Genomic DNA, 69,819 nt, shown 5'->3' with positions numbered 1-69,819 from the left:
CCCCTCCCCCACGCCCCCAATAGTCACACCATTTCCAAAGTCCAGCCTCTGCACGGTGGCCCTCCTAACACTTTGGAGAATCCCCTGAAGTCAGAGTTAAAAGCCTCTAGACTGAGAGGTGCTGCTCCATCCACAGGGAATCTGCTCCTCAGAAGAACGTGAGGAACAGGGTGGGTTTCTACCTGCTGCCTAGAACATTCCAGGCACCCAGCTTTGAGAAGCAGATATTCATGGCACACCTCCAGGGGACCGGGGTGCTTCCCCACACTGAAAGGTGCTTGGTATACTGAGTCCCTCAGGGTTCAGGCAATGGTGCTTTTTTATTTTTTTTTCCATTTTTATTATTGGATAGAGACAGAAATTGAGAGGGGAGGGGTAGAGAGGAAAGAGACAGTAAGATACCTGCAACCCTGCTTCACCACTTGTAAAGCTTTCCCCCCTGAAAGTGGGCACCAGGGGCTTGAACCCAGGTCCTTTTGCACAGTAATGTGTGTGCTTAACCAGGTGCACCACCACAATGGTCCTTTTCCTCCCACTCTAGGGCTTCTCTGCCCAGCCTCACCATGCACCCTCTGCAAAGACATGGGGTCTCACCTGGGAGTCTGGGGGAAGCCAAGCAAAAGGGGGGATCCTCCCCAGGGGAGGGAAATCAGTTCTGGACCTCCTGGGATCATCCGGGGTCCCCCATCCCTGTCTGGATGGCTCCCAGACTCAGGCAAATGCCCCTGGGCTCTCCAGCTGCTCCCAGCACTGCTGTCCACACCCAGAGAAAGGTTGTGTGGGTTGGCTCAATGTGTCAGCCTGGCTGAGTGCAACACTCCACTGGGGAAGCAGACACTAATCCAGGTGTCGCCCTGAAGGTGTTTTGTAGGCATGGTTCACATCTCCAGAGCCCAGCTTTATGTACAGATTACCCGCCATAATACGGTCGGCCCCATTGCGTCGGGTGAAAGAGAGGGCTTAAGAGACAAAGCGCATTTCCCTGAGAAGACAGTGCACCTCACAACTGTTCCATCAGCTCCCACCAGAGTTGCCAGCCTGTCTCTGGATTGCTGGGCAGGAGCCAGTTCCCTGAAATGAATCTCTCTTTTCTCCTTGAATGCCCCGGGGGAAGGAGCCCAGGGTCTCCCACATGGGGGGATGCTGCTGAGTGCCCTCTCCATCCCATTTTCCATGGTTTTTCCCTCCAAGAAAGAGAGAAGAGAGAGGGAGCAACAGCGCCACTCCACCATCTATGGAGATCCCCACTGGTGCCGAGGTTCAAACCCAGGGCTGAAGGCCAGTGAGACAGCTCAGCTGTTCAGATGCCTGCCTTGCCACGTGTACTCCCTAGGTTCAAGCCCCCAGCACACCACATGAGAATACTACAGCACCTCTCTCTCATATATACATACATATATATAATCACCTCAGAGTGATATCACACATGTGGGAAGACCTGGAACTATCGAAACAAATTAAATTGAATCAAATCAGATGTGATTTTTAAAATCCTAGCTGGGGGAGTGGGGAGCAGTGTGATGCTGCACAGCTAGTGGAGAGCACACTTTACAGTGCTCTAGGATCAGGAGCAAGCTCCCCGCCCCCGCCTGCAGAGCAGAGCTTTATATGTGGTGAAGCAGTGCTGTGGGTCTGTGTCTCTCTCTGTATCTTCCCCTCCCCCTCTCAATTTCTCTCTGTCCTATCTAAATAAATAAGCATGGAAATTACCAAAATCTGGGGAGTCGGGCGGTAGCGCAGCAGGTTAAGCACAGGTGGCACAAAGCACAAGGACTGGCGTAAGGATCCTGGTTCGAGCCCCCGGCTCCCCACCTGCAGGGGAGTCACTTTATAGGCGGTGAAGCAGTTCTGCAGGTGTCTAACTTTCTCTCCCCTTCTCTCGTCTTCCCCTCCTCTCTCTATTTCTCTCTGTCCTATCCAACAATGACATCAATAATAACTACAACAATAAAACAACAAGGACAACAAAAAGGAATAAATAAATAAATATAATTTTTTTTAATTATCAAAATCCAGGACTGCACATGGCAAGATGTGTGCTCTGCCAGGGGGTCACCTCCTTTACAGAAAGGAATCTCCTGTGGTTCCCTTTGGTCTCTGTGGAATCCTGGCTCATCCCTGCCGCACATGGGCCAACAGGCCTTCCCAGGGTGAGTGGGTTTCTGCACCACCTGCGGGGGGGTCTGCTCTGTGTGGGCATAGCTGGAATTGGGGTGAAGGCAGCAGTTGGAGTCTCGGTGGATGAGTCCCAGCACTTTCTCTGAGCAAGTGGCTTAATCGCTGAGTCAGTCTCCTTGACTGCTGAGGCATTTGGAGGTGAGGACTGGGCTGTGACGATGCCTAGGGAGGGTGGGGAGACACTGAGACATTTCACAGCTCCTCTGATCACTCGGTGAGGTTTTTGCTTAAGAGAGGAAAAGTGAACGGGGTGTTCCTGTGCTGGGAGAGGGCTGGGAGAAGGACGTCATGACAGGTCACTGACCAAACTGCCCTTCCTGCCTTCCCCTCAGGCTGTGTGGGCCAAGACTTCAGCCCCTGCTCCTGAACCCCCTTCTCATCTCGAAAGTCTGGAATGATGGGGTTGCACCCTAAAACACAAAGAAGGGCAGTAACAATAACAAAAGACTCCGAAGGCAGAGCCTGAGAGGAGAGGATTAGGGCCCTGGGGTGGATCAGCCTGCTGGTGGAGTGGCTTCAGAAAGACACCCTCTTGGCCTGAGAAGAGTGACCTGGGTGCAGGCCTGGCCAGCTCCTCTCGGCTCTCCTCTCAAGGGGAGGCATGCTGTGAGCAAGTGGGAGACGGGCTGAAGTTCAGCCAGATAACATCTGCTCCCTTGAGTGCTGGTCAGCCAGGGAAGAGTGATTTGTAGCAGGAGACAGAGTGGGTGGGCACTGGGCATCTCCCCTGCTGTTTAAGCTGTAGATGCCACCACCACTCCCCGGAAGTGAGGAGGGGAGTAGCACAGGAGAGAGCTCAGAGAAGACACAGCAGGTGTGCCAAGGCCCTGCCCTGCCCCTGGGCCACAGGAGTGTCCCGGCCAGCGAGTAGGGAAGACAGGCATAGATTCCCAGAGGCCTTGTGCTCTGGGATTGCTCCCTAGGCCTCAGAGCACCTCTGTTACCCAGCCCCTCCACACAGCTTTAACTTGGGCCCACCCAAGAAGGCACAGAGGCTGGCTAGGTGGGCATGCTCTCCCAGGGACCCTGCAGGGAGGGAGATCCTTTGCACCTCAACTACTACCACCCCCACCCCAGGGGGGCTCTTCCCAATCTTCATCATCACCCTCATCATCAGAATAACCATCCAGGGGGTCAGGCGTAGCACATCAGGTTAAGCACACATGACACAAAGCACAAAGACTGACAAGGATCCTGGTTTCGAGCCCCCAGCAGTAGTGCAGCAGGTTAAGCACACATGGCACGAAGCACAAAGAGTGAAACAAGGATCCCGGTTTGAGCCCCCAGCTCCCCACCTACAGAGGGGTCACTTCACAGGCGGTGAAGCAGGTCTGCAGGTGTCTGTCTTTCTCTCCCCCTCTCTGTCTTCCCCTCCTCTCTCCACTTCTCTCTGTCCTATTCAACAAAGACATCAATAACAACAGTAGTAATAACCACAGTGACTATAAAACAACAAGGGCAACAAAAAGGGGGAAAATAGCCTCCAGGAGCAGTGGATTTGTGGTGCAGGCACCGAGCCCCAGCAATAACTCTGGAGGAAAAAAAAAAGAGTAACCATCCAAGCTACTGTCGTATATTTTTTCTGGGTGCATACGATCTACCAGGCACATTACAGAGATTGTCCCAAAAATTCAAGAGTATTCCTGGCACATGGTCCATAGCACAGATGAGGAAACAGAGGCTCAGAGAAATGAAGCAACCTGACGCAGGTCACACAGCTGAGCTGAGACTGGTGCCTAGGCCATCTGCGCAAAGCCGGAAACTGCCCTCTATCTTGAGCATATGTGTGAGCCCAAAGCCAGATGCCACTGGTGCAGCTTTGCAGACTGGCCACACCCCAAAACTCCCGACCCTGTGAGGGAGTGAGGGGCATGGTGACCAGAACTGTGACCTTCCTCAGTCATCCAGAATTTGCACCAACAGCAGGTCAGTGATGCTTATCCCCAGCTCCCAGAAGAGCAAGTCCTCAGGGCAGAGCAAGGTGACCTTGCTGGTGGCCCCAATGCAGAGTGAATGTTAGCTGAGTCATGGGAAGCACTGGCTGTCACCGTGCTGTCCTATGTATGTCCTTAGACAGTAGCTGTTCCTTCTCTGTGCGCACTTAGTGTAAGTACTTGTGGGGAAGACAACATAATGGTTCTGCAAAAAGGCTCTCAGGCCTAAGACTCAGAGGTCCCAGGTTCAATCCCCATCCCAACACCATAAATCAGAGTTGAGCAGTGCCCTAATAAAAATTAAAACAAAAATGTGGGGGGTGGGCAAGGTGGTGGTGCACCTGGTTAAGCACACACATTACAATGCACAAGGATCCAGGTTCAAGCCCCTGATCCCCACCTGCAGAGGGAAAGCTTCACTAGTGGTAAAGTAGGCTGAATAGGTGTTTCTCTGTTTCTTTAACTCTATCTCCCACTCCTCTCTCAATTTCTGTCTGTCTCTATCAAATAAATAAATATTAAAAAAAAAAAAGAGAGAGAGAGAGTCAAAGCCACAGCCTGGCCCAAACCGGAGGCACAACCAGAACCAGGTCTAGAGCCAAAGTCAGAACCAGTCATGACCTATACTTTTAAGCAGAACCAGAGCCAAGGACAGAGGGCAAGGAGCTGTCTGTCCCTCCCTGGAGGCAGAGGCCTGGTCATCTGAAATCTGAAGCAGCTGAGCCCTGAGTCACCTGAGCCACCTGAGTCACTGTCTAGCCTGAGGGCTGGAGGAGAGAGGGCCAGAGAGGAGCCAGGGGAGCAACTGACAAGGGGTCCCCAGTGTGTGCAGCCCCAGGGAGTGAGTGCTTAGGTGGGAGCTCCCAGCTAGAGGGGGCCAGGTCTGTGGGCCAGACATTAACCCCTGGGCTCAACCCCCCCACCCTGCACCCAAAGGCTAACTGGAGTGAACTGGGAGCCTGCCTGCCTCCGTTCTCAGGCTGTCTTTCATCACTCCACCCACCCCATGGGCTTAGCTTACTTTGCACTTCCTCCCAGAATCACTTCCTCACTCCACACCCCACCCCAGCCTGAGGGACCCCCTGGACACCCCCTGGCTCCCCAGTGGCTCCCCTGGTCACGCTGCTACAGAGCTCTGTGCCAGTCACTGCCACCACACAGTCACCAGTCTGGGTCCCCTCCACAGCCCCATAAACATCTGTGCAGGCAACAGATGGTTAAACCAGAACAAAAGAGGGGGTCGGGTGGTGACACAGTGGGTTAAGCAAAGCGCAAGGACCGGCATCAGGATCCCGGTTAGAGCCCCTGGCTCCCCACCTGCAGGGGAGTCGCTTCACAGGCGGTGAAGCAGGTCTGCAGGTGTCTGTCTTTCTCTCCCCCTCTCTGTCTTCCCCTCCTCTCTCCATTTCTCTCTGTCCTATCCAACAACGAACAACATCACCAATGGTAATAATAATAACCACAACGAGGCTACAACAACAAGGGCAACAAAAGGGGGAAAAAATGGCCTCCAGGAGCGGTGGATTCATGGTGCAGGCACCGAGCCCAGCAATAACCCTGGGGGGAGGAAAAAAAAAAAAAAAACTGAACAAAAGAGACAAAGAGCACAGGGTCTTGCCCCAAAGCCTGCCACTCAGCAGGTTCTTGACTGACAGTCGCAGCTTCAAGGGCTGAGGTGCTGGTAGTTGTTAGTCCGATGAAGGAGGGCAGCTCCAGAAAGGAGGAGGACCAGAGTGCAGGGCTGACACCTTGAGCCACCTTGAGCCTGACAGTTCTCAGGGAAAGGAGACATGTCAGGGCACAGGCAGCCTGCCGGGCCAGCTAAGAATGCTGGCACTCAGACAGAGAAGCCGGAGCTGCCTGTCTCCGCCTGGGACACAGGCTGACAGAGCTGGGGGAGCAAGAGACCCAGCGCCTGATGGGGACTGCCTGGGCTGCCAGGTTTCAAGACACTCCACACTCAGACCACTGCCTTCCTCCGAGAAAAAAAAAAAAAAGCAAATCTACAGCCATCAGGGAACACAGGGCGATGGGGTGACACGGGCAAGGGAGGTGGCAGGCAGTGGGGAGCCAAAGCAGAAAGAAAAGAGGGCAGGCAGAGTGGAAGAGAAGAAAGAAGTAGAGAAATCGAGGGAGAGAGAGAGAGAGAGAGGCAGACCTAACGGAGACACCCATCAGAGTGAGCTCCCCACCTCCTCTCCCCAGCCCGCCCTCACAGGAACACAACAGCACCAACAGGGTAATTATCCCTTTCTTCCCTTTGATTTTATTGCGCTTTTTATTATAGAAAAATGTCAAGGATCCGCAAAGTAAACATAATCGTGTAATTGAATTCCCTGCCTACCCATCACTCCCTTCAACAGTTCTCCCGCTGTGTCATTCTTCTTTCACCCACTCACTTTTCACTGTTTTTTTTTCTTTTTCCTTTCTTTTTTTTTCAAATTGCTTTCTTTTTTAAAAAAAATTTTTTTTACATATATTAAAGTGTACAAATATTGTGGCTGTGTGATGTTGAGAAATGTTTATACACCAGTCACCCACATCCCTGTTGTAATGTGGTACTTTGCCATCTGGCCAGAATTCTCTCCCTCCCTCCTTCTTTCCCTTTCAACCCTACCACCACTTCCGCCCCTGAGCTATTGGGTTGTCAAGAAAGTCATGATGTATCTTTCAATGTTTTTCTATGCAAAAAATTTTATATATATATATATGTTATGACTTTCCCAAGCATCTGCTAGTTCAGTGTCTAACTGGAGACATGTTTCACTCAGTCTAGAACTTCATGCCAGGGGAAGGTATACGGTATGTATTTTCCTGTCTTGCTTGCTCCTCTCACCACATTATTATTTTTTAATATTTATTTATTCCCTTTTGTTGCCCTTGTTTTATTGTTGTAATTATTGTTATTGTTATTGATGTCGTCATTGTTGATAGGACAGAGAGAAATAGAGAGAGGAGGGGCAGACAGAGAGGGTGAGAGAAAGATAGACACCTGCAGACCTACTTCACCACCTGTGAAGTGACTCCCCGGCTGGTGGGAAGCCAGGGGCTGGACCGGGATCCTTACGCAGGTCCTTGCGCTTTGTACCACGTGCAGTCAACCCACTGCACTACCACCTGACTCCTCACCATGTTATTTTCGAGCTCTCTCTCCCTCTCCCTCTCCTTTTCCCTCTCTCTCTCTCCCTCTGTCTCTCTCCATGCTTTATCTTGACAGCTTCTTTTAAATTGCTGGCTGGTAGTCTAGCAGACACATATGTCACAGTCTGTCTAGTGACATCTCTGGTTGATGAGCCTGTGGGCTATTTGCAGCCTGCAAGCTCTGAGATCACAGTTTCTACGAATGTCTTGTCTTGTGGACGTAGATACGCATTGCTTCTGGAGAAATACCTGTGAAGAGGAATTACCAACAAGGAGACTGTGACAGCTTTTTACAGAGTGTGATTAGCAGCTCTCCAGTGGCATATGTGCGTTCCCGTGGCTCTGTGCTCCCATTAACACTTGGTGGTTGTTGGATCCTTATAGCTGAGCCATGTCCATGCACATGGCCGCGACCTACATTAATCTGACACCCACTGCTGGCACTCACTGGCATTTGTACATCTTCTCTGATGAAGTATCTGCTCAAGTCTTCTGGCTCATTTTAACAGACTTCCTTTTTATTACTGTCTGGCTACGGAAGAAGGGCAAACGCTAGAAGAAGAAGAACTGATTCACAGGATGTATACATATTCTGACAGCAAGTCTGATTCAGATATATGCTTTCTGGGGAACAGAAGAGGGCTCACCCAGAAGAATGTTTACACTTTATCAGGTACAAGGACTGGAGTTCAAGCCCCCGGCCACCAAAGGAGAGTCTCTGCATTGGGGGAGCTTCACAAACAGTCAGACAGTGCTGTGCAGTCTCTCAGCTCTTTCTCTCCCTCATAATTTCTTGGTCTCTCTCTCTCTCACCATCTTTTTTTTTTCACCTTTATGGTATAATTTATTTTATTTTCTATTAGCAATTTAATAATGATTGACAAGATTGTGGGATAGAGGAGTACAGTTCCATATAATTCCCATGACCAAAGCTCCATATCCCAGCCCATGCCCTCCTTGGAGGGTTCCCTATTCTTTACCTCTCTGGGAGTATTAACCAAAGATCTCTATGGGGTACAGAAGCTGAAAGGTCTGGCTCTTGTAATTGCTTCTCCACTAGACTTGGGCATTGACAAGTCAATCCATACCCCCATCCTGTTCCTACATTTCATAGTGGGCTAGGGCTCTGGGAAGGTGAGGTTCCAGGACACACTGGTGAGGTCACTGGTGGCCCAGGGAAGTCAGGTTGGCATCATGATAGCATCTGAAGTCTGGTGGCTGAAAAGCAGTAAAATATAAAGCAAAACAAATTGCATAATAATCAGGAACCTAAAGGTAAGAATATAGCAATGAGATTTGGGATCTTCATGTTGGAAGAAGCTAGGAAATCTATTTTAGGCATTTTAAATCTGACAGTAGTGGAGAAATTGTGTCAGTGAAGATTCCTAGCAATAACTCTGATGATAAAAAAAAAAAAAGCAATGTCCCCATGAGCAGGGGGGAAGCATCATGAGTGGTGAAGCAGTGCTGCAGGTATCTTTCTTTCACTCTCCCTCTCTATCTCTCCCTTCCCCCTCAATTTCTTAATGTCTCTATGAAAAGCAAAAAAATTAAGAATGAAAAAGGGGGAAGTGGCTACCAGGAGCAGTGAATTCATCATGTAGGTACTAAGCCCCCATTGATAACTATGGTGGTGATAAAAAAAAATGTTAAGATAAGTTTTCTGAATATATCTCCAAATCACTGACCTACTTATTCATTCTCTTTAATGCTGTGCTTTTATCAGATTTATCAGTCACAATTTCTATATGACAGTGTTTAGATATTTATTGTGTGTGTGTGTGTGTGTGTGTGTGTGTGTGTGTGAGAGAGAGAGAGAGAGAGAAAGAGATGGGGGGAGAGGGAGAGAGAGAAGAGAATCAGAGCATCCCTCTAGCACATGTGATGTGCCACTCTGCCATTTCCCTGGCCACCATAGATGCCAATTTTAAGTACAGCATTCAGTGAGTCCATGACCAACATGTACAGTCATATAACTACCATGAGAAAAATGGCCTAGAGCATCCCCACCACCCACCAACATTTCCTGGCTGTTGTCTATAGTGAGTCCCATAGTCCTGGGCCCTGGAAATGGCAGGTGTGCCTCCTAGCACTATAGTTTTGCTCTTGCTAGAATGTCATATTTGTAGAATCTTGCAGGGTATGATGGTTTATGTCTGGCTTCTTTTACTTAGCATTGTGGTTTTGACATTGACCCATATTTTTTCTGAACAGGCAGCTTTTTACTGGTAAATAGATTCCACTGCAGGGGTACTTCTCAATGTGTCCATTCACCTGTTGATAGACTCACCTTAGTGCGCAGCCCTTATAAGTAGCTATATCTAGCTAAGAATAGCTATGAACAGGGAGCCGGGTGGTGGTGTAGCGGGTTAAGCACACGTGGCGCAAAGCACAAGGACTGGCCTAAAGATCCCGGTTCGAGTCCCCGGCTCCCCACCTGCAAGAGAGTCGCTTCACAGGCGGTGAAGCAGGTCTGCAGGTGTCTGTCTTTCTCTCCCCCTCTCTGTCTTCCCCTCCTCTCTTCATTTCTCTCTGTCCTATCTAGCAGCGATGACATCATTAACAACAATAATAACTACAATTAAAAAAAGGGCAACAAGAGGGAAAATAAGTACTAAAAATTTTTTTAAAAAAAGAATAGCTATGAACAGATAAAGCTGTTATGAATATTTGCATATGTATCGTTGCTTTTATGTCCCGTGGCTTAATACCGAGGAGTGGACTTGTTGGGCCACATAATAAGAATATGTCTAATTTTATAAGCCACTATGAAACCATTTTTCCAAGGTGGCTAGAACATGGCACAGCCTGCCAGCAAGCCATCTGAATGTCAAGTGCTCCTCATCCTGCCAGCGCACGGCCTCAGGCCTCACCAGCCTCTGTAATCCTCAGCCACAGGAGTGCATGTGGCCACTAGCTCAGAGCATTCGATTTTAATTTTTTGTATCATTTATTTTGTTTTTTTAGTAGTGACCATGTGTAATAACTGGTTCACAAAATTTTTGAAAAATTCTACATTAGGCTCTCATGAACCAATACAAATTGGTTCTGCGAATCCAATGGTCCTACTAGAGAGTTAAGGGGATATAAAGTTCAGGGAGTCGGGAGGGGGCCAGACCAAGGCCAAAGCCCACACACATCTGTCACTCAAGGGGCACTGCGTGAGGAATGGGGTGGGCACGGACCCCTGCACCACAGTGGCCTTCTGGGGGCCTCTCCCTCTGCCTCGTGTCTCTGCCCCACTCCCACTCCTTGCTCAGACACCAGCCCAGGGTCAAGCTGAAACATAAGTCTGGGTTTGTTTGTTTGAAATTATTTGCAAGGCTGCTGTGGTAACAGGTGTCATTGCCTTATCTCCCCATGATAGGGGTCAGCAGGCCACATCCTCCACCAGCTTATCATCTGCCTCCATCAGAGCCCCCCCTCTGGGTCCCCCTCTCTGCAGCCCCACCACCCCCCCTATTAGAGACCTTGACTCTGCTGCAATAGGCCACACAGCTCCTTAAGGTTTCACCAGCATTTCCCCAATCTCTGCTGAAACAGAAATTCGATCTTGCTGTGGCCCGCCTCCCCCCACGTGGCAGACCCCTTGGATTTCTCCCCAGGACTCCGGGGATGGAGACCCAAGCCCTGCTGAGACTCTCAGGGAGGGGCAGACTGGCAGACTCCTCAAAAGTCTGCGGGCCTCTCTGAGCTCAGCACGCAGCAGGAATGCGCTTGGGCATGGCGTGGCGTCGTAACACCCCCTCAATCTGCGATGCAGATGAAGTGAGTCAACTCAAAAGAAGCGCCCCCAGAGCCCCCGAGCGCTCCGAGCGCAGGTGGGCGGATGAAGGACGGAGACAGGGCGGGCGGCGGTGGGGCGGGCGCCCCCGTGCGGCCAGGAAGGGCAATGCAGCGGCCGGGGCCGTGGGCGCGGTGGGAAGGCCTGGGCGCACAGGCTCTCAGGCTGCAGGGCCTGCCCTGGCTCGCTCGCCTTTGAAAGCTGCTCCCGCCCCGCACAAAGGCCTGTGTCATGCCCCACGCCGCCAGAACGGGCTTTATGGGGGGGGGGCGGGAGTCGGCTTCCCTGTAGCAGGTGAGTGGGGGACCCGAGTTTGGTGTTTAGTGAGCGTACGGGGGCGGCTGAGGTCTGAGCCCTGGAAACTTTTGTCTGGCGGAGGGGAGGGGAAGGGAGGGGAGAAGGAGGACCCGGCTGACATGACAGGCAGGCTGTTCTGAGGTTTACTGCAGGTCGCCCGAAGAATGGAGAGCACTCCTCACCAAAGGCAGGGCCAGTGGGTGGCCTGCCCCAGGTGCTGTGGTCTGACTCTGTCACCTGCCCCATTCATTCGCTGAGTGTCACTTTCTGATTCCTGGACTGACCCCACCCCGCCCCTCCTCCACACCTGAAAAAGTGGGTAGAGAAAAGCTTCTTCATATTCCTCCCCATCTCCTCCTCCTCCTTCTCCTTCTCATCTATGAATGAAAGAGAGAGAACCAGAACACCACTCTCACACATGCAGTGCCAGGGATCAAACTCAGAACTTCAGGCTTTGGGGTTCTCACACTTTGTATTATTATTATTATTATTATTATTTTAAGACTATTTATTTATTAATGAGAGAGATAGGAGAGAAAGGCAGGGTCAGACATCACTCCCATACCTGTGTCCAGCACTTTTATCCACTGCTCCACCTCCTGAATCACCCCAGTGGACATTTATCCCCTTTATTTTCTTTAATAGAGAGAGAAATTGAAAGAGGAGGGAGGTAGAAAAGGATAAAGAGAGATTTGTGAAGCATCTCCCTGCAGGTGGGGCTTGGGGGCTTGAACCCAGGACCTTGAGCATTGTAATATGTGAGCTCAGTTGGGTGTACCACCCCCGAACCCTGGAAAGCTTCTTCTTAGTGCAGCCGTCACCCACTCCTGGCTCACCAACCACACCACAGGCACGAAGCCTTCTCTGGGTCCATGACAGTCCAGCTTTCGTTCCTCTCTGACCCACACAGCTCAGCCACACCTGGGGACACAGCCTGCGTCCCCTCCTCACCACCTGCCCCCTTCCTTCTAAGGCCCCCTGAGCCACAAGGACCCAGGTCCCCTCTCTCCCTCCACAACCTCACCCCCTCACAGCCCCAACTCCTGCCCTTCCCCATATGCAGGTGACAGGTGTGGGCTGTGGAGTCAGGTGCCCTGGGGGCAGGAGGAGCTCAGCCTGACTACCAGAGGTGTGGCCCCCAGGGTGGCAGCCTGGATTCCTCGTCCATAACAGGCCTTGCACAGGGCATGCCCTGTGGTCCCACCAGTGTCGCTGGAGAGAATCCCAGACAGGAGGGTGGGGGAGTTGAGGGGGGAACACCTGGGCCTCAGCCTGCGGGTCAGGTTGCCTGGGGCTCCCTCTGGTGGGTGGGAACGGGACCCCAACCCAGTCAGGTCACTCCTTCACCCACAGCAGGGCCTGCTTATTCTACTCAGCTGACTCCAGACCTGCTGGGGACACAGCTGCTATCCTTTGTGGGGACATTTGGTGGTGGTAGGCAGCCCCCAGACCACAGTGGCTCACAGCAACTGCCCATTCCTGTCTCCCTCTCAGCTAGCTCCCTGTGACACCCCCAGAAAAAGTGCCAAGGACAGTGAGAAAGGAACAGCTCCGCAGAGTCAGCACCATAGCAATCGCAGAAAGTGGAGGGCCTGGGGGCAGCGGGGGGAGATGTGAGATACCTTCACAAAGCAAAAGCACAGGACACAGGGACGCTGCAGTTAGTCAGCCTGGTCACTCAGTCCTCTACCTTTAAAATGCCAGGAGACACCCCACATCTTCCCCAGGCACCCAGTCCTGCGGATAGAGAAGAGAAATTGTGGGGGGCAGGGGATGCAGCTCTAAGGGACAGTGACGGGACCCTGGACTCACTCCTCCCTGCTCTGTGGGTCCTCACTAGCTGTGACATTGAGCAGGAAGTGGCCCCTCAACAAGTGGCTGACTTTTATTTGGCTTATTTGAGGTGTATTTATTTTCTCAAGAGAATATGGTGCGGTTCTGGCAAAAGGCGGTGCCTGCTGGGTGTTGAACGTCTAGGGCCACAGGCATGCGAGTCTGGTGCACTGCTGTTCCACTGCCTTCCTGGTTCTTTCTTAGAATCTTATTCAGCAGAGCTGGGGAGAAGCACCCTTGCAGCACGTCCCCTGACGTGCCCCTTTCCCTGAGTGAAGAAACTTGAGTCCTGAAAGACTGTGTGAGTTGTCTGGGTCACACAACTAGAAACAAACAGTTGACACAGAGCCAGGCATGGGGTCCCTGCCTCCCAGGGGTGTTGGGAGGAGTGAATGGGGCAGAGGCCTGTTCTCACCAGAGGAGCCTGGCTGTGGTTCCTGTCCTCACCACAGGGTGTCTCCATCCCCTCACTTTACCCACCCTCCCCAGCCTGACCTGAAGCTTGTTCAGTGGAGACAGGCTCTGTCATTCCCTGCACCCTGCCTCCTGGGTTGTGCGGTCCAGAGCAGAAGACCCTCCTCTCTGTTGCCCCTGAACATCCAGTCTAACACCTCAGGGAACCTTCACTTCCTACCCTGTAAGAGCTTCTTTTTTTTTTTTAATTCCCTTTTGTTGCCCTTGTTTTATTGTTATAGTTATTATTGTTGTTGTTATTGATGTCATCGTTGTTGGATCGAACAGAGAGAAATGGAGAGAGGAGGGGAAGACAGAGAGGGGGAGAGAAAGACAGACACCTACAGACCTGCTTCACCTCCTGAGAAGCGACTCCCCTGCAGGGGGCGGGGGGAGCCGGGGGCTCAAACCAGGATCCTTACGCTGGTCCTTGCGCTTTGTGCCACATGCACTTAACCCGCTGTGCTACCACCCAACTCCCATGGGAGCCTCTGTGCAGCCTCCCACAGAGGACCTTGACCAGCTGCCCTGGAAGGAGACCCCCACTGCCCTCTGGCCCAGGTGACACCTGGGTGTCCCTTCCCGCCACTACTGCCACTGCCACCCCCTTTTCCTGCCTGGCCCCCTCTGAGTGTGAAGGGGTGAGGCCAGGCTCTCTCCTGGGGAGAGTGACCCAGACCGCGCAGCTGAAAAGCACTGTGTGAACACATCACAGGGATACTGCCAGCGAGGGAAACAAGCTCATGAATCCACATGGTGCAGGAGGAGGGGACCCCTGACTCCAGCCTGGAGACCATCCCCAGAGATAACACTCAGCTTTGGAACTGCGCTGTGAAAGAGCAGAGAGCGTGGGGGTAGGGGGCTCAGAGCAGAGGGGAAGGGGGAAGGGGCTAGGAGCCTGGAGTCACAGAGGCTGAGGGCAGGCTAGGAGCAGCCTGGCTTTGATTAGGCCCCGGGGGCCATCTGAGAAGCAGGCTCTGGAGGCTGCTTGGTTTTATGGTGGGCAGGTGGCATGAATTAGAGGGGATTTGGTGGCTTCCCCACACAGCCCTTTTGAAATAGGTGGGGGTAGGGCCTAGCCCCTAGCAGCCGGCACCCAACCCACCTCCTAGGCCCCGCTGTGTCCGCCCCACCACCACCAAGATACAGAACACCCTCTCCACAAGACCCACAAAGCCAGCTCACAAAGTGGGGAGCCCCTCTGCTCTGGCTGCAGAAGGTGCTTCAGGGTTTGCTCTAGCTGGAAGCCCCCTTCTAACCCGCCGAGGGGCCCTGAGATACATGAGCAGAGAGAGCATGGCCCATCCCACCAGCCACCAAGCCGGCTATGGGAACTCTAGCAGCCATCAAACCACATCCTGAGGGTGGGAAGCTTGGAAACATGCCTGCACCCCCCCCCCCCAGCAACAGAAGCCCAGGGCCACAGGGGCAACAGCTCAGGACAGAGCTTAGACCCGAGACCCCCTCCTCTCCAACCTGAACTTCCCACTGCAGTTTCCCTGCCCAACCCCCAACACCCCACCCATCCTAAGCAGCAAGTCCTGCCCACCAGCCTCCCTCCAGATGAATGGGCTCAGGCCAGGCTCCACACAGTCCACCGGTTAGGAGTCTGTGAGTGCAGGAGTCTGCTAGGAAGGTCTGGAAGGTGGGGGCCACTGCCATGGACTCTGCTCTACACAGGGACACTCCATCCCTCAAGCCCTGCTGCAGTGGCTCAGCACAGGGAGGCCAGCCGTGGCAGCCCAGCCAGGTCACCAGGTGGGGCCCCGAGAGCCAGCCAGTGGGGTGGGAGGCAGCTCCGTTCCAGGCACATGGCTTGCATGTTTGAGGCCCTGGGTTCAATCCCCAGCACCAGAATGAATATAAGTCTCAGATTTTCAAATATTACTTTCAAGGAATGTATAGCATATGTTGAAGCATCCGATGTGAATCTGGGTTGTGAAACTTCCCCAGCCTGAAAACGCTCGCTCAAGTGCTTGCGCTCTCTCTCTCTCTCTCTCTCTCTCTCTCTCTCTCTCCTTCCACCAACCAGCAAGAATTTCAGAGGGATTTCTTTTTTTTTTTTTTAAGATTTTATTTATTTATGAGAAAGAAAGAGAGAGAAAGAACCAGACAGATGTCACTCTGGCACATGTGATGCCCGGATCAAACTCAGGACCTCATGCTTGAGAGTCCAAAGCTTTATCACTGCGCCACCTCCCGGACCACCAGTGGGATTTCTATTCCACTTCTCAGTCCACCTCCCACCATACTTTGCTACTAGAAAGTGGGGGAGCAGAGAAGATCGAGGAGGGGAGTTGAGGGAACCCCAGGGAAGGGGAAGGAAAAGTTTCAGACGAGTGGCAGAGGTTAAGCTCAGGTGGCACAAGGTGCAGGGACTGGCGTAAAGATCCCGGTGCAAGCCCCGGGCTCCCCACCTGCAGGGGAGTTGTTTCCTCCAGGCAAAGCTGCACCAAGTGCATTTTGGTAAACTCACCCAGGGCCCCAGGAAGGCTACCTACCCCACCCTGGCTCCCACTACCTGGCTCTCTTGCCCTGGAAGGAAAAACACCAGTCAAAAAAAACAGCCAGTTACATCATTTAGAGGGGAAGAGAGAAGAGGAAGGAAAAGGGGAGCAGGGGAGGAGGTGGGGGAGGCAGGAGGGAGGTAGAGGAGGGAGAGGCCAGTGGGTCTGCTCTGAAGGAGGCTGGGAAGCCAACACCTGTCTGTGAAGGCTCAGAGCCCGGAGCTCCCAGCCAGGGCTGCACTGTGAGCCATCACCAGCTCTCCCCAAGCTTCTAAGTTGATTTTTTTCTTCTCCTTTCATCTGTATACTCTAGAATTTGTGCCTGTCCAAAGGCTGCAGAAACGTCAAGGAGAAGGGGATAGGGAGCCCCTGGTGGGAAAGTGTTGGAGAGGCTCAGGTAAGGAGCAAGAGATCTGCTGGAGAGTCTGCCCACCCCACTGCCCAGAAGCCACCGTCAGATTCCATTTCTCCTAGATGGATGTTGATCCCCAGCCAGACCGGAGCTCCCTCCATCCACACCTTTGTGTGTGCTCCAGATGTGACCTCTCCCTGCTGCCTCCTCTCCCAGCCTGCACTAGTGTGACAGCCCTCCCCCCAAGATGGTAGGGGAGAGGTGGAGAGAGCCAAAGGGGGATGTAGGGAGTGGGGAGGGGGGGCTTGCAGCCTGGCACTAAGGGCCCAGCTCTGAGGCTGCTGAACAGAGAAGCCCAGAGGCTCAGAGCTGGAGGAGGCAGCCCAGGCCAGAGGTCTCCGCCCAGGGGCAAGGGGTCCTTCTATGTCTCACGCCAGACTCGGCAGCCAAGCCAGAATGTGGCATGGTGAGGCTATGCTGGGGCTGGGCTTCAGAGCCCAGTGGGGGTTAGAGAACCCTACTCTGCTGGGGGGTGGGGGGGTGGAGGTTTTGATTTCTGACAGCCCGGCAGCCAGCCAGGTCCCTCCTCTGCAGTTCATAAACACGGACCCTCCTTCTTCTTTGGGCAACATCCTCTACCCCCGACTTCCCCACGACACCCCACCCTCACACTCCCTCTGTCCCCACGCTGAGCTCACCAGCCCGGCCCCCCTGCGCCCTGAGTCAGCAGCAGGAAGGCTGCACCTCAGCTCAGCCCCAGGCTCTTCCTCCTCCCCACAGCTCAGCTCACCCTGCTGCGTCCTCTCTAGGCCAGGAAGGCCTCTGCACACCCCCCATGCCCCGGGACTCTCCTCTCCCTCAGTATCTGCAAGATGGGCTCCCCTCCTGCTAGGCACTGGCCCAGGCCATCTGTGAGGTCACAGTGTGCCAGAGTGGCTAAGGTGAGTGCCCCAGTGACACCACTCTGCTCCATATGACTCAGGCTGAGTGCGGGAGAGCCCCACCGGCCTCTGACGGGTTTTGCTGCCAGGAAAATGATTTTTTTTTTCTCTTGCCTGTTTGTTTCCTTTGGGGAACTAGGACCTCCCCCACATGCCATTTCTCTATTCCAGTGTCACTTCTCCACTCAAATGGAAACAGAGACTGAGAGCAGGAGAGATCACAGAGCCCAAACTTCCTCCGTGGCCAAACTGGGGCGGGACACACACGATCAGTACAGGCGCCCTACCTACTGAGCTGTCTTCCCCACCTAGCTGCAAGGGAGGTTCTCACAGAAAAGAGAAGCTCGGGGCTGTAGTTTGGCTGGCATAGCTCAGGGTCCCTCAGATCTGGGGTCTTATGAAGGTCTCCCCAAAATGCTTTGAGTCTCTTCTCAGAGTCTGGACAGGGCTTCCTACTCCTGCCCCCTTTCCTCCCTGTTGGAGAAGCCCACACTGTGCCTCCATGCTGGCTCCCCTGACCGAGCCTCAGGGAAGCTCCCGTCCTGCCAGCAGCCAGCAGCCTGCAGGTCAGCTCAGCTGTGGGACCCTGCTTTCCCGCTGTGGCAGTAGCTGGGCCGGGAGGTCAGGCTCCCTGGGCACCAACAGCAGCACTGGCTATGCGGGGAAAGTTACCTCCAGCAGGCCTGCCAGGCTTTCTTCCGTTAATTGAGATAATGACCCAAATACTCCCATGGCTTGAAAGGGTCTTTGAGAGGTGGGATGAAAGGCCAGCAGTACAAAGCTGGGCAGGTGGGCAGGGAGCGCTGGGCACGGGAGGCTGGCGTGTGCTGAGTCACCTCCTTGCAGTGTGCTGGCAGCACCCAGATCAAGCGTGAGCCCCGCTCCCCACAGGCGCCCCGGGACCTTCAGGCATTGGCCAGATGGTGGTGGGGCAGACAGCATGCAGGTGTTTACGGCCCAAGACTCCTCGGCCCCATAGGTTGGGCAGGATGGGTCAGTGATGACACCCTGGATGACACCTTTTAGTCACAGCTTGGAGAAACCCAGGAACAAAGGCTGCAGCGTCCCCCACCCACTCACCCCCCCAGGGCAGCAGGACCCCTGGCCATGCCTCCCATGGAGTTCTCCCAGGAGCTATGAGCATGGTGATTTGAGTGCTGGCAGGAAGTGGCCCTCAGGGGTGAGGGGGACGCGGCAAGGCAGGGAAGCATGGGCTGTGAGCTGAGCACCCGCGCCGTGTCCATGGTGGGAGACTGAAGCTGGGAGTTGCACCTGGACTCTATGTCATTCCCCTCCCCTCCTGCCACCCCCCTGCCTCTGGGCTGCCCCTGCTCTCCCCTCCTGCCACCCCCCTGCCTCTGGGCTGCCCCTGCTCTCCCCTCCTGCCACCCCCCTGCCTCTGGGCTGCCCCTGCTCTCCCCTCCTGCCACCCCCCTGCCTCTGGGCTGCCCCTGCTCTCCCCTCCTGCCACCCCCCTGCCTCTGGGCTGCCCCTGCTCTCCCCTCCTGCCACCCCCCTGCCTCTGGGCTGCCCCTGCTCTCCCCTCCTGCCACCCCCCTGCCTCTGGGCTGCCCCTGCTCTCCCCTCCTGCCACCCCCCTGCCTCTGGGCTGCCCCTGCTCTCCCCTCCTGCCACCCCCCTGCCTCTGGGCTGCCCCTGCTCTCCCCTCCTGCCACCCCCCTGCCTCTGGGCTGCCCCTGCTCTCCCCTCCTGCCACCCCCCTGCCTCTGGGCTGCCCCTGCTCTCCCCTCCTGCCACCCCCCTGCCTCTGGGCTGCCCCTGCTCTCCCCTCCTGCCACCCCCCTGCCTCTGGGCTGCCCCTGCTCTCCCCTCCTGCCACCCCCCTGCCTCTGGGCTGCCCCTGCTCTCCCCTCCTGCCACCCCCCTGCCTCTGGGCTGCCCCTGCTCTCCCCTCCTGCCACCCCCCTGCCTCTGGGCTGCCCCTGCTCTCCCCTCCTGCCACCCCCCTGCCTCTGGGCTACCCCTGCTGTCATCCACTTCCTGGGCTCCACTCCATACTCCTTTTGAGCAGGAAGAATCAATGAGACTCCCTCTCCCCTGGTCACATCCTGATCAGTGGGCCAGGGAGACACAGTCCCTGTCCTCTGAGCAAAGGACACACACGTGCAGTCGAGCAGACGGTCAGGGGTTCTCCCAGGACTGTCCCCATGCAGTGTCCCTGGAGGCATCCCCTGGGCCATGTGAGAGCAGCACCACACACACACACACACACACACACACACACCACCCCAGCAGATCCTACAGGTGCTACCCCGACTCCCCTCTCAGAGCCCCTCTTGTTAGAAAGCTCTAGAAGGTCGTGTGTGAACTAAGAGAGCTCTTCAAAAGCAAAGGTGGTTAAACCCCAGAACCGCAGGCCTGAGGGCGGGGGCGGGGTTGTGTAAGGCTTTACAGGAGGCTTTTCAAGTCCCCTCAGTTGAGTTTGGCCTGAGGCAGTAGCTCCCTGGTGTGACCTCTGGAGTTCCTCCCCCGGGGGAGGGAGAGGAGCAGAGAGGGCAGTACTGAGCCGCTGCTGGCTAGTTCTTCCCATCTTTCTGGCCAGCTGGCTACTCCTGGCACTGGTGCTCCTGGGGCCCCAATTCCAGCTTGTTAGTTTTAACCGGAACAATTTCCTTTGAACTCAGCTTGAATTAGCATCACCATGGCGATGGATCCGAGTTTTCACAAGTCGACCTGGTCTTCACCCCTCCAGCAATTAGTTGGAAGGAAAAAAGCAGAAGGAGGAGGAAGAAGAGGAGGGGAGATAAAAGGGCAAGGAAGGGAATGAGAGAGGAGGAGGAGGGAGAGGTTGTGGGATGGGGGAAGGGGAGAAGAGGGAACGCTCAGTGGGAGACGGGGAGCAGGACCCCAGGTGGGAAGACCAAGATCACCAAAGAGAACCACAGACACACCACACAGAGCAGACTTAGTGTCTCTTAAATGGTTTCATGGCTAAATTATTGCCCCCCCTCAAAAAAAAAAAAAAGAGGAGGTCTATAAAGGTGTAGGGGAAGGAAGATGGCAAACCAAAGTTTTTGGAGTTGAGTCTTTAGAGACTCTTGTCTCACCTCCTCTAGGAAGCCCTTGGGGATTTGCCACTCCTCCCTGCACCCCCCCCAGATGTCTCCATCATTGGACAATATGTTCCTAGAGCCCCCCCCCACCTCCCCCCCTGCCAGAACAGAAGCTGTGTCTGACTCCCCTCCTCCTCCTTCCATGATCCGAGCACATTGCCAGAGCCCATGGTGGAAGGGTTTGTGCCTTCAGGGACCTGAGTACCTGCAGAGTGCCTGCACTGTGTAAGGCTGGGTCCACTTCAGGAGGTGAGGAGAGAGGGTGGCACGGGGCTTAACAGAGCAGGGGAGGAAGAGGGAGCAGAGAGAGCTGAAGGGCAGGGCTCGAGGCTTCCACAGCCCCAGGGTCCATGGACTTGGTTTCTGCTTTCCCAGAGCTGAGCAAGGTCTTCTAGGCCCAAGAAGGGCTTGGGGTTGGGGGAGCTGGTGGGTTTTGGCTGGGTGGAGGGCACTTTCTACCCTGAGCTAGTGCCCAGAGCTTAGGACCCAGAGTCCCAAGTGTGCTCACTGCCCAGGCCCCACACATGGACCCCAGAAGTGGGCTGGGGGAATGGGCTTCTCCCGGGCAGTTGTGACAACACAATGAGAGCTGATGGCAGCCCCACTCCCAGCCCAGCTGCCCACAGCTAGGTCACCTGGCTCTGTCTCTTTTTTCTTTCTTTTTTTTTTTTTTTGTTATTATTAGAGACAGTGAGAAATGGCACCAGGAGAGGGAGACAGAGAGACAGAAAGACACCTGCAACTCTGCTTCACCACCCATGAAGCTTTCCCATGCAAGTAAGGACCAGGAGCTTGAGCCGAGGTCCTCACTCACTGTAAAATGTGTGCTTAACCAGGTTCACCACCGCCTGGCTTCTTGGCTCCGCCCCTTCTGAAGTCATGTTTTCCCACAGAAAAAGCAAGCTCCTTTGTCAGCAACCCCCCCTCACATGTTTCTATACACACGTGCGCGCGTGCGCATACACACACACACACACACGTAAGCAGCCATTCTTGTCAGTTCTCCAGCCCCAAAGCACCCCATCCCCATGTGTCCTGAGGACTCCCCCCTCTCTGGCCCCTGCCCCTCTCCCATCCTCCCTTCCCAGTGGCTCTCTCCTCTTTTCCCAGGTTCTGCCTTCAGCTTGTCTCTCTCTCCCTCCCTTCTTTGCTGCTCATTAGAAAAAAGAAATCCTTCCAAGTAAGCCAGAATGCCTCAGCCCCAGGACCCCAGGCCAGCACAAAGGGCTGGTTCTCTGGCCAGTCCCTGCCCTCCCCCTGCCCAGGGCCTGGGATGGGGCCTGGTTCACAGGACTGGAAGGGTCAGTGGTGGGAGGGAGAGGGGGACAGAGGGTCCTTGGGGACCTGTGGGGGTGGGGGAGCCAGCAGTGTGGATCTTCCCAAAGCTCAGCTTGTCCTTGGTCAGGACCCCAACTGCCTGTTGGACATCATGCATGACTCCAGGGAAGGAAAAGAATTCTTGGGGGGGGTGACAGGGAGAGGGGGCTCAGAGAGCTTTAACCCCCGCATCACAGGAAAGGCCACAGTCTGGTCTTGCAATCAAAAAGACTTTTTTAAATTATGGTTATTTTCCCCCCAAAATGAAAATTTGTTTTATAAAAGAAGGCTCTCAGATTATCAGGAAAGGAGTCAGGAAGACAGGCTGGGGGACAGACAGAGCTGGCTTCCCACCCTGGGGTGGAGCAGAGACAAAGGAGGGGGTCCCAGGGAGCACCCTGCCTACCCTGGATGTGAACACTGCTGGGACTGTTCAGGGAGTACTGACCCCCCCCCCCAGGTGCTCTGATGCCTCCTCCCACCCCCCACCGCACATACTCTGAGCACAACTCAGGCAGGGAGCACTGACCTCCAAGGTGAGGCTCCTCCCCCCAAGGCCAGGCTGACCTTGTGCAGCCGGCGCTGTCCCCACAACACGCCTGACAAACACGCCTGGGGGCCCAGGGGTGGAGGCAGCCAAGGCCTTTTGATCCTACACAGAACCCAGCCTACCCACAAGCTCGCTGGGGAAAAGCCAGGCCCCACCTGCCCACAGCCCCCCTGGCTTTTCCCCAGCGAGCCTATGCTGGAAGCCAGGGGTGTTCCTGAGTTAATGAGAAACTCCTGGACTTCACCCTTGGATCCTCGGACCGGACTGTGCTGCCCTGTTGGGGGAGGGGGAGGGTGTCAGCCTGTTCCTCTCTGGAGTAAATGGTGTTGGGGGGAGGGGGAGCACAGAAACCTCACATGTACTGGGCACTCACTCTCAGTGGTCCTCCTGGGAGGAGGGAAGGGAGCAAGAGGAGTCCTCATTCTGCACTTATAAGCAGGGGCAAAGCCCTAGACAAATGGTCCCTAGATCTCACGGGCATGACAGGAAGGACGGGAGATGCCTGGAGTGGGGCTGGGGGTGGGTAGAACCCACCCATGGTTTCCCACTAGCTGCAGGCCGGAAATTGAGCCGAGCCTGAAGTCCTCTGGAGAGGAGGGGGTGGGGTCTGTGCAGGCCTGGCTTCTCCGCAGTGGAACCACCCCTGCTGAGGACTGTGAGGGCTGGGTTTGGGGGCTGGGGCCAAGGCCAAGCTCCCCTCCCCCTGTGAGTGAGGCAGGGCCTCTCAGTAGGTGCCAAGTGAAGGGGGGTGGAGGTGATGTCCTTCTCTTCCCTCTACCTGCCACCCCTCCACTGGGCATCCTAAGGCTGCCCTCCTCCCTCCTGGGCCCTGTGCAGGGTCTTTGTCTCTATTTACTCTCTACTTCCCACTAGCCTGCTCCCCATCCACTCTGCCCCAGAGAGCAAGCTCCTCTCCTGCTCTCCTGACTGACTGGAGCTGGCCAGAAGCTGGGAGGCCAGTTACACTGGGAGAGAAGGGAAAGCCACGGGGTCCTTGCACTGGCCTGGAGGGTGGAGGGGGGTGGCCCTAGGACCCAGCAGGCTTCTGGAGAGATGTGGGGGGCAGGGAAGGAGCAGGCAGTTCAGGCTAAGGGCTATACACCACCACCCCCACATACACACACCCTGCCTTTCAGAGGGAGCCTGTGGAGTCTGGAGGGTCTGATCAGGCTGTACTCAGTGGGATCAGAGAAGGGAGCTGTGCCCCAGAAGACAGAACAGCTCCGAGCCCAGTTCTTCTTCTAGCGTTTGCCCTTCTTCCGTAGCCAGTCGACAGCATCAGGTTGAGCCTGATGTAAAGTTTCGAGACCTCCTTTGAATCTGGAGAGGTGGCAGTCGTTGACTATGTGGGTCATAGTCTGTCTGGAGCCGCAGGGGCAGTTCGGGTCGTCTCTGGCTCCCCAGCGATGGAACATAGCGGCGCACCGGCCATGGCCTGTTCGATAGCGATTGAGGAGGGCCCGATCATAACGTGCTAGGTCAAAGCCGGGATGACGCTTGCAGGGGTCTGTGATGAGGTGTTTGTTCTTTACCTCAGCTGACTGCCAACTCTGTTTCCAAGAGTCTGCAACAGAGAAGTTCAGTGTAGGCGTAGGGGACCAGATTGGGTGACGAGATGTCAAGCATTGGACAGGGTGGGCGAAGATATCCGCGTATATTGGCAGGTCCGGTCGAGCGTAGATGTGGGAAATGAACTTAGATGATGCCGCATCCCGACGAATATCTGGCGGGGCGATGTTGCTAAGAACTGGCAGCCATGGAACCGAGCCCAGTGAGAAGGGTACTCTCTCCTATAACCCCAGAAGCAGCTCCCCCACCTCCTGCCCAGGTTAACACTGGCTGGGGGTGGGCAGGGGCCCTCTTCTGGCAGCCCCTGGCTCACATATCCAGCCATAGCTCCTGGTACTCCAGTGGCCAGGACAATCCCCTCAGGGGATACAGAGCCCCCCCATCTACAGTCCCCTCCACATTCAGAGCCTGGTGGAGGTCTGCTTGGCCCAGGGGGATGGGACCTGGGGCTCTAGGAGAGCACATGTCTGGGAAGGACTGGGGAGGGACAGGGAGCTCAGGCCACCCTGAGCTGACAACACCCAGCTCTCCCAGGGGAGGGCAGGCCTGTGCCATTGCCTGAATGAGCAGGTGTGGCCTGAGGCTGGGTGTGGGCTCAGGTGGGTTTCTGTAGATGCTGGGATGATTCACCCCTTTGTGGGGCTGTGCTGAGTCAGCCTGTGCTCTAGTGTCTGCAGCGGTGGTCTGCGCATGGGTCACAGGGTGGGGGTGGGGGGTCTCTCTGGAGAAACTGGAGACAGCTCTCCGAGGGGTGCGCCTCTATGGCTTTGTCCTTCCCCAGTGGCTTTCTGAGGAGGGTGGGGGTGACGGCAAGTGGGGACCCAGTCTCTGTGTGTGGCTTATACAGGGTGTGCTTTTTGGGGACACAGCCTGTGATTTACTGGTGGGAGGGGTTGGCTCTTAGGCACTCAGCCTGTGTGTGTGGCTTACTGAAGGCTTTGTGCTTCTTGGGGACCTAGCCTGCGCAGTGCCGTCTCTGCCCCCGGGAGTCAGACACACCGGCTCCCTGGGACTCCAGCTCTGAGTTTCCAGTCGCCCTCCTGCCCAGCACAGATGTGCTAGACAGACCTCCCAGGAGTTTTCCAGAGGAAGTGGAAATACTTCCACATCTGCTCGAGACAGGGGACGGAGCAGGGGGACCCAAGCCACAGGGAACTGAGGGACAAGATGGTGCCTGGAGGCTGTGATGGCTTCCAGCTGGGGGCCTCTGCAGCTGCTGACTCTGGGGGTGGGTTGGGCTAGGGTGGAGGGGGGAAGCTGCCCACTGTCTCAGAGCCCAGGCCTGCTGCTGTGGGTCTCCCCACCCCAACCTCCTTCCCCAGTCCAGGCCCTACTGCCCTGCCCCCTCCCACCACCATACACACACCATCCCAGGCCCTGCCTTTCAGTCTCCTCATGAGTCTAAGGGGCCCTGCCTTCTGTCTTCTAAGAGAACACACCTTCTCTGCACCCCGTCCACACATACACATGCACCCAGAGCCCCTGCACTGTCATCTGTGCCCCCCCCACACACACACACATGGGCCCTCACAGCACCTCACCTCATACACACACAGCCATATGTCCTGAAACAGAGCCCCCACCCCCACCCCAGTGCCTCAGGCTCAGGAAGGAGGAAAGCAGAAAGGAGAGGGGATTCCTCCCCCAAGGAGCAGGGGAAGCTGGGTACCAAAAGGAGAGAGACAGAGCCACCCCTGCCTGCACAGGAGTCAGCAGGCCTGCTCCCCCACAGTCCTGGGCTCTGCACTGGCCCCACCACACACCCTCAGCAAGGTGACCCCAAGACACAAGCTCTGCTCTCTGCTCTTTGGGCTGTGTGTGCTGAGCTCCCAGCTGGGAAAGAAGAGTGACTGGCATCACCAGTCGGTCAGCTCTGCCACTCCTCCCTCTCCTCCTTAGGCCACTCGCCTGGGGTCTGCATGCTCCCTCACTCCATCCTGCCGCAGCCAAGGAGGCACTGGGGAATCCCCCCTCACACAGAGGGCAGAACAGGGGGTTTGGGGGTACCAAAGGGAGACTCTTTTGTATCCCCTGCTTTTTTTTTTTTTTTTTTTTTTTTTTTTTGCTGAAGTTCCACCAATCCAGGCCAGCTTTCTAAGATAGAAAAAAGAGAGGCAACAGATGAGTGGCTGAGAAAGTTGTGGTTTTTAGACACAGTGGAATACTATTCAGCTATTAAGAATGATGAAGTCACCTTCTTCATCTCATCTTGGATGGAGCTTGAAGGGATCATGTGAAGTGAGATGAGCCAGAAAGAGAAGGATGAGGATGGGATGATCTCACTCATGGACAGAAGGTGAGAAGTTTGGGTTGGTGTATTGCACCAAAGTAAATGACTCTGGGTGGGGGAGCAGGGGACTTTCAGGTCCTGGTGCAGGATGGTGGAGGAGGACCTAGGCGGGGGTGAGAGTGTTCTGCAGAAAACTGAGAAATTTTACACAGGTACCAACAACTGCATATACTGCATAATCCCCCAATAAGAAATAAAGAAAGGGAGTCGGGTGGTAGCGCAGCGGGTTAAGCGCACGTGGCGCAAAGCACAAGGACCAGAGTAAGGATCCCGGTTCCAGCCCCCGACTCCCCACCTGCAGGGAAATCACTTCACGGGCAGTGAAGCAGGTCTGCAGGTGTCTGTCTTTCTCTCCCCCTCTCTGTCTTCCCCTCCTCTCTCCATTTCTCTCTGTCCTATCTAACAACGACGACATCAATAACAGCAACAATGAAAAACAACAAGGGCAACAAAAGGGAAAATAAATATAAAAATAAATAACTAATAAATAAATCTTTTTAAAAAAAAGAACAGAGAAAACGAGAGGCAGAGACAGACAGACAGACAGACAGAGGCAAAGGGCAAGACACAGTATCACCACAGTTTCCCCTGTGTTGGTGGCGCCCCTGCCAGAACCCAGGCTGCTTGGCTGGCAAAGACCCCCTCCCCTACCCAGGTATCCCAGCAGCCCTGGGCTCTGTATCCGGCACTTCCTCTGCTGGTGCAGCTTTTACTACCTGGCCAACGACTGCCACCTCTCCAGATTCAAAGGAGGTCTCGAAACTTTACATCAGGCTCAACCTGATGCTCTTGACTGGCTACGGAAGAAGGGCAAACGCTAGAAGAAGAAGTACCTGGCCCCGGCAGGGTGCTGGGGCTAGAGACTGTGATGGTCACAGCCTCATGGAGACAGAGGAGTGAACAGGAGTCTCTGCACAGGTCAGGGGGTAGGGGGGGGCGTCTCTGCATCCAGCACAAGGGGCAATGCTCTCCATCCACAACACAGCCCGGGACTCACCTGCCGGGATGGAGGGAAACACAGGCTGATCTGCCTGTGAGAGCGAGCCTGTCTGGTAGGATAATTAATGTTTTGCTAAGGAGGAAAATCAGAGTGTGTACATGTGGCTCAGCATGCAAACACCTCAGCCAGCACAGTGGCTGTGAGGAAACAAGTGCAGGCGAGGCTCCTTTCACTGATATTCAGAGAAAAAGAAACAGAAAGGGAAAAGCACAGTCACAGACATCCCTCCTCCTGGGACAGGGGTCTCCCACCGGCAGGCAGGCCCGCACCCATGAGGGAGGGCTCAGGACACCTACTAGGACCAGACAGTGTGCTCCTGGAGCCCCGGGTTCCATCCCCAGCACCATTACATGCCACAGCTGAGTGGTGCCCTGGTCTCTCTTCTCTTGCTGCTGAGTGGTGCTCTGGTCTCTCTTCTCTTGAAAATAAACAGCTCAGGGGCTGGGTGGTAGCACAGCAGGTTAAGTGCACATGGCGTGAAGCATAAGGAGCGGCATAAAGATCCCGGTTCAAGCCCCCGGCTCCCCATCTGCAGGGGGGTCACTTCACAAGCGGTGAAGCAGGTCTGCAGGTGTCTGTCTTTCTCTCCCTTTCTCTGTCTTCCCCGCCTTTCTTGATTTCTTTCTGTCCTATCCAATAACAACAGTAAGAACAAGGGCAACAAACTGGGAAAAATGGCCTCAAGGAACAGTAGATTCATAGTGCAGGCACCGAGCCCCAGCGATAACCCTGGAGGCAAAAGAAAGGAAGAAAGGAAGAAGAAAGAGTGAGTAAGGGGCCAGGTGGTGGTGCACTTGATTGAGCACACATGTTACAATGTGCAAGGACACAGGTTCAAGCCCCTGGTCCCCACCTGCAGGGGGAAAGTTTGCAAGTAGTGAGGCAGGGCTGCAGGTGTCTTTCTCTCTCTCCCTCTCTATCTCCCTCTACCCTCTTGATTTCTGACTGTCTCTATCCAATAAATAAAGATCATACAAAATTTTAAAAGAAGAAGGAAGGAAAGAAAAAAGGAAGGAAGGAAGGAAGGAAGAAAGAAGGAAAGAAAGAAGGAAAGAAAGAAAGTGAACAACACGCCAATAAATACATCTTTAAACAACCACCAGAACCAAAGTGGTGAGGGCTTCTCTTCCCCACACTAAGGCTAGGGGGCCAGGCCTTGCACCCCTGTCCAGATTAATGGGGTGCAAACCTCTCTTCTCACCTGGGCAGAGGGTACAGACAGCGCCCCCAGCTGGGGCAGTTCTGCAAGGGCAGGGTCCGGAACCTTCCAGAAATCTTTTGGGCAGTTGCCCCAAATGTGATTCCAACCTACACCCCCAACCATAACTACTACTATTTTTTTTTTGCCTCCAAGTTTATTGCTGGGGCTCAGTGCCGGCACTGCAAATCCACTACTTTTGGAGGCCATTTTTTCTTTTATTGGGTAGGACAAAGAGAAATTGAGAGAGGAGGGGAAGATAGAGAGGGAAAGAGAAAGATAAATACCTACAGACCTGCTTCACCATTTGTGACGTGACCCCCACCCCCCGCAGGTGGGGAACCCAGTGTTCAAACCCGGATCCTTGAGCAGTTCCTTACACTTAGTACTATGTGCGAACTGGGTGCACAACCGCCTGGCCCCCTGCCCTGGCCAGCAGAGCGGGAACGGGGGGCAAAGACCTTGGGGACCTGGAATGAAGAACAGGAGACACAAGGAACAGACAGCAAGACAGGATTCTGATCAGCTGCAAAATTTTATTGTGCTTAAAAGCATTATAAGGCTTTGGGGAAGGGGAAGTACAGGGGGGTGGAGATCAGGGTGGAAAGTCCCTTGCAACATACATAACCGAAACTATGTCTGTTAACTGTAACTATGCCTGGTGTGTCATCTGCTTAGCCTTGCACCCCGTACTGGCGCCCCTGCCATGCCAAGGCTGGCATGCATAAATCTGAGTTTTATGCCATCCGTAAAGGAGGTCTGTCACCCTCAGGTTCAGCCAAGCCTCTATCAGCCAAATCAAGTCTGTGATAATGTATTTGTAAGGGTTTTGATGCCAAGGAGTCAATTTGTTGTTTTATAAAACCAGTAATCTTATTAAAAATAAATGGTCCGAAGGTAATCATTAACAAAAGACTAATCAAGGGTCCCACAACTGAAGGCAGCCAGGTAAGGAAGGGGGAATTTAGCCATTGGTGTGAAGAGGTGGGATCATATCTATTTTGTAGTTCTCGACTGAGTGTTTGTAGGTTTTTAACATTTTCTTCTATGACCCCTGATTCATTAATGTAAAAGCAACATTCTTCTTGTAGGGCTAAGCAGGTCCCTCCTTTCTCTGCAGTAAGGAGGTCAAGGACTTGTCTGTTTTGTAAGGTAACTTTTTTTTTTTATTCCCTTTTGTTGCCCATGTTGTTTTATTGTTGTAGTTATTATTGTTGTTGTCATCGTTGTTGGATAGGACAGAGAGAAATGGAGAGAGGAGGGGAAGACAGAGAGGAGGAGAGAAAGACAGACACCTGCAGACGTGCTTCACCGCCTGTGAAGTGACTCCCCTGCAGGTGGGGAGCCGGTGTTTGAACCGGGATCCTTATGCCAGTCCTTGTGCTTTGCACCACCTGCGCTTAATCCACTGTGCTACAGCCCGACTCCCCGTAAGGTAACTTTTGCTTAGGGATGTAATCTGTCGCTGTAGTGACTCAAGACTGTTTGTGGTGGAGTCTATAACCTGTTGTAATTTGTCAGAAAATCCATGGAGGAATATATAGAACGTCCTAGCGCACCACTAGCTATGCTGGTAGAGGTGGCCAACCCTATGCCAACTATCAATGGGAGGAAAACAGCTCTTTTATGAGTGCAGTGTAGGAGTCATGCGAACTCGTCGGGTTCATACAGTGTGAGTTGGGGGACTATGGCCACCATGAGGCAGGGTCCGGTGGTGGTGATATTTATAGTGGTCAGGAGTGTCCCGCAGCACCAATAGTAAGTCAGCAGGGGCGCTGTATGGACAGAGCTTATTGAGACATTACGGGTGCAGGTGAAATTAACTGGGCTGGAGTTGTTGGTATACAGACATACCAGGATGAATGAGTTACTTATGTGTTCTAAAAACAGCGGAGCTGAGGGGGTAGGGGAATATGGTCCTGCAGGGGGGCCTTTTGTAGTAGCATTTGATGAGATTGGTGATGTGTTATTTAAAGGTGCTGCAGCAAGGATGGGTCGAGAAAGGGATGCGCACAGCAAGCAGTGGGAAGTGCTGGGAATGATCTGAGAGTGATTTAAAAGATTAATTGCATATTGAAGGTATAGGGGCCAGGTAGCCCACTTATTATTATTATTAGTTTCCATGGCTGAGTTAGTTTGAAAAGCCGAATGGAGATTTTTTTTCTGTTTCTATAATGACCTGATTTATCTGCTCTCTGCGCTCGGCCAATGTCAGTTGCCGGGAGATATATATAGTCCCTTTAGGGTATGAGGTGTACCCATCATTATATAATTTACCTGTAACTCCCTCTTGCCAACGAGTATCCCAGAGATCAGAGATTTGAATAGTGAATTGGGACCCCTGCAACCTGATGATACTAGGTTTTCCGGCTTTAGTCTTTGGCGAGAGGGCGTCATGGAGAATACAGGACCAGTAGCGTCAGCCTCCATAAGTGGGGACGTCAGTGAGGCATCTGCTTCTATCTTTATTATCAAAGAGAAAACAGGCATAAGGCCAATATGTGCTAGATATAGTCTTGGGAGAGATGTTAATAACGACAGGTTCCTGGCAACCTTTAGGAGGACAGCATGCCGTGCCAATGTTTTGGACTGTAGTGTGTGTATCTTTGGTTTGTGTCTCTCTAACCTGGAATTCCCATTGATAAACAGGAGCAGTGCAGACAGGGATGGCCAATAATAGGGGTGTGTAGAGAAGAAAGGGAAGCATCTTTTGGCTGGACTTCTCTGGAGCCATCTTGACAGGCTCTGTTATGGGTGTCCATTGGCACAAGAGGACCATCCACAGGAACACTGGTGGCATTTTGAGTCCAATCATTTTTCTGAAAAGGAGAAGGGTAAATTTTCTCAGGGAGAAGATTGTTCCCTGGATTCATTTTTATGATTAGTTAGTTTTATCAGCCCTTTTGGCAGCCATCTAGCTGCTCCTTTTTTGGTGTCATAAGTACAGGCTGAACCTCTTCCCCATTTGAGGACTGGATCTGAGCTGTTTCAGGGGAAGTTGAGTAATCTCCTCTGGGAGGTGAGATTATATTGATCTGTCTAACGAGCCTTTCAGGAAGCCACCAAGGGGCCCCTTCATTTTGGTCATAGATGCAGGCTGAGCCACGTCCCCAGATGAGGACAGGATCAGGCCCTTTCCATTGGGTGGTCAGGGGATCGCGCCACTTGATCATGGCCTGTCTGTTGTGGGTTTCGGGATGCCAGAGGCGGTCAGCAGCAGACCTTTCTTGTGCATTGAGGTTAAGAAAATTAAGGACGAAAAGGGCATGACTGAGGATATTACATGGCATTCCACCAGTTTCATAAAGGGAGGTCCTTTTGAGTTTATGTAGGGTTGCTTTAAGGGTTTGATGAGCCTGCTCAACAATGCCTTGGCCTTGTGGGTTGTAGGGAATGCCAGTGATATGTTTAATGCAGAGGCTCTGGCAGAAAGACTAGAAGTTTTTTCCAGTGTATCCTGGGCAATTGTCGGTTTTGATTATTTTATGTTTGCCTATAACTGAGAGGCATTGAAGGACATGGGCAATGACATTCTTTGAGTCCTCTCCTGTATGGAGGGAGGCAAAGATGAAACTACTGAAGGTATCAAAAGTAACATGAATTTACTTAAGTTTTCCAAATTCATTGAAATGGGTAACATCCATTTGCCAAATTTCACTTGGGACCAGTCCACGTGGGTTAACCCCAATGTGAGGGACTGGGAGTGAGACAGAACAAGGGAGAGGCAATAGTGGAGGATTTGATAAAAGGAACAGTTTCTAACAAGGGTACCGAATGAGCAGCATAGGCACTGTCTGTATATAGGTTGAAGGGTTGGGAGTGCAGTTCTTGGAATACTTTGATGATAGCATAAAACTCAACAAGCTGAGCTGAGGTATAAGGGGAGGAGCAGGAGGTAGGGCTCCCATCAATCACATAGGCTGTGGTTCCATTGGCAGAGCCATCAGTGAACACCAAGGGGGCCCTATCAAGAGGTTGGGTGGCCGTTACCCTGGGGAACACAAAGGGATGTCAGCAGCAAATTGTAGCAGGGGATTGTTGGGATAATAATTATCAATGGTGCCTGAGAAGGAGGCGCATGCAATAGGCCAGTCATCAGAGGCTTGGAGCAACCAGTCAAGCTGATCTTTAGTGTAGGGTAAGAAAAGTCAGTGTCTTTTCCAAAGTATTGACGGCTCAGCTTCCGTGCTTTTATAATCAACTGGGCAACCAGGAAGGGATATGTGGCAAGTACCTTCTGAGGGGAAGCAGGCAGATGGACCCACAGTAGAGAGTGCCCTTTATCTTTGATTTTAGGTGAATTCTGCCAGAAAACACCAGTGTGTGTATGAGAAGTGGAGCAGATAACAAACAGCAGGGGCGCATCATAATCGATCTGGAAAACAGTTTGATCTTGTATAGAGCAGTTTATAAGGGTCAAGGAAGCTTGGGCTTCAGGGGAGAGCTTTCTGGGGGACAATGGGTTGGGGTCGCCATTAAGGATTTCATTTAGGGGGAGCAGGGCATGAGTAGGCAATTTTAGGTATGGTCTAAGCCATTGAATATCACCTAGAAGTTTTTGGAAATCATTTAAGGTCTGTAAATGGGAGGTGCACAATTGAATTCGAGGGGCTAGCACACGGTGGTGAAGCAACTCATATCCCAAGTAAGTATAAGGGTCAGCTATTTGCACTTATCGGGGGCGACCTGAAGCCCTCTATTTGAAAGGCTGGCTGTCAGGTCTTCTAGGCAGTGAAACAGGCTGTCTTTCTGGGCAGCAGCCAGAAGGATATCATCCATATAATGAAGAATATATATGGAAAGCCATTTCTGTCTAATTGGAGCAACAGCCTGATCAACAAATTTTTGACAAAGGGTAGGGCTATTGGCTATGCCTTGTGGTAATACTTTCCATTGATAATGGGGCATAGGGCCCTGAAAGTTTATTTGGGGTATGCCGAAAGCAAAATGGGGGTCAGTCATCAGGGTGCAGGGGAATAGTAAAAAAGCAATCTTTGAGATCAATAACTATTTTAAGATAGCCAGAGGGAATCACTACAGGGGAGGGTAGACCTGGTTGGAGGGCCCCCATAGGGAACATTACTTTGTTGATAGCTCTTAAATCTTGTAATAACCGCCATTTTCCTGACTTCTTTTTTATGACAAAAATTGGGGTATTCCACGGGGAGGTAGTTGGCTCTATGTGTCCTGTAGCAAGCTGCTCCTGTACTAGCGTCCAGTAAGAAAAGGCAGAAACAGGAACACTCGGGACCAAAGGATTGATTATAGTCATTAAGACAATCACCAATTCTCCTCCAACGCCTTTCATCAATAGTACCTTCTTGAGGGAACCAGGGACAAATATCCCTGATATAGTCTAAAAACCTTTTTAAGTCTTTCTTTTTAACCTTAGTTCCTCGTGTCTTAAGGGACTCCTTGAGTCCTTTTATGAACAAATCTTGTTTACTAAATGCCTGTCCCATGGTAGTGCTTACCTTGCACTGCTGTGACATTCCTCCAGATCTGACTCACAGCCGGGTAGTTCCGTGGCCATCAGTGTGCCAGCCGGTGCATTACCTCCTAGGCTGCAGTGGCTCAGTGACTTCGGATAGGCCTATCCTCTCGAGCAGCGGCATTCCAGGGGTCTCCAGAAGGCTTCTTCGCCCCACATTGGGCACCAGATGCCCCGGGCAGCAGAGCAGGAATGGGGGGCAAAGACCTCAGGGACTTGGAATGAAGAACAGGAGACACAAGGAACAGACAGCAAGACAGGATTCTGATCAAGCTGTAAAATTTTATTGTGCTTACAAGCATTATAAGGCTTTGGGGAAGGGGAAGTACAGGGGGTCGGAGATCAGGGTGGAAAGTCCCTTGCAACATACATAACCAAAACTATGTCTGTTAACTGTAACTATGCCTGGTGTGTCATCTGATTTCTGGTAAATTTCCTTGTGGGGAAACGGAAACTTATCTCGAGGGCTTTCATTGTTTCGCCATAGCTATATCTCCAATCAAGCAGGGGATGGCTCCTGGCAGCCCCCCACCCACCCCCAGTACTACAGCTTCTCCTCTTTCCTCCTACCCCAAACTTAACACTGGCTCCCAAAAAATGAGTTCAATGCAAGGCCGGCTAGGAATCAGAAGTCTTTCTCTCCTGTTTGGGCCCAAACTTCAGTTTATAGGTGTGACCATGACAAGTTCTTGACTTTCTTTTTTCTAAATACTTCTTTATTTTATGATAGACCAGGCCTCCCTTGAGCAGTGCCAGGGTTGAATTTGAGCCCTTGTGTGTGCAAGTCCTCTCCTGCTTCAGGAGCTGATCCAGTAGCCCTCTGCCTTCCATAGAAGCCAAGAGAGTTTAAAACATCACAGGGCAGGAGTTGGGCGGTAGTGCAGCAGGTTAAGCACATGTGGAACGAAACACAAGGACCGGTGTAAGGATCCCGGTTTGGACCCCCAGCTCCCTACCAGCAGGAGAGTCACTTCACAGGCAGTGAAGCAGGTCTGCAGGTGTCTATCTTTCTCTCCCCCTCTCTGTCTTCCGTTACTTTCTCCATTTCTCTCTGTCCCATCAAACAATGACAACAGCAATAACAATAATAGTAGCTACAACAACAATAAAAAACAACAAGGCAACAAAGGGAAAATAAATATAAAAAAATTAAAAATTAAAAAACAAAAACACCACAGGGCTAGCAGGAAAGTGCCCCCCCCCACACCACACCACACACACACACACACACACACACACACACACACCTGCCGCTGTATTCTAGCCAGGAACCAGGTTGTCCAGCTTTGCCTTTAACTGGCTGCCTTTCTTTTTCTCAACCCCCCTTTTCAGCTAAACCTTGGAAGTGAGAAGGGCTGAGGTGTTTTTAAAGTTCAGGGGCTCCAGCAGGCCGGGCTAGCGTCACGGCGGTAGACAGAGACAGACTCGGGGACACACGGCTAGGCTGAGAAGCTGCAGTTTAATCTTTATTCACGAGCGGGCAAATCACCACACCATGTGCTTCCCCATCATTTTCCCTCAGCGGCTGCTGCTGGGACTCTGGACGTCTTTAGCATAGGGGGCGGGGAGAAAGCGGGACTAGAAACTAGCAAGGGCCAAACCAATTCTCTCAGAGGTCAGGGGGAAGGGGAGAAAACCAATATGAAACATACCAACATTGAGGGGAAACCCCAGAAACAGCTGCATGTCCACTCCCAGGCAATGTCCTCTGTGGGTGGGTCCCAGACAGCCTCAGTGTTCCCCTCCAGACTGTAGACCAAAGCCTCTGCAGTGTAAGCACTGATCAGCCAAACAGGCCCAGCCAGTGACTGAGAGTGACTCAGGGAGAGCCTGCTGGGACAGTCCTCCCTGGCTTCTTCTCCTCTGTTTGACCTTGAGGAGTGTACACTGACCTTGATACTCCTAAGAACCCAGTGATGGCCTTAGGAACCAGCAGATATGCCCAGCCCCAGGTGGGGTGGCCTCCCAGCACAGGGAGAGGTTTTGGGTGTGGTGATGGGGCAGGAGTCCTGCAGGATTCCACAGGAAGCTTCTGGAACTCAGCTCAGCCTTGCTAAGCACCCAGAAACAACCCAGAGACCAGGGGGCTTTGCTTCTGCTCTGCAGCCCCTATCAATCCTAGTCAGCCCCCTGCAGCTGCTCAGTCTGCAGGGAAGACCACACACACACACACACACACACACACACACACACAAGCTGGCCAGCAGCCCCAGGTCTTTGTGCAGATTTGTGGGTGTAAACAGGTTCTGAAAAGAGAGTTGGGGTGAGAGTCCCTATTGCTGTGTCTCTGGGCATGTGGTTTGGACACCTAGACTGACAGCGTGTGTGTGTGTGTGTGTGTGTGTGTGTGTGTGTGTGTGTGTGTGTGTGTTTGGGGTGGAGGTATCTCCCCTTTTCCACCACAGAGGGAGGTGTAGGCTCCTGGTAGTGAGTCTGCTTGCCCCAGGCCCACAGTTTGGAGTGGTGGAGCCTGGGACCCGCAGCCTTCCTCAGCTCTCACTTGGCCCCACAGCTGATTCCTCTTCCAGCACCCTTAGTGGCCAAGGTCACCAGCTCCTGACCTAAGGCCCATCTGGGCCAGTTGGGCCAAGGAGAGTACCCTTAGAGAGCCCCCCAACACCTCCCTCCCCCTAGCTCCAGCCTGAAACCATGTGGAAAGGGCTGAGGAAAATGGTGAGGGCCTGGCTGTGGCCTGCCTGTCACCAGGGCCTGTACCAGGACCCCCTCCTCCCCCAACCCCAGCCCACCCTTCCATCCATTAGTTCCAGACGTCTGCTCTGTTTATGGCTTTCCCTCTGTCTCCGTGGTTCTCCTGGATAAAGGCCACTTTCCCTGGATTTACAGCATCCCCTGCCAGGACTGAATGTCACTTTAATGAGAGTCCCAGCTGCCTGGCTGTGATGCTGTATGCCCATGGACCCCAGCCTCCTGGAGCCTAGCAGGGCTTCTCTACCACCCACCAGGCAGGGGTGGCCCTCTCTGGGGCTCCTGTGTTCTCCTCTTTGGGCCTCAACTCTTTTTAGGACTCCAGCTCAGGGTAGGTGCTGAGTGACAGGGGACAGCAGGAGGTTTGGGGAAAGTGACTGCCTGGCTCTCCCTCCCCCTTCTCCACCCCCCCCCCACCGTGAGAACCCAAGTTCTGAGCCGCAGAGGGGAGGAGGGGTGGTCACAGACAGCCTGTTGTTCCCTAGTTGAATCCAGATGTGCACTTCAGGGAGGGGGAAGGCACCAGAGGAAGGGGGCAGGGGGAGGGGGGTGGGGCAGGAGGGCTCCCAGAGGTATGGTGGTGTGCTGGCATCATTCCTGGACTACAGTGCCCTCCTCCTTGAGATCCTTACCGCAAACTAGCCCCCAAATACACATGGGGGCAGGGAGTAGCACTGCCACGGGCTCAGTGGCAAAGTGGCCCCCTCATACTGTAGCCCAGAGCCTCTGCTCTAACCTCACTTCTTCTAGCGTTTGCCCTTCTTCCGTAGCCAGTCAAGAGTGTCAGGTTGAGCCTGATGTAAAGTTTCGAGACCTCCTTTGAATCTGGAGCCAAGAGGCAGGGGTGGTGTTGGGGTACAGGAGGGAACCCCAACCTCAGCCTCAGTGCTTCCCTTACAGTCACAGACTTTGCCCATCTATAAGCAAGCCGGCAACTGAGGGGAGGCTGATTGGTACCCTCTCAAACCACCAGGGGCCTAACAGCTCCTAGGGTCTGCAGCTGGCTCAGAAGCAGCCCAGGTTCAATCCCCCAGAAGAGCCAGGCTGGGGAAGGCCAGCAGGGGTCCCTGGAGGCGGCCTCTCTGCAGTGGACAGGAGGCCAGGCTCCCCAGAGGCTCTTGCCCCTGAGAAGCGAAAGACCTGTCCCACCTCCCTGTGGCCTCACCCAGAATAGGATGTTCCTGACCAGATCCAAAGACATAGCTGGGAGAGGGAGCTCCTTAGGGACCTGCAGAGTGGCCTCTGGGTCCCAAGCCTGGGATGTGCCTGGGGCTGGGACAAGACACTGTGCCATTTGGGGAAGGGGGAGCTAGGTTTCTGCCTGCCCACAATGAGGTTACTGGCTGCGGTGCTGAGCCTGGAGACCTGGACCCAGCCTGCCACATAGTGAGGACCTAAGAGGCCTCAGCAGTCACCTCTCTGGCTCCTCCATCTGCCCCAGCCTCAAGCTCCAGGCAAGAAGATCCTTCTGGATGAGACCGTTTGGTCCCCCCAGGTCTCCCCAGAACTTTCACTCCCTCATTCCAGAGGCCTAGAGAAGTATTAATTAGCGAAGCTTTGGGACAGGCCTGGGCACCTCGCAGAAGATAATTGGCACCATCAGATCCTTGCCTGGTCAGGATGGAGCAGCACAGGCTGCCATGGCATCTCCGCCCTTCGGGTTCACCCTCTGCCCAAGACTGCACCCCTAGAGCTGCTCCAGTGGGCGGAGGGATGGCAGCTCCACCCCTCCCAGTTCACCCTGGCAGGGCTGAGGCGGAAAGAGGGAGGCAGGGGTTTCCCCACAGAAGGTGGGGCCCTGCCCTCTGATCAGCCCCCCTTTTGAGTGCCCTGTGATTGGCACCACCCTTCACCCCAGCACCATGGGCTGCAGGAGATGCCGGGACCCACAGCAGCTCCAGCGCAGTCCGTGTCGGAGAGGCTTTTAGAATGCGTGCTCCCTGTGGGCCACCTAGTGTCTTTGATCCGTATTCTGACCCCTCCAGAGACCTGTGAAGCCAGAAGATTCTAAGGAGGTTGCTCTGGAGAATCCCCCTGCAGGGTGGACACCACTAGGGCCTGGGAGGGTAGACAGTGGTAGAATTCTAGACTTTTGAGCTTGGGGTCTGGGCATTGCACACACCAGGGCAATGTTCCAGTTCTCTCTCTCTCTCTCTCTCTCTGAATAAATAAACTGTATCTAGATCAAGTTTAAAAGGACACTAGCTGATGTTCATTCTTAGTGAACAAGCCGGGCACCAGCAGGCAACCCTAAAAGCTGGCTGATGGCATGAACAAGAGAACAGACTAGGAGGGGCTGTGGATGGTTCTGTGCCCAAGCCCCAAATTCCTCTGGAAACATCCTGCCTGGGGAAGAGTGGGCCCTTGTCCTTTTTGAGGCAGGGACCAGACTGCTCCCACAGAAGTGGCAACCAGCTGTTTTGAGTTCTCAGTGAAGTTCTGAAACCCCAAAGATTCCCTCTCCACCAGGAAACTGTGAACTCACACAGTTTGTCTTGGATTGCCCTAGCTCTGGCCAGAGGCTGTCCGTCCACAGCAGAAGTCCCACTTGGGGTGTCCTGGATCAGTGAGTCATTGTCAACAGTGGGGCACAGAGCAAAAGTGGGGTGAGGACCTGGGCAGGAGGGAAGGTGCCAGGACATGGGGCAATGAGAACTCAGGGATTAACTCTCAGGCCCTACCTCCCAGGAGAAAACAGAAAGGTTTGGATATCAAAGAAGTTGTCTCTATAGATGATCAGAAACCAAGACATTAGGAGGGCAGAGTCAGAAGCCCAAGACCTTGGAGTTGGAAGTCTTCTAAGCCTCGCCCCACCCATTTGTGGGGTGACCTTGGCCAAGGGCTTTCCCTTTTCTTTCTCTGCCTAGTCAGTGCTCCCGGAATCAGGGGGAAGGAGGGATGAATCCATAGTGGCACATTTGCATCGCTTTGTTCATAATGAGGGCTGTTTGGGCAAAGTTACTTGAAATTCCAAATCGGAGACATAAGAATGTGAATTTTCCCAAAGCTGTAATGTCATTTTTTTCATCTGTGAAGTAGAAATCATATTAGTCCTGAGCTCACAGGGGAGTCGGAGATTTGAGGAGAAGTCTTGGGAAATCTAGGACATTCTTCAGCAGCTGTTTGCTCATATGAGCAAGCGAGTCCTCTCAGGGGTCACACCCTTATGGTTGGCACAGGGACACTGTGCCCCGTCAGAGAAACTGCTGGTGCTGAGAGGAGGGTGCAGAGCTGAGATTCAGTCAAGGAAGCCAAGGAAACTTGTGTTGTATATTAGAAAGAAGTTTGTAGTTGAAAGCTCTAAGGTCCTGCTCAGTACTTATACATAGTAAGCCCCCTACACACACACAGACACACTATGGGGTCCTTCATTGAAAAAGGGAATGGGACATCTGTCTCTGAGATTGATAGATGTGGTTTTGGCAGAGAGTATGAATTCAAGTCTGTGTCTGAGGGTCAACCTTTGCAAAAAAAAAAAAAAAAAAAGGAGAAAAAGGAAGAAAGCATTATTGTTATCCAGATATATTACATTGCTGCATATCAGAATCATATTTCAGATTTTTTCTACAAGAACATAAAAAGAAGGCAGCCGGGCAGTGGCACATCCAGTTAAGCACACGTAGTACTCAGCGCAAAGACACAAATTCAAGCCCCCACTCTCCTTCCCCACCTGCAGCCAGGACGCTTCACAAACCATGAAACAGGTCTGCAGGTGTCTCTCTTTCTCTCTCCCTCTCTTTCTCCCCTTCCTCTCTATATTTCTCTGTCCTATCGAATAATGTCAGGAAAGAAAAAAATGGCTGCCAAGAGGAGTGGATTCCTAGTGCCAACACTAAGCCCCAGAAATAACCCTGGAGGCAAAAAAAAAATGAATGAATGAATAATTAAATTGAACTATCCACAGTTTATAATACAATGTGCTTCACCACTGTTGAGACTGCATATGAGGGGCCAGGCAGCACAGCTCCTGGTTGAGTGTACACATTACCATTCTCAAGGACCTGGATTCAAACCCTGGTTCCATGGTCCCCACCTGCCCCCTGCAAGCTTTACAAGTGGTGAAGCAGTATTACAGGTGTCTCGCTCCCCCCCATCTACCCATCCATCCCTATCTATCTATCTATCTATCTATCTATCTATCTATCTTCCCTACCCCATCTCAATTTCTATTTATCCTATCAAAGAAAAATAAAATAAAATATTAAAAAAGAAATGACATAGAGGCCAGGTGGTGGTGCATCTGGTTGAGTGTACATGTTACAATGCCCAAGGACCCAGGTTCAAGCCCCCAGTCCCCACCTGAAGGGGGAAAGCTTTGTAAGTGGTGAAGCAGGGCTGCAGGTGTCTCTCTGTCTCTCTATCTCCCCCTTTCCCTCTAGATTTCTGGCTATCTCTATCCAATAAATAAATTAAATAAATAAAATAAAAAAAGAAATGACATATGAAGACCTTGGATGGAATTCAGGGACAAAGCATATGCCTCCCATGTATGAGGACCTGGGTTCAATCCCCAGTACCAATATCTCTCTCTCTCTCACACACACACACACACACAGAGAGAGAGAGAGAGAGAGAGAGAGAGAGAGAGAATGTCATATGAACTGTGCTGGCATATGATAATACGTATAAAAAATAATGCTAAGAATAGCAGAATTAGGGAGTCGGACTGTAGCTCAGCTGGTTAAGCACAGGTGGTGCAAAGCGCAAGGACCGGCATAAGGATCCTGGTTCGAGCCCCCAGCTCCCAACTGCAGGGGAGTCGCTTCACAGGCGGTGAAGCAGGTCTGCAGGTGTCTGTCTTTCTCTCCCCCTTTCTCTCCCCCTCCTCTCTCCATTTCTCTCTGTCTTACCTAACAACAATGACATCAATAACAACAATTATAATAACTACAACAATAAAACAACAAGAGCAACAAAAGGGAATAAATAAATATTTTTAAAAAATTTTTTTAAAAAGAATAGCAGAATTAAAAAAAAACATGGAGCATGCAGCAATGGTCTCAAAGATAACTGCAGATAATTAATTACACGATAACAAGAAGGTAATTTGAAATAAATATTGACCTGGGTCTCTCTTTTCTTTCAGTAGCCAACAGCCACCACACACATTGAAAAATTCTCACTTAACCTGGCAAATCGGTTCTTGGAAACTGCAGGTCTGAACAAAGCAAAGGATAATGACAGCAGCTCCCCAAAAGAATGGCCTCTCATTCAAGATTAGGCAGGATTTTCTTCTTTCTCATCAGCATTATAGAGAAACAGTGCTAAACCCCATGAGACTATTCTAGAGCCTGCTGTGTGCCTGCATGTATGCACACACGTGTAGCTCCACAGAGCCCCACTGTGACGGGATAGCTAGGCAGAGTCCGGGGAGGTGGGGACTCTCCATGTGACTCTGTAAGGACGCCATCATGCCGGGTACAGGTCACTGTTCACTTGTCCCCACCCTGTGGATGTGCGCCCGGAGTGAACACAGCATGAACTCTGGACTCTTGGCGATAAAGGCGTGTTGGTGTGGGGCCACCAACCATGATAAATGCCCCACTAGGGTGGGGGTGTGACAGCAGGGTGGGGGGATGCCTGTGCTTGCCTTGCACTGTATTTCTACTCCGTTCTTCTGGGAAACTAAAATGGCTCTGTTTTTTTAAAATGCTAAGTCCTAGGAGTCGGGTGGTAGCGTAGTGGTGGGTTAAGCGCACATGGTGCAAAGCACAAGGACCGACATAAGGGTCCTGGTTTGAGCCCCCGGCTCCCCACCTGCAGGGGAGTCGCTTCACAGGCGGTGAAGCAGGTCTGCAGGTGTCTGTCTTTCTCTCCCCCTCTGTCTTCCCCTTCTCTCTCCATTTCTCTCTGTCCTGTCCAACAACAATGACATCAATAACAACAACAATGACATCAATAAAAACAATAATAATAACTATAACAATAAAACAACAAGGGCAACAAAAGGGAATAAATAAATTTTTTTTTAAAAAAGCTAAGTCCTGTTGGAAAGCTAGCTGGAGATGCACACATTATTAACGCCTTCCTTTCCCAAGAGATTTCTTTCCTCCCTCCCTCCCTCCCTCCTTTCTTTCTTTCTTTCCTTTCTTTTTTTGCCTCCAGGGTTATCGTTGGGACTCAGTACCTGCACTACAAATCCACTGCTCCTGGAGGCCATTTTTTTCCATTTTATTGCATAGGACAGAGAGAAATTGAGAGGAGGGGAAGATAGCGAGGGAGAAAGAAAGATAGACACCTGAAGACCTGCTTCACTGCTTATGAACTGACCCCCCCCCCCCCGTAGGTGGGGAGCAGGGGGCTGGAACCAGGATCCTTGTGCTGGTTGCTGCGTTTCATACTATGTGCGCTTAACTCTGTGCGCCACCGCCCAACCCCGCCCCTTCCTAAGAGATAGATTTCTGTTGCTCAGAAAAATAAGATTAAATCTTTAGGGGGAAAAAAGTCACGATGGTGATGGCGGATCTGAGATCCCCGGTTTGAGAAGAAGGACCTTCCCCGTTTTCCGTTAGATAAGAAAGAGATGTGACCCATTGTTTCTGCCCAACTGGGACCTGACTGGCCCCCTCTGCTTGGAGTCCCAGCGGTGCCATCAATCAGAAAGAGGTTGCTACAGTGGCTGTGACAGGAAGCGCTGATGACCCTGGTCAGAAGGACCTCGCCCAGCTCTGCTGGCACACATTCAGGACTTGTCATCTCAAGTCATGACACACACATTCCTTCCGTAAGAGCAGTAAAAGGCTACGCTGAAATCCAGCCATTACCCTTTAGTATAAATGGCTTTCCCCAGGACCTGGATTAAAGGAAAGGACAAGAGGTGAGAGAAACGCCAGGCCCTCCTCTTCTGCAAGAATGCCAAGGCCTCTGCTGGAGCAGAGGGTGGGCTCTGTTCCCGAGACCCCTGAGATGGGGTCTCAAGTCTACTTCCTAGTGCAGAATCGCCCAGGTGTGAGGGGACAGGTGGCCGGCCGGCAGGGACACATCTGTGTCTCCAGGTCTACAGCTCACGCCATCCTTATTGAGGTTTCCCCGGGGTGAGCACCACCGCCTCAGCACGTGGTCTGTGCGCTTGCGGCATGGTAAGTGGCCAAGAAGATTCAAGAGGGAAGAGATCATAGCTGCTCTCCTCCTCCCAGACACAGCACGGCACCAGGAACTCAGAGCTACTAAAAACTTCACTGCTGAGCACCTTCTGTGTCTAAGGCACTGGACCAGGCTTAAGAACGCTGAGGAGGACATCAGCTCCCAGAGACTCCTAGCCCAGCAAAAGCAGAAATGGAGACCCTGTGCGGTGCTCCAGGAGTGCTCCAGGACTGGGCCTGACTTCAGAGGACCAGGGAGATCACTCAGCTTTATAAGAGCACCAGCTGGCATGCCTGAGGTCTCAGAGCCTGCAGGGTCAATTCCTGGCACACCTAGGGGGCAGATAGAATAATGGTTATGCAAAGACACTCTCATGCAGATAGAATAATGGTTATGCAAAGACACTCTCGTGCCTGACGTTCTTAGTTCCCAGGTTCAATCCCACACCACCAGAAGTCAGAATTCCAGCAATAATAATAATAAAATAACTCCTGGCATACCTCATGAAAGAGCTGAACACTACTTTTAAATAAATATTTTTTTAAAAATGGGGTGGGGGGCAGGCATGGCTCACCCAGCACATTTACCAAGTATAAGGACCCAGGTTCAAGCTCCTGGTCCTGACCTGCATGAGGGAAGCTTCACAAGCAGTGAAATTGCAAGTATGTCTCTCTCCCTCTCCCTCTCCCTCTCCCTCTCCCTCTCCCTCTCCCTCTCCCTCGCCCTCTCCCTCTCCCCCTCCCTCTCCCTCTCCTACTCCCTCTCGATCTCCCTTCCCTCTCAATCTCTCTGTGTCCTATAAAATGAAAAATAATAAAATTAAATTTAAAAGCTAGGGCTGGGTAGGTAGGGGTGCACTTGATTAAGCACAGAGTTCACCTTGCACCGTGCCCTGATCTGAGCGCCCACTCCCCACCTGCAGGGGGAGCTTCTTAAGTGGTGAAGCATCTACTTTAGGTGTCTCTCTGTCTCTCTCTTTCTCTGTCTCCCCTCGCCCCGCAATATTTCTTTGTCCTGACAAATAAAGAAAAAAAATTTTTAATGGCTGCCAGGAGCAGTGGATTCATCCTCAAGACACTGAGTCCCAGCAATAACCCCTAGTGGCAATAAAAATGTATTTACGGGGGTCAGGCCGTGGCGCAGTGGGTTAAGTGCACGTGGCACAAAGCACAAGGACTGGCGTAAAGATCCCGGTTCGAGCCCCCGGCTCCCCACCTGCAGGGGGGTCGCTTCACAGGCGGTGAAGCAGGTCTGCAGGTGTCTGTCTTTCTCTCCTCCTCTCTGTCTTCCCCTCCTCTCTCCATTTCTCTCTGTCCTATCCAACAACAGTGACATCAACAATGGCAATAATAATAATAACCACAACGAGGCTACAACAACAAGGGCAACAAAAGGGGGAAAAAATGGCCTCCAGGAGCGGTGGATTCATGGTGTAGGAACCGAGCCCAGCAATAACCCTGGAGGGAAAAAATGTATTTACTTATTAATTAAAATAAAAATGTTAAAAGAGAAGCAAGACCTCAGAATGCTAGCATCTGAATCTGAGTGGTGCCACTAGCTGACCTCAGTTCCTACATAGTTCCTGGTTCAAACACAAACCCTGGGAAATCCTCCCAACAAAGGGCAGAACATGAGGAGTGGTGGAGTGGAAACCAATAAGGAACCAGCAGCACCCATGCCCAGTGTCACCCCCTTGCCTAAATCCAAGCCAGGGGGTTGCCCTTGACCCCTTCCTCTTGCCCACCCCCAGTACCGTAAGATACCAGACCCTACTTCCAGATCTGACTCTTGAAGCACACCTGTAGCACATGCCTCTCTGCACCCCTGCAGCTGCTACCAGAGCCCCAGCCACTAGACCCTCCTGGGACACCACAGCCCACTCCCTGCACGTCTGCTCAGGCAGTCTGCTCAGACTTATGTAACACTTCTCCCTGGCTGCCTGCTGCTCCAGATGACAGAAGCAGAACAAAACCCACATCCTCCCATTGCACACAACGCCCTGCGAGACTTGACCACTGCCAGGCAATCCCAGAGCATTTCCAATAGCTCTCCTACCTTGCTGACCCTCAGGTACCTCTGAAAGTTTCTGGGGAGCACATAAAACTCAGGCCCCAACCTCAGCTTCCTGGAACATTGATTTGCCCGTAGATTATACTCCTTCCTTCTCTCCATCCCGGCCCTTGGCCTCGCCATCTATCTTCCCACCAAATCCTTGGATTTATGTAACTGAGTAGTTGTGTGGTGCAGTAAAACTAATCTGCACCTCTGCTTGGGCAGCAAAGCGGAGCTTTACCGTTGACCTAGAGAGACAGAGGACAGCACCTCCAGTCCCTCCCTGCTCCCCATCACACTCCAAGCACAACTAGCAGCTATATCAGCTAGTGCAAACCGAGTGAGGAAGGTGTGAATCGTCCAAGCCATGTGCAGCCCCGGAAAGCACTGGAAAAAAAATCTTCCCGCTATAGCCAGGCAATACCTGCTATGAGCTTCTCCCAGCTCGGGAGATAGGTCTGTGGTTCAGTCTCTCTTCCAGCCTTCTGCAGGACTCTCTGGCACCTGCTACCTTGGTCACCTGTGGAGAGATGTGTGGCACTACACCTCCTGCTAAGTCAGGGCACGTGGATAAGGGAAAGAAGAGGGGAGGTGCCTGCTGGTGTCTGGCTGACCACTGCCCAGTTCTGGGGTCTCCAGCTACCTGCAGCTAGAACTGAAGAGGAAAAAGGGAAAGGGAAGTCCAGGAAGACTATATGCTGTGTGTGACAAGGACGGGCTGGGGGACAGAGGAGCACGCGTAGGTCAGAAATTAGCACTTGCCTTCCCTGCATGAAGGCCTTTCTTCAGGCCCCAGCACCACCTGGGAGCTGCCCAATAGTGCCGGGGGAGGCCCCTGGACAGTGGGGCAGTACTATGGTGTCTCTGTTCTCTCTCTGTCTCTCCCTCCCTCCTCCGCACCCTTCTCTGGGAAAGAATGAAAAAAATGGGCCAAGGAGGTTGCTCAGTGGTGGTGAGTTGCAAGTGTGAGGCCCTGGGTTCATTCCCTTTTCTCCCAGGCTCGATGAACCCACAGACGGGAAACAGACAAGCTCCAGGTGTGGGGTCCTGCCCAGTGGGCCCTGAGCCTCCAGCCCAACTGCCTCACTAGAGCTGGGGATCAGAAAGGAGCAGAAATTGCTTTATGGTGTGGAGGGCCCATGCTTAGGCCTGGGAGGCTGCTGGCCCTGGAGGGGCAATCAGACTTGAGGGTGCTTCCTCTGAGGCCCTTCACAGGGAGCATGAACTGAAAGAAGCTTCTAGGCCTGGCTGTCTGCTCTCTGCCCCCACCGGGGTCAGCCTGTTTGAAATGGCCATCTCCCTGGCAATGAGCTTGGCCCTCAGGAAACCGCTGGACAGGTGGGAGGGGGCATCAGTGTCACTGCTGTTGTGTGACTCCATGGCTCTCAGCCTGCTGGTCCTACTCTGTGAAAAGCAGCTAAGAATAGTGGTTCCTCTGGAAAGCGGCCAGGAAAATTAAATAAGAAGATGCACGTCAAGTACGTGGCAGCATGCTTGGACATAACAAGGAGACAGTGAGTGGCCTTGCTGTATGATTGCTGTGGTCAGAGTCCAGAGAAGAGAGAGCTGGAGCTGGACCAGGATAGGTGTGTGTGGGGGGGGGGCAGGTGCAGGGAAAGTCCCGACTGGGCCTGAGTTTTGGGAGTAGGGGGGTGAGTCAGGGAGGTGTGGGGGTGAGACTTCTTCAGGGGTTCTAGTTTGAAAGAAAAATCGAGTTTGATCTGTGGTTGAGCATAAAAAAAAGGAAGCTGAAGATAGGGGGAGGTGGTGGGGAGAGACGGGACCCAAACCTAACATCAGAGTGGAGAGTAAGCCAGCTTCAGAACTGCAGCAAAGACGGCACATGCTTCTCTGCCAACCTGAAGACTCTCACTGGGGGGTGCCAGGATCTGCCTAGGGACAGAGCTGATGTGGGGGGGGGGCACAGACTCTGGAACAGGGGCATGAGGAAACATGGGTGAGTCCTGACTCAGGTGGGAGGAAGGTGAACTGAGACCTAGCCGGTGGTATCCTTCCCCATCAGTCCTGCTGCTCAGGGGTGGGGTGGGGTGGGGCAATTAGTGCTAACCCATAACTTCTCTGACTCTGTGCCTTACCCTCTAACGGGAAGAAAAACTGACTTCAGGGCCCAGGATGGGTGCTGGCTGGCAGAGTTCCTTTAAGCTGCCAGGTAGCAATCCTTCCCCACCCGACTCCCAGCTCCCAGTAACATCACCTGGACAAAATGCAGGTTCGTAGTTCTAGCGCATCCCATCCCAACTCACCCCACCCTACCCTCTGGGAGTCGGGGGGGGGGGCTGGACTGAAGCACCCAGGAGTCTCTGTGTTCAACAAGCATCCCGCAAATTTGGAGAGAAAAAAAAACGTGTCCGCTGTGTTCTTTTCAGTTCTCGCCTCTCCTTCCCAGGGTTGGCACGGCTTTGGGGTGTGATGAAGCCTCACTACCCAAGGAGGGCAGTGGGGCTCATAGCATCAGAGAAGGCAGGATTCCAGTGCTCACCCAGCTAGTTTTGGGTGTGCACTGCAGAATAGTCATATCCTCCCGGGGCTTGTTGCTAGTCCCTGAGGTCAGGCACCAGTGTCCTGAGTTCTTGCACAGTCTCCGAAGGACCTGGACTCACTATTGCCTGGATTTGCTCAGCCTGTTACCGTGGGGCGGGGGCGAGGGAGAGGGTGGGAAGGGGAGGGGGGTGAGCACGGCTGGGAAGGAGAATGAGGGGAGAGGAGTAAGGGTTGTAAAGCAAGGCTACACAGGGGCTCACAAAATATGGGTGTGCGATCTGAGAGCCACAGGCTTGGCTATCTCCCTCTCTCTCTCTCTCTCCACCTTCCAAAAAGAATGGGTGAGCAGTGAGGTCTGAGCTTTCCAAAGAGTGTTTAGAAACTCGCTGTGTCAGAGAAACGGAAAGACCAAACAAAACCCCTCAAACTGCAAGCCCGATTATTTCATCCACGTGGCATTAGAAGCAGCCAAAAGGGGTGGAGGGGGGCGGGGGCCGGGGCCCGAGTCTCCCGGCCCGCCCCTGCTGGGAGGAAGGGACCCGCGGGAGGCCGGGCCGCAGAGGCCGCTCGGAGCGGGAGCCGCGAGCAGGGGAAGAGCCGCAGCCGCCCGCCCCGCCGAGCAGCTCCGGGAGCCGCCGCCGGCCCTTTAAGGGCGCGGAGGTGCGCGGGCTCTTTAAGGCAGGTCCCGGTGGTTTCTGTTTTCCGAAGGAAGTGACGGGGGGGCGGGATTGAATGAAAAGTGCGGCGGGCGCGGAGCCTGCGAGCAGCGGCGGCGTCGGGGGCGACTGGGGGCGCGCGCGGGGGCCCCAGGAGCCGCCGGGGGGCGCCGGGCAGAGCGCAGCCCACGTGCGGTGAGTCCCTCCCCCGCGCCCCCTCGGGGTCCAGCTCGGCCCCGCACGCTCGCGGGGCGCGGGGACCCCCGGGGATGCGCCCGCCCGGCCTCTGCGGGGTCTCCAGGGCGCCCCCCGCGCTGCTGCTGCTGCTGCTGCTTCTGCTCGCGCCTCTGCGGGAGGCGCCGCGCGCCCAGGGGGCCCGGGCGGCGGAGCTGCGGGTCCGCGTGCGCCTGCCCGACGGCCAAGTGACCGAGGAGAGTCTGCAGGCCGACAGCGACGGCGACAGCATCAGCCTGGAGCTGCGCAAGCCCGACGGCACCCTGCTGTCCTTCATCGCCGACTTCAAGAAGGTGAGGCCCCGGGGTGGCCCGCTCCAGCCTGGCAGCCCCGGGGGCTCGGGCCCCGCTGGCCCGCAGTCCGGGACCACTGGCTAAAGGTCACAGCCCTGCAGAGCAGTGCCGGGACCCTGCTGGCTGGCTGGCAGCTCCCCCTAGAGCCTCAAGGCCTCGGCTCTGTCCAGCCCCCCACTCCCCGCACCCCCTAGTCTAGGGATCCCCACGGCACCCCCCCCCCCCACTCTGAGGCTCTTCCCCTTGCGCCCCCTAGTCTAGGGCTTCCTCCCACCGCCAACCTCCAGTCTGGGGTCCCCTCCTTGCACCTCCTAGTCTGGGGATGCCCCTTGCCGCCACCCGGTTTGGGGCTTCCACCACCGACCCTCAGTCTGGGGGTCCCCTCCTTGCACCTCCTAGTCTGGGGATCCCTCCTAAACCACCCAGTCTGGGGCTTCCCCCTTCAGTGACCCCATAGTCTGGGGCTCCCCTCCTTGAACCTCCTCCTCTGGGGATCGCCCTGAGCCCCCCAGTCTGGAGCTCCCTACCTCACACCCCCCCAAGACTGGGGCACCCACAACCTTCTAGGCCCCTTGCTGCTGCACACAGGGCCCTGGGGTGGGGTCCAGGCTCAGCACCCAGTTAATAGTCCCACGCCCTCTCAGAGTCATTTCCGTTTGTCTAGCGGGAAAGAGCCCAGCTAGCAGTACCCCAGCCTGCTCTGCCCTTTGAGCTAGGCCAGGCCCCTTCCCTTCTCTGGCCCCATGTTGGCCTCTTCCCAGGACAGCGAGGGGGACCCCTGGACGCCCCCACTCTCATCATCTGAAAGTTATGAGCCAACTCCCCTTGTTTCACTGTGATGGCGGTAGAGGGGGCATTGTCCTGGTAGAAGTGATGGCTCAGGTCCCTCCCCAGCCCAGGAGAGGCTGGCCCTTCAGTCCGAAATACTTAACACCCCTTCTGAGGTCCCTGTCTACTCCTGCCTACCAGGAGGGCTGACCAATCCCAGATGTGCACTCTGTGTGCTGGGAGGGGGTGCAGAGCCCAACCTCCACTCCCTGGTGTGTGTAGAGAGCAGTATTGTGAGGCAGCCAGAACATAGACCTGGCCCTCAAAGTGAGGGGCATGGATGTCTTGGGGGGAGTCGTCATCAGGAAAGAGAGCTAGGAGGGCAAGGAGTGGCTGACAGTAACTGGTCAGCAGGAGCAAAAGAGGACTGGGAGGGGGACTCCTGATATGTCCACCCCTCACTCCAGGGTCTCTACTGATAAGCAAAACTGCATGGAGGTGGGGAGTGGGGACTGAGTCTGATTGCTCTGCTGGATAGCTGATGGTACCCAGAACTGTGGAACCATGCCCTGGCCTTCTCTCTCCGCTCTGTCTTAGAGGCCAGGAACTTGAGAGGAGGCAGAATTTGGGGATGCTGGCTGAGGGTTCAGCAGCTGTTGTGAACAGTGTGGAAGGAGGCAGCCAACAGTCAGTGGAAGCAGAGCTGGACACCAGACCCACCAGGGCTCCTGTGTTATTGGGCCTCAGCTGGGTTGCCAGTGAAGGGTGTGTGTGTGTGTCTGTGTGTGTGTGTGTGTGTGTGTGTGTGTGTGTGTGTGTGTGTGTGTGTAGGGAAGCAGCCTCACACATGTGAGCATCAGGGCATTGTTGTCAAGTATGTCCTTTCCCTGGAAAGTCTAGATGAGTGTCAGACCCCTGAGGAGGCAGGGAGCCTATCTTCCCCTGAGCCTCCCAGGAAGCCCTTTGCCCTGGGAGTGAGCCTCTTGAGGCTGAGTGCCCACCTCCACATCATCTGGTGGCACCCACAGGAGCCCTGAAGAGTGGCTTCCCAAGCCCCCCCCCTTCCCCTCTGGACCAGAGCCACACACTTCAGCATTTACAGCCTGGAGCATGAGCAAGGAATTTTTTATTGCTGTACCCCTGAGAGGATGAGGAGAAAGGGGAGCCCAGAATGCACTGGGGTACAGGGCTGAGAATTGAGGGTGAAGTTAGAGTGGGGGTAGGGGGGAGACTGGCTGTCAGAGAGTCCACTTGGGGCTGCCCTCAGGACCCCACTTTAGTCCCTGCAGTGGTTGACACTGCCCCCACCCACCCAGGTCGGCTTCTCAGGCTTGCCTCTGCCCCAGAAGCTGGCACTTCACACCCACCGTTGGCAGCTCAGATTTCACCAGGCAGGGAGGGAGCTGCATGTGGAGGTGGACAGGGAACCAGCTCCCCAAGGCCCCTCCAACGCCAGGGTTTCCATTTGAAGCCTGGTTGAGGGTGGGGTCCAGGGAATGCTGGGTGTGCAGGTATGTAGTGGGGGAGGGTGTGGAATCACCTTTGCCCACACCCCCAACCACTGTCTGCACTGTGTTGCCTACACAGGGTCCCCTCACTGCCTGCTCAGTGCTCAAGGTCTCCTGCTCAGGGTCCTTGGCATATTTCCACTATAAAGTGCCAGCTAGAAGGAATGGTTTTTCCTCTAGGAAAGAGGCCTGGACATTGTATCCCTAGTCCACTTGGCATTTGTCACCTTTGCCATTTTGTCACTTTTTGGAGCCAGTCCAGGCTGAATGACACAGACCTGGAGGGAGTCTAGCTGAGATCCACCTCCTCTCCAGGACAGAGAGGGTCCTGGGGCCAACAGTGGCTGCACTGAGAGCCAAGCAGGGCTGTGCCCATGAAACACGTACCCTGTTGGCGACAGAGTGAGCCGGGTACTCAGGCCGTGGATGCCATTAGTGCTTCCGTCACTGCTTCCTTCATGGCTCCCTAGTGGCTCAGCACAGGCTGGGCCCCAGAGTCTGCCCCGAGCCTGCGGAGCCCTGAATCCCTCCAGTGACCTTGCCTTTGATGGCCCATGTGTCAGGGTTCTCCAGAGAGATGTAAGCCATGGGGGACGGGACAGACAGGGACACGTGAGAAGAGATTTATCCCCTGAGCCCAGTCAAAGTGACACGCAGAGTGAACAATCACACACCCCACTTGCTGGCCAGCCCTGCTGGATCTGCAGTCTGCCCCAGGCAGCGGGGAGCCCCTACTGCTGACCACCCTTCTGTCCACCCCCTCTGCCCAGCCCCTCCTGCCCTGCTGTGCCTGTGTCCTGGTGTCACGTGTCCCAGTGGTCCAGCTGCCCAGCAGCCAAGCTGAGCCTGAAGCCAATGGAGCAGTACTGTGCTCAGCTCAGAGAGGAAACAGATAGGGAACCCCTCAAGCAGCCTGGGGCTGGCGCCTGCTCGGGAAGCAACACTGCAGGCCCACAGGATGCTGACCAGAGGGCAGGATGAGCTGCCAGGGGCCAGGGAGGTGGCTCAGCTGGTGGGACTCCCACCTTGCATGCGTGAAGCCCTGGGTTCCATCCCTGACACCACATTCGAGAGCAACAACAAAAAATGAATAGACCTCCATGACTGTGCCTAGAGGAGAGATGCTCTTTCTTAGTCTCCTGTTTAAAGAAAAAGGGCGGGGAAGCGACTAAGCGGTGGAGCTCAGTGCTCTCAGCCTCCACTGGGCTCTGGAGTCAGGCTGTCCAGAGCAGTATTTTTCCAGAAACTCTGTGAGTCCAGTGGGCAGCTCACCATACACACACCCACGAGGCAAGACTTACAGTCCACATCCTGCACATGCAGTTGGACCCTGTCCGTCCTCACTGGGCCCAAGGACAGGCAGTCCCTGGCCTGGCTTTCCAAGGGGCCATCCCCTCTGGTCTTCCTCCCCCAGGCGGGCGTCCCTGCCTCTTTTCCCCTCTGACCCCTAGTCCAAGTGTCCAGAAGCAGGGGGAGGAGATGAGTCACTTTCCAGGCTGCGTGGCTTGGTGCTGGCCGGATGGGCAGGGTGGGGCCGGGGGATATGAGAAAGTCATGTGCAGCTGTATCACAGGGTGGTGGGAGCGGGTGGGGGGGAGCCCCAGACTGCAAAATCAGAGAACGGGGAATCAGGAGGGGCCTTCGTGCTGGAGCCAAGATAAGGGAAGCCATCTGGTGGGTGGGTCAGTTTGGGGTCACTCTGAAACAGTCAGGAGGAGTGGAGCATGAGGCCTGCCCTGTGCGTGTATGGGTGAGGGGGAGCCAGAGGAAGGAACCATGTGGAAGGAGGCAGAGTCCCTGCAGACCCCTGATCTGGGACTGGAGGGAGGGGCAGCAAACTGTGCCAGTGACCACTGCCACCTGTGGCCGTGTCCTGACACCACACCACCACAGAACAAGCTTCCAGGGCCTGCCCCCAGCCTGTCTCTGTGAGGTGCACTGCACTGCAGTTTGGCCAGGAAGCTGTGATGGATGGATGGATGGATGTGTGTGTGTGTGTGGGGGGGAGGGTTCTTGGGAGAACAGAGAGCAAGAGAGTTGCTTTCAGGAGAAGCTCAGTCCTTTAGGCATCTGGAACAGTTCTTCCTGGAACTGGCTCAGTGTCTGAGGGGCAGCAGCTCTGCCCCAAGAACCTGGAGTGGGGTGAGCGTCTCTTACCCTCAAATGCTTCTCTCCAGGCAGTGAAAGATCAGGCATGAAGGCTGCCCCCTGGTTGGCCGGTGCAGGGGGGCTCCTTCCAGCCAGGCCCCCGAAGCACAGAGAGGTGGAACGAACAAGTGGTTGTCTGGCGTCTGCGTCTCAGGCTGCGTGGCTCCGTGGCCTCCCTGGGGCCTCAGCTTCTGCTCGGCTGAGGCTGGGAGCCATGCAGTGGCAAGAATGACTGACGAGGTCAGAGGACAGACAGCATCATGTTTATGCAAGCAGACTCTCATGCCTGAGGCTCCAAAATCCTAGGTTCAAACCCCCATGCGACCATAAACCAGAGCTGAACAGTGCTCTGGTTAAAATAAAAAGAATGACTGACGTGTGTACTGACATGAGCAGGGTCCTTCTGGAAAGCTAAAGAAGCCTGCGCAGGGGGGAGGGAGAGGAAAGGAGGCTGAGAAGGCCTGGTGCAGCGTCAGTGTCGCATGTCCACCGAGAGGCCATCACCTCCCCCTCACCCCGATTTTGAGCTCTGATTCCCTCGGCAGCTTTGTCACTGGGACCCCCACCACCCCCCTCCCGGGGCCTCAAGAGAGATGGGACTGGGAAGGGGAGAACCGCTTTCCAGAGACCTCACAAACAACACAGGCCCTGTCTGTCCCTTTCTCTGCTCCCCACCAAGCCGCCGCTTGACGTGTCCCTTGTCCCCTCTGAGCCCCAGACTTGGACCTGGCACCAGACAGCAGGGACACTTGTCTGAGGTATGACATGTGAGTTGGAGGTCCCTGCAGAGCTGGAGCCAGCGCCAGCCAAGGCCAGCCTGGGCAGTTGGTCCCGCCTCCTTGTTTCCTGCCCCAGGGGACCCTGGCATCATTAGGAACCTCCGGCCTGTAGGTTGGCAAGTGTTTAAGAGCTTGCACTCCCACCCCCACCCTGGGGGAGTGTGAGAAAGGGCAGGGAGCAAGGGAGGCCATGGGCCAGGAATTTGGGTGAGAGCATGGAGCCCCATCTTTGGAGCCCTGAGTCAGCGGGACAGTGGGGGCACACTATATCCACACAAAGTCTCACATTGTCCCCATTGCCATCAGGACAGAGGTGACCTTTGGGATTTGGCTGACAGAGCTGTGGGGGCTGATGAGAGTCTGTGTCCTAGGGGCAGGGGCATCAAGGCCCCCTAACAGAAAGTCTCTGTCCAGGCCAGGCCCTGAGGGCACACAGGCATGGGGCTGGGGGTGGCCTAAGTTCCCCAGGGTGGGCTTGGGCTGGCTCAGGGGTGTATCCACCCACTTCTGATTTCAGGCCGCTACTGGCTGACTCTGCAGGCTGCCCCTTCCCCCCGCCCCCCTAGCCTGTGAAGCCGCCCCTTCTCTCACCATAAAGCAGCCCCAGTCAGGAGCGGAGGAATAAATATTTAGATTGGCTCAGCCGAGGCCTCAGCGTCACACACTCTGGTGTGATGGGAAGGAGACCAAGATGGCAGAGGGAGCTCGCAGGAGGGAGGGCCAGCTGTCCAAGAGGGGTGGGGGCAGACAGGCCAGGCTGTCTCCTGAGAACTTTGAGGGGTGGCCTCCAGTCTGTCTGTACAGCCTCCATAGTGTGATGGAGGGCAGGGAGAGGGCCCTTGAGGGGAAGGGCAGCTGTGTCACCCTGATCTGTTGCATTTTTCAGTTCCCCTGTAGGGGAAGATGGCCAGAGAGCAAGGGCTAAGTGGGGGGGGGGGAGCCTCACCCCTGCCCCAGGGCCAGAATGGGTTTCCAGAGAAGGGGCTGAGGTATGTGGGCCTTCGGGGGAGGAAGCAGAGAGGATAGCCTCAGGGAGGGAGAGCAGGAGGGGCAGAGAAGCCTCAGAGTGGAGCTGAGGTGCTGAGACTGAAGAGGCGGTGCCTGAGGGTGGAGGGGGGAGCGACATCAAGTGGGAGAAGGCTGTGAGACTGGAGGGAAGTCTGAAGGGATGTGTGGGACAGAGAGGCAGGAGAGCCAGCTTGTGGCCCTGAGAGAAAAGGCTTCCTGGGAGGTTCTACAGGAGATTCTGTGAGGCAGGCTGTGTACTCAGGTGAGGGGTTGGGTGGAGGTGTGGCCGGTCCTCAGTGGGGGCCTGGCTGGAGGTGGGGAGCGGCTGTGTGTGAACCAGAGATTGTCTGAGGAGCAGTGGGCGTGTGCGTGAAAGATTACAGACATGTGGCCTGTGGCTGGGGAAAACAGGCCTGTGTCAGTTGGGATTGGACTTAGCTGCTGGTAACATAAAACCCTCCCAGAGGCCACAGAAAAAGAGAAGTTAGAGGGGCAGGCAGCTGCACCCCGGTTAAATGCACATAGTAAGAAGCTGGCTTCTCCATTTCCGGTCTCAGCTGAAGGTGATAGAGGGAGCTGGCAGGACAGCCTCATGACTGTTAGAGAACAAACCGGCTCCACCTGGGGCCTGGGGCCTTCCCCAACCCCTGGATAGGACTGAGCCCGCCTGCTTTCCCAGCACAGTCCTCTTCTGTAGGTGTCCAGCACTGCTGGGCCCAGGGTAGCCTCTCTGTGAAGAGGACCCAGCAAGTAGGTCTCAGTCCAGCTCCGCAGGGACTGGCCACAGGAAAGGGTGGGCTGTCTGAATGGGCTGAGCAGCGAGCTTGGCATCTCTAAAAGTCATGGGGCTCGGGGGTGGAGGTACACCCTGTTAGGTGCACTAGTTTTTTTTTTATTTTTATTTTTTTTAATATTTATTTATTTTCCTTTTTGTTGCTCTTGTTTTTTTTAATTGTTGTTGTAGTTATTGTTGTTGTTAATGATGTCGTCATTGTTGGATAGGACAGAGAGAGAAATGGAGAGAGGAGGAGAAGACAGAGAGGGGGAGAGAAAGATAGACACTTGCAGACCTGCTTCACCGCCTGTGAAGTGACTCCCCTGCAGGTGGGGAGCCAGGGGCTCGAACCAGGATCCTTCCGCTGGTCCTTGTGCTTTGTGCCATGCGCTTAACCTGCTGTGCTACCGCCCAACTCCCAGGTGCACTAGTTCTAAACTCAATGACCCGAACAAGGATCCAGGTTCAAGCCCCCACTCCCCACCTGCAGGGGGGAAGCTTCATAAGCAGTGAAGCAGGTCTGCAGGTATCTTTCTCTCTCTCTCCCTCTCTGTCTTCCCCATCTCTCTCGATATCTCGCTGTCCTATCCAACAACAATAACAACAATGATAAACAACAAGGGCCACAAGAGGGGAAAATTTTTTTAAATTTTTTTTTAAATTAATAGATAAATAATAAAAAAAGAAAAAGAAATTTCTGTCTTGGGAGTCCTGGCCTGAGGACCCTGCCTCCAAGCCCTGCCGTGGACCCTTACCTGGCTCAACGCCGTCATCTTTGGGGATTCAGGCTACATCTGGGTGAGTCGCCCCAGGGGCTGTCAGGCAGAGACGAAGCTAAGCCAGGTGCCCATCTTGCCATATGCTGTCTGAACTAGGGGGGCGTCTCTCTGCTAGAGGAAAAGGGGCCCCAGAACCTCAAGTGTGAGCATAGGAAGCAGGAAGGATGAAGGTAAGAATGATGGACACTGGTTAGGCCACCCAGGCCCTCACAGTGGTCAGCAAGTAGAATTGTGGTTTCCTAGAGAAATGGCCAGAGGAAAGCAGACAATTGTGGCCTTGGGTGGGGCAGGCAGGCTGTTTCTTAAATGTTAATTCTTTTTTTTTAATTGCCACTAGGGTTATTACTGGGGCTTGGTGTTGGCACTATAAATCCACAGCTCGTGGCAGCCATTTTTTCCATATTTTTTCTTTCTATTTTATTTTATTTATTTTATTTTATTTTATTTTATTTTATTTTATTTTATTGCCTCCAGGGTTACCTTTGGGGCTCGGTGCCTGCACTACAATCCACTGCTCCTGGAGGCCATTTTTTCCCTTTTGTTGCCCTTGTTGTTCATTATTGCAGTTATTATTATTGTTGTTATTACTATTGTTGTTATTGGATAGAACAGAGAGAAATGGAGAGAGGAGGGGAAGACAGAGAGGAGGAGAGAGACACCTGCAGACCTGCTTCATCGATTATGAAGCAACCCCTCTGCAGGTGGGGAGCCAGGGGCTCGAACCAGGATCCTTATGCCACAGCCCAGTCCCCTCATTCAGGCAGTTTCTTGAGCTGGGTGTCAGCAAGCGCAGTTGGACAAACTGAGTGCAGAAGCAGCTGGACCTCTGGAGTCAGACTGCCCGGGTTAGAATCCCAGCTGCTCCAGCTCTGTTTCCTGAGTCCCTTGACCTTGAACCTGCCGCCCTCTCCAGGCTCCATCTTGGCCTTGGTCCCCAGCCCCTGTTGTCAAGGTTTCCAAAGGGACCCTGTATCCTCTCGATGACTTGACCCTTCCACTTGAAAACGCGAGTGCACCTTTGTCCTGCACAGTTACACATCACTCCCTCTCTTCACCCCATTCCTCGTTGTCTTTGTCTCATCTTGTTGTAGTCACTGGCATTATTCTTGAATATAGAAGCTGAGAAAGCGGGAGCCGGGCAGTGGCGCAGTGGGTTAAGCGCACGTGCCACAAAGCGAAAGGACCGGCTTAAGGATCCTGGTTCGAGCCCCCGGCTCCTCAACTGCAGGGGAGTCACTTCACAGGTGGTGAAGCAGGTGTGCAGGTGTCTATCTTTCTCTCCCCCTCTCTGTCTTCCCCTCCTCTCTCCATTTCTCTCTGTCCTATCCAACAACAACAACAATAATAACTACAACAATAAAACAACAAGAGCAACTAAAGGGAGAATAAGTAAATATTTAAAAAGAAAAAGAAAAAAGAAGCTAAGAAAGCTCAAAAGACTTCTTTCACCGTCTGATCTGGTCCCCTAGCTCAGCTGTTAAAGGTGGGAACACTGTGGCACAGAGCGAGCTCAGCAGGTGGGACTGTGCGCCTTGCCGGGGTGCTGCCCAGGTTTGGGCCCCAGTGTCACGTGGGAGTGCCATGGCACTGTGGGATGCTCTGGTATTCTGGTGTCTTTTTAAAAAATATTTATTTATTCCATGTTGTTGCCTTTGTATTATTGTTGTAGTTATTATTGTTGTTATTATTGATGTCGTCATTGTTGGATAGGACAGAGAGAAATGGAGAGAGGAGGGGAAGACAGAGAGGGGGAGAGAAAGATAGACACCTGCAGACCTGCTTTTGAAGTCACCACTTTCAAACTGGCACCACTTTCGAAGTGACTCCCCTGCAGGTGGAGAGCTGGGGGCTCGAACCAGGATCCTTATGCCGGTCCCTGTGCTTAACCCGCTTTGCTACCACCTGACTCCCACTCTGGTGAGTTTTCCAGCTCTCCTCCTCGCTCTGTATATGCCTTTCTATTTGAATAAAAATGCTAGCTTAGGATAAGTTGCATGTGTGAGGACCTAGCTCTGCAAAAGACAAAAACAGAAGTAAATAAAATCTGAATCATAAGATAAATAAATAGATAAATGAAGGTGGGAGGTAGTGTCCCCTAGGGAGAGAGAGCATGCAGAAGGGAGAATCACCTGTGAATATTGCACTCAGGGATCTGGGTTCTACAGAGTCGAGGTACTGAAGGGCCTAGGTGCCAGTCTGGAACCCTGCTCCCTTTGGCAATCCTGTCAGGAGCCCCACCCGCCCTGGCCTCGGAAGGGGAAGTCTGGTATCAAGTCTCATGCACTGAGGTTGAGCAATGGCCCCAGGAGATGGGAGGGAGTTGGGGGGGTGGGTGGGGATCAGGTGGCCCAGGCTGGCAGGGCAGGGAGATTCCAGCCTTCCACCCGGCCAGCACAGAGCGGACTTCCTGCTGTGAGGAAGCTGCGGTTATCCAGGCTGCCCCCACCTCCCCTCAAGTCTCTGCTCAGGAACCCAGCAGAGCCGGTCTCCCCAGCTGGGCCTCAGTTTCTCCTTCTACACCTTCCCCTTACAGTGCCACATCCCCTGGTTCCAAGATGGCTGACGTGGAGAGAAGTGGCAGAAAGGGTTCTTCAGGTTGGGGGTGGGTTCTGGGATGCCCGGGGGGCTCTGTGCTGAGAGGGGTGCCTAGACCTGGGGGATGGGGAGTGGTGGGGACCAGGGTGCCACTGGCTCCTGCAGGGGGACCCAAAGAGGGGCCTCAAACCTTGGCCTAAATCCTGGGGTGGAGGAGGGAGACTCAGGAAATACCCTGTGAGTTCTGCTGCCAGTGCAGGGCCGCCACACATGGGGAAAGAGACACCAGTGGAGCCGAGCACCCCAGGTGCAGCGTGGGGCTGCTGGGGGACCGAGAGGGGCTCACTGGGCTGGGGCCCACCCTGGATGGAGGCTGGAGAACTTGACTCTGCTGCTGAGTGCACCCTCCATGAGATGGAGGCAAAAGGATGGGGCAGGGGTCTGGGCATGGGCTGTGGGCCATTGGATTCCCACCCCAGTGCCCCCTCCCTTCTCTGCTCTTACTTTGCCCTGCACCCACTCTGTGAGTCAGCAGCCGGGGACACAGGGAAAGGGAAAAGGTGCTCCCTCCCCCCGCCGCACCCTCAAGCCAGGAGGTGGTGGCCACTGTGGCCAGTCACTGACCTGCTGAGCATCAGGGCCGGGAGCCTGTCTGGTGAGAGCCAGACACACCAATTGCTGGGCATCGTCAGGCATTGTGAGGAGGTCAAGGAGGAAAACCGTGGTTCTGCACATGTCACAGCGCACCCTCCACCCAGAAGGCCCCCTCACGTGGGCCCAGGCCTCTGACCCCCCTTGACACCAAGGCCACCAAGTCTGAGCACCAGTTCTGAGTGACGCGAGTGCCCAGAGGCTGAAGTCCTTTCACCAAGCCCCGGGGAGGCCTTCCCTTCCTCTTCCACCAGCCTCTTCCAACCAGCCAGCAGCCCCTGTACAGGCCTTATAATGGTGATGCAAACACTCTCATGCCTGAGACTCTGAGGTCCCAGGTTCAACCCCCAGCATCACCATCAGCCAGAGCTGAGCAGTGCTCTGGTAAATAATAATAATAGGGTAGTAGCTCAGCAGGTTAAGCGCAGATGGCGCAAAGCTCAAGGACCGGCTTAAGGAAAATAAATAAATAAAATAATAGTCATGATGGTTGATTAATTGATTGGTTAATTAAATAGGAAAATGAATTAATTAAATGGGAAAATGAATTTCTTGGAGCGTTGGAAGGGTGGGTGTGGGCAGGACAGGGGCCATCCTCAGTGTGTCCCCAGGGCCCCTCACCTATCTCCCCCTTTTCTCACCCCCACCCCCCCAGGATGTGAAGATCTTCCGGGCGCTGATTCTGGGTGAGCTGGAGAAGGGGCAGAGTCAGTTCCAGGCCCTGTGCTTCCTCAGCCGGCTACACCGCAATGAGATCATTCCCAGCGAGGCCATGGCCAAGCTGCGCCAGGTCGGTGCCCCCCACGCCCGAGCTCCTCCCCCCACACACACCGGCGACATGACAGACCCCAGGACCAGCAGCATAGGCTCTGGTGTGCTCTGAGCCCCACTCCTCCAGCAGGGGAAGATGGACACCCTGGTGGCCCCGTGTTCTAGAGTCAGACTAGCAGACCCGTCCCACTAAGCCCTGAGGGTAGAACAGGCCAGGAGCCTTGGTTCAGGAGCACCTTTCCCTGTGCTCCCCTGGGCTCCAGCCTGGCACCCTACCTTTGGCAGGAAGTGAGAAGTGAGCAGGACGCAGGGTGGGGGGCATCCGGGCCAGGTGGGAGCTGCCTCTCTTACTCTCGCAGAAAAACCCGCGGGCTGTGCGGCAGGCTGAGGAGGTGCGTGGCCCGGAGCTGCTGCACATGGACCTGGCTGTGAACTTCACCCTGGGCGCCCTGCTGAGCCCTCACCTCCGTAATGTGTGTGCTGAGGCTGCCGAGGCCATCTATGCCCGCCAGGAGGACGCCCACTTCTGGCTGGAGCAAGGTCAGCGGGTACTGCCACCTCTCCCTCCCCCCCCCCAACCTTGACAGAACACAGTGAGGACAGACAGGCTTGGCGTGGTCAGGGAGGGCTTCCTGGAGGAGGTGGCAAGTCATCTGAGGAGTCACTCAGGTGAGAGGGACCTATTCCAGATAGGGACACACACAGAGCTGTGGCTCTGAGGGGCTCAGAGAGACCTTCCCAGGCAAGGTCCCCCTCATCCCTGGCCTTAGTGGGAACACAGAAGGGACCTTTTGTCGTGGGAAGGGGTACAAGTGGGACTCAGGGATGGCCATGCCCCTGACAGATAGCAGCTCCTTTCCATCACACCCACCCTGGCCCCAGCCTCTTGGCCTGGCATCTGCCCTGTACCTGCAGCTTGGGGCGCCTTCCTCAGGTCCAGCCCCCATGCCCTGTGTGGAGGGACAGGGAGGCTTTCGCCTGGCTGCCCTCTTAGCTTCTGGGCTCTGCTGCCCAGACAGCACCAGAGAAACACACACACACACACACACACACTGTCCTCTCCCCCGCTGCTCCCTCACACTCCTGAGCCAAGCCAGGGCTTGCCCCCCAGCACCTCATATGCACACACACCCCAGCCCTACCCGGCCCCAACATTGCACCAAGGAGTGGGACAAGCAGATTGGCATGGATGAGGGAGCAGTGCTTTGCTTTCTCTCTCTTTCTCCCCCTGCCCCCCCCCATCTCTCACGTCAGAATTAAAAATAAACCGGCTCTCAGAGGTAGTTCAGCAACAAAGTGTGCACACAAGGTGCTGAGTTCAGTTCCCAGCACTGCACTAGAAAAGACAGGATTCCCTGGCAGGCTGTTCCTTCTCTGCCTCACCCTCCCTGCCTTTCCCATTCCAGTGAAGCTGTATTTATTTAATTTATTTTTACCACAACACTGTATTACTTTAATTTATTTTTACCACAACACTGCTCAATTCTGGGGCTCATGGTGGTGCCGGGGGTTGAACCTGGAACCTCAGAGGTTCAGGCATGAGAGTCTTTGTGTATAACCACGGCTGCCTTCCTAACCCTGGATCAGTGTGTTTTAAGCAACTCAGCAAATCGAGGGAGGCCTTGAAGGCAGACAGACTTGCTTCCCTACTCACTCTGTGACCTTTGCAGATGCATAAACCTCTCTGGTTTTCTTTTTATTTATTTATTTAGTTAGTTAGTTAGTTAGTTATTTTCCCTTTTGTTGCCCTTGGTTTTTTATTGTTGTTGTAATTATTATTGTTGTTATTTATGTCATTGTTAGATAGGACAGAGAGAAATGGAGAGAGGAGAGGAAGACAGAGGGGGAGAGAAAGACACCTCCCCTGCAGGTGGGGAGCCGGGTGCTCGAACCGGGATCCTTACTCGGTCCTTGTGCTTCGCACCACGTGCACTTAACCTGCTGTGCTACCACCCATATCCCGCCTCTCTGGTTTTCTTGGCAATGAAACAGAGTTGAAATAGCTTGACTCTGGGGTGCATCTGGTTAAGTGTACTCTGTTCCATGAGCAAGGACCTGGTTCAAGCCCCTGGTCTCCACCTGCAGAAGTAAAAGCTTTACAAGCAGTGGAGATATGCTGCATCTCTCTCTCTCTCTCCCTCTATCTCCCTTTCCTCTCAGATTTCACTCTGTCCTAACAAAGAAAATAAATAAATAAATAATTTTTTTTTAAAAAGAGAGCAGCATAGGGGGTCGGGTGGTAGCTCAGCGGGTTAAGCACACGTGACACAAAGCGCAAGGACCGGCGTAAGGATCCTGGTTCGAGCCCCTAGCTCCCCACCTGCAGGGGAGTCGCTTCACAGGCGGTGAAGCAGGTCTGCAGGTGTCTGTCTTTCTCTCTCCCTCTCTTGTCTTCCCCTCCTCTCTCCATTTCTCTCTGTCCTATCCAACAACAAACAACATCAACAACAACAATAATAACCACAACAAGGCTACAACAACAAGGGCAACAAAAGGGGGGGAAATAGCCTCCAGGAGCAGTGGATTCATGGTGCAGGCACTGAGCAATCACCCTGGAAACAAAAAAGAGAGAGAGAGAGAGAGAGCAACATGGTTCACAGAGAAGTGAGAGTGGGACTGTGGCAGGCTGGGTGCCCACTGCAGGGCCTGGGGCTTCTCAACATCCTTCTCAGCCCTGGCTGGCACCACAGTGACCTGCCTCTCTCCCCAGGTGTGGACGGCGCCGTGTTTGAGCCTCTGCCCCGGGATCCTGAGCCGGGGCTGGCACGTTGCCGGCAGGTGGGGGAGCATGGAAAGCCGTGTGTCTGCCGCTACACACTGAGCCTGGCCTGGTACCCCTGTCTACTCAAGTACTGCCACAGCCACGAGCGGCCCGCGCCCTACAAGTGTGGCATCCGCAGCTGCCAGAAGAGCTACAGCTTTGACTTCTACGTGCCCCAGAGGCAGCTGTGTCTCTGGGACGAGGACCCCTAGCTGTGCCAGGCCCACCAGCCGCTCCAAGGGCTGCTTCCCCACCCCCACTGGGCCTTCCGTCCTCTTCTGCCCCTCAGCTCAGAGCCTCTGGCTCCATGGCTCCTGCCTGTGAAAAGCTCTGGCGTGGCAGGGGCACAGCTCCCACTCTGTGCCTTCCTGGGGACAGGGAGGGAGGAAGGGGGTCCCCAAAGGTGCCCTCCTTATGCCTCCACCTCCTGCCTGACCTCCTCTTCCAAGCAGCCAGAATGTGATACTCTGTGAGTCTTGTATTTCAGCCTTTGAAGGCTGGGAGCCCACACAAGTGGGTCCCTGGCGCCCCACCTCCTGAGTGCACCCCATTCACCGCCCACCACCAGGGCCCTTGTCCCTAGAGGTGTGGGCACGGTGCCCCCCACACCCTGCAGCTGGGGACCCCCCAAGCTCAGGGACAGACCACAGTGCCTTCCTCGCCCAGGCTGGGCCTCAGAGTGCTCCCCTTGACCCAGAGTGTCCTTCTAAGGCTCTGAGCCGTCGAGGGAGCCTGAAGGATGAGGAAAACTTGAATTCCAGATTTTAATGCAAAGTATTTATCATTTGTACCAGAAATTAAAAGTCTTAAGTTTGTACTTGCCTGACAGCTCTGGACTTGGCTGTTCTCCCGGTGCCTGTGTCCAGTGCTGCCACCTGCTGTCAGGAGTGTCCCTGGGCCTTGGGCCTTGGGCCTTGGGGAGGCTCAGTCCTGCTTAGGCAGGGTGTGTGTGTGTGTGTGTGAGTGAGTGTGTGAGTGTGTGTGTGTGTGAGTGTGTGTGTGTATGTGTGTGTGTGAGAGTGTGTGTGTGTGTGTGTGAGTGTGTGTGTGTATGAGTGTGTGTGTGTATGTGTGTGTGTGTGAGTGTGTGTGTGAGTGTGTGTGTGTGAGAGAGTGTGTGTGTGTGTATGTGTGAGTGTGTGTGTGTGAGTGCGTGTGTATGTGTGAGTGTGTGTATGTGTGAGTGTGTGTATGTGTGAGTGTGTGTATGTGTGAGTGTGTGTATGTGTGAGTGTGTGTGTATGTGTGTATGTGTGAGTGTGTGTGTGAGTGTGTGTGTGTGTGTGAGTGTGTGTGTGTGAGTGTGTGTGTGTGTGTGTGTGGGTGTGTGTGAGTGTGTGTGTGTGAGTGAGTGTGTGTATGTGTGTGTGTGAGTGTGTATGTATATGTGTGTGTGAGTGTGTGTGAGTGTGTGTGTGAGTGTGTATGTGAGTGAGTGTGTGTGTGAGTGTATGTGTGAGTGTGTCTGTGTGTCTGCGTGTGTAGGGGTGCTTGGGACACTCAAGAGGAGACAGGAATAGCTGGTACAGACAGATAAAAGCAAGAGATGGTAGGGAGGGAACATCTGGAAACCAGGCGTCCTTGCCCATCATCTGCTGCGCAGTCTTGGCTCATGTGACCTGCCCTGTTTGCCTCTGTTCCACCATGTGTGCTCACCACACACTGTCCACTAATGTCACTGCTACAGGCTCGGAGACGCCCCTTCCCTCGGAGTCCGAGGCAGGCAACCCAGACACCTTGGACCACAGCCGCCACCTCCTTTTACTTCTGCTTCTTCTTCCTCTTCCTCTCTTCTTCCTTCTACTCCTCTTCCTCCTTCTCCTCCTTCCTCTTCCTCTTCTCCACTTTTCTTCTTTCTCTTCTCTTCTTCCTCCTCTTCCTCCTCCTTCCTCCTCCTCTTCTTCTCCCTCTTCCTCTCCTCCTGTTTCTTCTTCTAATGTAATGTCACTTTTTAAATGTCTTTCATGAGAATGAGACAGAAGTCTGAAAACTGACCCAGCAAATGTGCTTGAGGGCTTCTTCTGTTCACTTTTCCGTCTTTCACTTGAGGGCTGGGTGGTGTCACACACAGCAGAATGCATGCATTATCATGTTCCAGGACCCAGGTTCAAGCTCCTGGTCCCCACCTGCAGGGCGGGAAGTTTCATGCAGAGTAAGGCTTCAGGTCTCTCCCTTTTCTCTGTCTCTCACCCTTTATCTAAAAAAGAAGAAGAAGAAGAAAGGGAGGGAGGGAGGGAGGAAGGAAATGACAGCCAGGAATGGTGGTGTGGTGCAGGCACTGAGCCCCAGCAATAATCCTGGTTAAAAAGGAGTAATCTGGGGGCCAGGTGGTGGTGCACCTGGTTAGGCACTCACATTACAGTGCGTAAGGACCCAGGTTCAAGCTCCCAGTCCCCACCTACAGAGGGAGGCTTTGCAAGTGGTGAAGTAGTGTTTCAGGCGTGTCTCTTCCTCTCTCTCTCTCTCTCTCTCTCCATCTTCCCTTTCTCTCTGTCTCTATCCAAAGTAAATAAGATATATTTAAAAGAAAAGGAATGATCTTCCCTGTGAGAGGCTGCAACCCATGCCAGACCCAGACGGACTACGGACTCCCAGGGAGGAGGGCTGAGCTGGCTGGATTGAATGGGCCCAGCTTCCAGGATGAGATGGATGCTGAGGGGTGCAGGGACAGACATGGGGTATGGGCAGTGAGCACAGGGCAAATGCTGGGTGCTTCAAGGACTAGAGGAGTCCCAGGAACCCCAATAGGGCCTCACAATTTGGGAAGGGAGGAGATAGCGTATTAGAAAGGGCCCTGATGGGATGCAGGTCTTGACGGGGCCCTTTACTCCCCAGATCCCCTAACACTAGCTGCTGCTCCCCATGAATTTGGGGGAGGGTCATCTGCCTTACAAGCCCCCACATTCCTTGTCTAAACAAGCCCACGAGGATGCGAGGCTAGAGGTGAGGCTGGGAGATAGCTTACCCAGTAGACTGCACATCACCCTGCACAAAGCCATGGGGTCAAACCCAGGTTCCAGATGGGGGCCACATGGGTCGAAAGCCAGGTACTGCAGTGTCTCTCCTCTCTCTGACTGTCTCTCATTTTCTCCTTTTTCTGAAAAGAAAAGAATAAAAATTACATGAAGGGAGTTGGGCTGTAGTGCAGCGGGCTAAGCGCAGGTGGCGCAAAGCACAAGGACCGGCATAAGGATCCCGGTTCGAACCCCGGCTCCCCACCTGCAGGGGAGTCGCTTCACAGGCGGTGAAGCAGGTCTGCAGGTGTCTATCTTTCTCCCCTCCTCTCTGTCTTCCCCTCCCTCTCTCCATTTCTCTCTGTCCTATCCAACAACGACAACAACAATAATAACTACAACAATAAAACAACAAGGGCAAAAAGGAATAAATAAATAAAATAAATATAAAAAAAAAAAATTACATGAAGAGTGCTGAAAAGATAGCTCAGTGTGTTGGAGCTCAGGACTCCTGCCCTGAGGCCCCTGGTATTAGTCTCTGGCACCCCGCCCCTGTGTGTGTGTGTGTATCATCACAATTAACTCAGTGATTTCTTTAAAGCTCCAACTTAAAAAAAAACAATCAAGGGAGTCCAGCGGTAGCACAGCGGGTTAAGCGCACATGGCACAAAGCGCAGGGACCGGCGTAAGGATCCCAGTTCGAGCCCCCAGCTCCCTACCTGCAAGGGAGTCGCTTCACAGTTAGTGAAGCAGGTCTTCAGGTGTCTGTCTTTCTCTCCCCCTCTCTGTCTTCCCCTCCTCTCTCCATTTCTCTCTTTCCTATCCAACAACGATGGCATCAATAACAACAATAATAACTACAACAATGAAACAAGGGCAACAAAAAGGAATAAATAAATATTTTTAACAGCATTCAAGTCCAGCCATGGCCAGCTTCCAAGAAGGCCGCTTCTTTTTGCCTGAAGTATGGCGCCCCTGTGTCCCCCAGCACCTTCCTCAGGCCAGGGTCCATGCCCAGCTCAGAACAGGACTTCACAGGCAAGGATGCTCGAGTTCCGGTCATACACCCATGTCGCCACTAGAGGGCGAGCTGGGCTTAGACTTGAGTTGAAGCTCACTGGTTCCCACGTAGGCCTGGGTGATGTGGAAACTGGTGAGAGTAGCTGGCCCCAGACCTGCTCCTGCCTGCAAAGTCGTCATGCTGTCTAGTTAAATACCTAGGCTGGGCAGCTGGTGCAGTGACAGAGCACAGGGCTAACATGCAAGAGGGCTCAGGTTCTCTCCCAGCACCTCCAATGGATGTCTGAGTGGTTCAAAACACAAACAAATTCAGTCACTACTACTACTATTTTATTATTATTATTATAGTCCAAATGAAAAATTGATAATGAGTTTCTGTGTACTCCCCCTAGATGTGAGTGAAGGGCTAGGGGTTCAGACATAGGACTGTCAGGGATGGGATAGGCCCCCCTGCCCCCACCCCACCCCCTAGCTCCAAGCCCCCCCCCCCCAGTCTACTCCCTAGAAACCTTCTCCTGGCTCCTAGAGCTCCTCTCCCTCTGTCACCCTCCACCCGTTTCTGCAGTCCTTCCTCCTACAGGGCTGCGTGCCATGAGCTTAACAAAGATGTGACTCTCAGATGGGCCTAGAAGTCCCTCCTGGCCTCCACCTTCCTTCCATCTGCCCCCTTTTGGGAAGCCTGCACTTGGATCCACTCCCTGTGGTGGCCCCAGGGCAGGGCGCCGACCCCTTTCCTGCACCCCCACGCTCTGGGCCCTACAGCCCATCTGGCAGTCAGAAGGAGCTAGAAGGGACTTGTTGCTTGGTGGCCTTCCAGGATGCCTGGCCCTCCACCCTGTTTCCAGCCCTGACAACTCAATCCAGCTGACATGACAGGATATGAGAGTGTGCAGTGAGGCCAGCCGCCAGCAAGGCCTCTTGTCTTGGCTGGAGTTGGGGAGCTGTGCTGCACCCCTACTACTTCTCTAGCACCTTCTGCAGGGCTGGCATCCATTCCCAGCAAGAGGAGGCTGACTCTTTAAATCCTAAGGAGGTGACAGCAAGCTAAGTAGAAATGGGCCTGGGGAGTGCTTGCACCCAAGGGGATCAACCCCCTAGCCCCCCCACCCCTCTAGAAGAGTGGATCACAATGTAAAGACCTCAGCATCCTGGCTTTGGATACTCTGGTGGGGGGGGGGTAAGCATCTTCCAGCTGTTGAGAGAAGAGATGGTGGTAAGGAAGGCAGGATGGGTCTTTTGCATCTCATTTGCATCTCATTTGCATAGGCCTCTTTTGAAGTCCAAAGTTACAGAAATTTCCCATCCTTGCTCCTTTTCCCCTTCCCTCTGGTCCTCTCTACCTGCCAGGCCACACCCCCTCCCCTTTTCCCCACAGCTCGCTCTGTCCAGGCTAACCACAAGTGTGGAGCATCAGGCCAAGGGGCTGGCACCTTCTCCTCCTCTGCCCTTTAGCCCGGAACTCAGCAAGCTGGTTTTCTGGGGGAGGAGTGGGATCTGGGCAAGAGATGAGTTCTGTGCCCCTGTTCAGAGCGTCTGTCAAAATGGCCACAAAGCCAGAAGGAGAGGGAGAGGGAGAGGGAGAGGGAGAGGGAGAGGACAGAGGACAGAGGAAACAGGGTGAGGGGAGAGAAGCAGGGGTCAGCCCTGTGACCTGGGCAACTCCTGTCCATCAGGATGCTTCCCCACAGATAGGCAGGAGAGAAGAGAGCACACAGACTAGGGCATACACTAGGGTAGCTTCCCAGGGTCCCATGAGCTAGGCCTCTTCCTCTCTATCTCTCTCTCTCTCTCAAATAGAAAGGGTGAAAAACACAGTCCAGAGTGGTGAGAGCATGCACACCCAATGGCTCTGTGCTACAGACATGTCTGAATACTGCATGAGTTGTGTAAAGAAGATGTACATGTCTCCCCTGCAGAGGTGTGCTGA

At 53.9% G+C, this 69,819-nt stretch overlaps 1 protein-coding gene and 1 long non-coding RNA gene across 2 annotated transcripts; both read left to right on the top strand.

The window, feature by feature from the left end:
- The first annotated feature begins 48,775 nt into the window (after positions 1-48,775).
- OAF (out at first homolog) lies at positions 48,776-64,740 on the top strand. The gene is made up of 4 exons (XM_060179904.1): positions 48,776-49,435; positions 61,042-61,176; positions 61,517-61,697; positions 63,868-64,740. The coding sequence occupies exons 1-4, from the start codon at positions 49,178-49,180 to the stop codon at positions 64,128-64,130; spliced, it is 837 nt and encodes a 278-aa protein (XP_060035887.1). The 5' UTR covers positions 48,776-49,177; the 3' UTR covers positions 64,131-64,740.
- LOC132534989 (uncharacterized) lies at positions 49,662-52,041 on the top strand. The gene is made up of 3 exons (XR_009546752.1): positions 49,662-49,749; positions 49,806-49,833; positions 49,893-52,041. It is a non-coding gene; the product is annotated as an uncharacterized LOC132534989 (long non-coding RNA).
- Positions 64,741-69,819: the final 5,079 nt, after the last annotated feature.

Source organism: Erinaceus europaeus, chromosome 20, assembly GCF_950295315.1.
Source record: "Erinaceus europaeus chromosome 20, mEriEur2.1, whole genome shotgun sequence".
In the NCBI taxonomy this organism is placed as follows: Eukaryota; Metazoa; Chordata; class Mammalia; order Eulipotyphla; family Erinaceidae; genus Erinaceus; species Erinaceus europaeus.
The sequence above is the reverse complement of the archived record's forward strand: the minus strand, read 5'-3'. Positions and strand labels throughout refer to the sequence as shown.

Bases quoted from the DNA above. Each gene is read 5' to 3' on its own strand.
- OAF (XM_060179904.1), top strand. From the start codon at position 49,178: ATGCGCCCGCCCGGCCTCTGCGGGGTCTCCAGGGCGCCCCCCGCGCTG. The intron at 49,436-61,041 runs GTGAGGCCCCGG...CCACCCCCCCAG, and splicing joins TCATCGCCGACTTCAAGAAG to GATGTGAAGATCTTCCGGGC. The intron at 61,698-63,867 runs GTCAGCGGGTAC...CTCTCTCCCCAG, and splicing joins CCACTTCTGGCTGGAGCAAG to GTGTGGACGGCGCCGTGTTT.